Below are 72,089 nucleotides of genomic sequence, written 5' to 3' on the forward strand. Positions count from 1 at the left end.
AGATATATTCCTATAGAGTCAATTCATTAGCTACTTCCCCTATTTAGCTTATTCATTCAATCCTGTAATAGAAAGCAAGACAAGATTCATTCAGCGGAACAGGACTATTACTTCTGAACTCAATGACTTGTCCCTTTAAACACTCAGTACGTAACCTTTTCTGATATATATGACTGACCTTACCTTGCCTTTCTAGCTTTAGCATTGTTTGTTTTATTTCCTGATTGACCAGTAAACACTCTCAAGATTAATGATCTTGAATACGAAACCTCTACAACTATCTGCTTCTCTCCTGTCCCTATGTCTTTCTATTGATCGAGCAGCTTGCTTCATTCGGTAACCTTAGCTTCTATCTATTATTTTACCTGATCTACACCCCGATATGACCCTAACTTTCCAATCGATTAAATGAATGAAGAAGAAATGAATTAGCAGCTTTGAAAACGAAACTAAAGATGAATTCTCCAGTAGTGTTTGAATAAATTCAGGTAGAAGCAAAGGAAAGACGAAAGAAAAAAATAAAGAAGAATGAGACTGAACCGACACCATTTTCCTTCTTGCTTGAACTTACTCTTCTGTAAGAAAGGAAAGACGAAAGAAAAAAATAAAGAAGAATGAGATTGAACCTTTTCTCTCTCTATCTTTATTTCGTAACCTGTGTCAATTCTATTCTTTTCTTGAAGAATTCAATCAATCCTTAACTACTTGCTTAGCCTAAAGAATGTATTCGATACAAGATTCATTCTTCTACTTCTTTCAGGAGGTGTAAAGCTGATCCTTCTCTTTTCTCTTTGTTAGCCTGACTCTTTATGATCCTAAACTACTACATGATCCTAAACTACTACTGTTAACTACTACTTATGATTTTGAACTACTGACCGCACTTCTCTCTCTTTTTGCTTGGAAGGAACAAGTAAAGACTCAAGATCAAGCTAGCTAGTTACTGAACTTCACTTTCAACTCTTACACTTAACTACTGCACTGAAAAAGAACTGACTACTGCCTCTACTGGAAGAACTGACTACTGCCTATACTTGAACTTACTACTACCTATACTTGAACTGACTACTGCCGCTATTGGAAGAACTGACTACTGTCTGCTTAGACTACTTCCCTCTCCCTACTGTACTGAGATTCTACTTCCAATTGTCTACTCATTAAGCTCTATTCATTCATTCCCTAACGAGAACAACCTATGTTAGTTAGTTACTACTTTTCAATCCTCTAAGTAACCTTACTTAACCTGCCGAGAGAAGAAGAAGCTTAGTTTAATTACGGAAAGTCCTCTCCTCTAAGTAACCAAAGAGAAAGCAAGAGAAGAAGAGAACAACAATATTATGAATTACAGGAGGGTTAAGGTCAAGCTCATTCACCTCTGGAGCAAGAGAAGAGGAAGAAGATTATTACATTAGGTGAAAGAAGGGTCAAGGTCAAGCTCATGAACTTCTAGAGCACAAGAAGAAGAAGATTAATTACGAGAAGGTAATGCTACTAAACTGGACAAGAGGAAGTACAAGATAATTAGATTATAGGAGGGGGAGAGTAACGCTAACCTAAGGTCTCGAACAAGAAGAAGAAGAAAGATTCAATTCATTATAGGAAGGTAAAGTAAGACCTGACGAAGAACAACTGAATTACAAGCAAAAAGGGGTAAAGCTTACCTGACGAGACAAGAAGAAGAATCAGATTATTACATTATAGAAAAGGGTCGGTCAAGTCCTCTCTTATAAGTCACCTCTGGAGCAAGCCACCAAGATTCATTACATCCAGGAAAGGGGGTAAAGCTAATAACCTAATAACGTCTGGAGAAGGCAAGCAGCAGGCAAGGAAGAACAAGATATTCATTATAGGCTGGTTGGAAGGGGTCAAGTTAACCTAACGTCTTCGAGCAAGCCAACAGCATTGTAAGGTCAAGTACCCTCTTCTGGTCTAGAGAAAGAACTAGATTTACATTACAGGAAGGGTAAATGTACCTGACGTCTCGAGAAAGAGAAAGAAGAAGACAAAATACGAATTACAGATGGAAAGATAAACTCATGAACCTACAAGAGGAACAAGATTTATTACAGACAGAAAGTTCAGGCTAACCTTTCTTTACAATCTACTTCATAATATTTAGTTAGAGAATCAATCAATCAAACTTACCTGCTATGGCTTAACTGCTCACAAACTTACCTGCTTTGGCTAGCTTGGCTTAACCTGTTCCTTCATTCACCTATTCGTCTTGAATTGACTGTCTTGTAAACTTATGACCCTTCCCATGAACCTTGTCCTGAGTTTACAGTCAACGAGAGAAGGAAAAATTAGAGATTGTAATAATAAAAAGGAGAACCTCTTTCTGTCTTACCTGTCGAAAGAGAGAGAACTAACTAACACCCCTAGTAGGACGATATGTATTCCCTGACAGAGACTCATCAAGTAAAGACTAAGATGAGAGTTTCCGAGCCCAGGCTGGGTTGTCTTGAACTGCTTGCTTTTACTCCTTCTCTGTTATTCCCTGAACTATTGATTGATTAATGATCTGTCACAATCAGTCTCGACTTCACTCTTTATTATAGAGAGTTTACGAGTTAGGCCAGACTATTATATATTGATTGATGCTTTCTTTCTTTCTTGGTGTGTTGGAAGGAAGAGGCATTGACTTAAAGATTAATTAAAGTGAACAGTCAGGACAGAGTAAGTAAAGAAGCGTTATCCTTATCCCTTACCTTAAAGAAAGAGAAAGAATTGATTGTTAGATAGCCTCCTTACCTCCTCCCTAACTAAGAGAGATAACTAGAACTAACTATAAAGACAACTAACAGCTGCCTGCGCCCCTCTCCTCCTTTTTCTTGTCTGTCTGCTTCGCCCCTTCCTTTTCCTTGTCCGATATGTATTCTTGAGATTGAACTAGGTAAGTCAAAAGCTAGAATGAAGAACCTGCCCGCAAGAGGAATCAGTTCCTTTACGAGTCAATGAGAGATTAAGCTCCTGAACCAGAAGTCTTACCTGACGAAAAAGCTAAACCAACCGAGACTATCCTATCCTTAGTGAAAGACTAAAAGTCAAGACTAAAAGTCAAACCGTAACCACTAGAAGTGAGTGTGCCCATTCACCTATCTATTTATCTATCTCATAATGGAATTGCCAGCCCCGGACCTCTAATCTTCTCAACTTTTCGTCTGCTCCACCATGCCTCGTAACTGTTACTTTCTCTCTCCTTTAACTGTCGGTAAGATATTGATTTATAGATTCTCCTTACCCTATGCTCTTCTTTCTTTCTTTCTTTACTTTACCTTACTTTACCTTTTCTAGTGTTGGATTGAAGTGTTGAAAGTCAACCCTAAAGATTCATTCTACTGAACGAAATCACTATATTATACTTCCTTGATTTACCTTAGTAGGTCTTTGATCAAGTCAAGACTCAGCAGCAACTGAAAGAGAAAGAGAAATTCAAGACTTAATAGAACAGGACTATTACACCGGAACCTGAAACCATTCCCTATTCTATACTGACACTTAAGACTTACTCTCTACTTCTTTCACTTAGAACTCTATACTTATTATCCTACTCCCTACTACTTGCATTACACTTAGAACTCGACACTCCCTATCTACTTTTGATTAAACCTACTCTCTACTTGAACTTAGAACTAATTACTCATTAAGGAGCTAGCTCTCCTACTCATTAATTAAGCTCTACTGCCTATAAGCTGCTCTACTCTATTCCTTGATGAGGATAACCTATTATGTTAAACCTTTTCAATCCTCTAACTGAGAAGAAAGCAAGAGAAGAAGATTTATTCAAGAGGGTAATGCTAGCTAACCTAAGGTGATGAGTAAAGAAAGACTGAACCAACAACACAACTTATTCATTCTGTAAAGCAAGAGAAGCAGATAGGAATTACTACATATAAGAAGTTCAGTCAAGCTCACTCATTAACTTACCGAGAAAGCAAGACAAGAAGATTTATTACATCCGGGAAGGTAATGATGCTATTATAACACTCTTAATAACCTAACCTACAACCCTTACAACATAACCTCAATAGAAAGCAAGAGAAGTAGATATTGCAAGAGAAGTAGGTATTGCAAGAGAGGTAGATATGAGTTACTACAAGAAGGTCACAATCAAGCTCACTATTAACTTGCCGAGAAAGCTGCAAGAGAAGAAGAAAGAGATTTATTACATCTCGATGGAAGATCATGCTACTAACTTGACGAGACAACAGGAACAACAAGATTTATTACAGGAAGGAAGTTCAAGCTAACCTCTCTCTGGTCTAGAACAAGAAGCAAGAGTATGAGAAGGAAGCTCAAGTAAGACCAGACGAAGGAAGAACAACTGAATTACAAGCAAGAAGAGGTAACTCACCTGACGAAGAGAAGAACTTAATTGACATTCATATAGGAAGCTCAAATACTCTCTTAGAAGTTACCTCGGGAGCAAGCAAGAAGCAAGCTAGCCAACAACATTCATTACATACTAAAGAGGTCAAGCTAACCCAACCTGACGAGAAAGAAAGCAAGCAGTAGGCAAGCAACCAAGCAACCAAGTAAGCAACAACAACATAATCAATTCATTACACGGGAAGGAGTCAAGTTAACCTAACCTGACGAGAAAGACAACTACTACATTAAAAAGGCAGGCAAGCTCTAGCTAGTCTCAAACAAGAACTAACTACAAGAAATATGATTACTACATACGGAAAGCTCAATCTGACGTGACGAACACAACAAGATTACGGAAGGGTAAAGCTGACCTAACTTGACGACAAAGAACAAGAGAAGATATTCATTACATACAAAACAGAAAGAAAAGCTGCTCACTCACTCACCTATAGCTGCTATAGAGCAAGCAAGCAACTAAGCAAGACAGACAAGAAGTTGAATTACATACGGAAAGGTAGTAAAGCTAATCTAACGTCAAGAAGAACTGCGGATACATTACTACGGAAGGTTCATTCAAGCTTACCTGACAAGAAGAAGAACATTAAACATTACAGAAAGGTCAGTCAAGCTCCAACTATTCTGAAAGAACACCATTTCCATTACAGAAATGTAAAGCTACAGCTATTACGGAAGAGCTCCATTTAGATTACAGAAGGGGGTCAAGTTACAACTATTTCAGAAGAACAAGATTTACATTACAGAAAGGGGTAAAGCTATAGCTATTATGGAAGCATTTTACATTACAGAAAGGTCAAGGCTGGCTAATCTAACAGCTAGAACAACAACAACAACAACAACATTTACTACATTACAAAAGCAAGAAGGTCAAGGTCAAGAGCAAGAGCAAGAAGGTCAAGGTAAAGCTACTAACCTGCCAAGAACAACATTTCCATTAGGGAAGGTTCAAGTTTTAGCTATTCTAGAACAAGAAGAAGAAGAACATTTACAGTAAGGTTCTCAAGTTCTAGCTAGTCATGAGCAAGACAAACATTTACATTTACAGAAAGGTAAAGTAATCTAACGTCATGAACAAGCCAAACAACAAGACAAGATTCATAACATACGGAAAGAGAAGCATCTGCTCACTGACATATAGAGTAAAGCTAATCTCTATTAATCTGACGTCAAGAAGAACTACTAATACATAAATTACTACAGAAGGGTCAAGCTAACCTTATGTCTATAACAACAAGAAGAATATTAATTACAAGAAGGTAAAGTAACCTGCCGAGGAGAACAACATCATCATCATAACTACAAGCAAAAGAAGGGTAACGCTAATCTCTAGTCAAGAGGAGCTGTGGATACACAAATTACTAGGGAAGGGTAAAACTTACCTCTAGTCTCAAGAGGAGCTACATATAGATTACGGAAGGGTAACATTTCCCTTTGGTCAAGAAGAGCTACATTTAGATTACGGCCAGGTCAAGTTTCCTCTAGTCATGAAGGAAGAGCTACATTTCCATTACAGTCGGGTAAAGCTCTAGCTTGTCTAGAAGGAAGAATAAGATTTACATTATGGCCGGGCTCTAGCTAGTAATGAAAGAACAACAACGTTTGTATACATTACGGAGGGGTAAAGCTTACCTCTGGTCAAGAAGAACTACAGATACATTACGGGCAAGAAGGTCAAGTCTTCTAGCGTGACGAACAACAACAATTTACATTATGGAAGGGTAAAGCTCTAGCTTGTCATGAGCAACAACAAGATTTACATTACGGCCGGGCTTTAGCTATTCGAGATCAAGAGCTACATTTCCATTACAGAAAAGAAGTGAAAGTTACTAACCTTTAAAAGAAGGTCAAGTTATAACCTTTAAAAGAAGAAGAGAAGGGTAAAGTTACTAACCTTTAGAAAGAAGAAAGGAAGGGTCAAGTTATAACCTTTAAAAGAAAAGAAGGAAGGGTCAAGTTATAACCTTTAGAAAAAAGGTCAAGTTAAGTTACTAACCTTTAGAAGAGAAGACGACAACAACAACATTACAAGAAAGTCAGGTAAAGTTACTACCTTGACGAAGAGAAGACCAATAACAAGATTTACAGTAAGAAAGGTAAAGCTCTAGCTAGTCTAGAACACCACATTTACAGTAAGGAAGGTAAAGCTCTAGCTAGTCTAGAACAACTACATTCATTACATACTACAGAAAGTTCAAGTTAAACTCTATTCATGAGCAAGAGAAAGGAACAAGAAAACAAACAACAAGATGAATTACAAGCAAGCCTGGTAAAGCTAAACTCTATTACAAATATAAATATAATAAAGAATATTGATATATCTCTCCCCCCTTGACCACTTACGATATTTCTTTGTGATTCGAGATTTCTTTATGATTTAAAAAGGACTAAATATTGATTGATTCGTTAGAGTGAACTGTCAGACTAAAGCCAAAGAGTTTACGATGTTTGAATAACTAGTCAAAGTAACTGCATAAGAGGAAGGAATAGTTTTTGTTTCAAGACTCAAGAGCAAAGGCTTAAGCAAGCTGCATTCACTCTTTCTTTCCCCGGTCCCGTAACCAGATAGAGAATTTGTATTCTTTGTTTTCTTTAACTGTTAAATAAAGTATTCTTTAAGGAAAGCTTGGTATTTGTTATTCTGTCTGGCAGCTTCGCACTTTAGCTTAGCTTTTGTCTCCTTAACTCTTTCCTTCACCGTCTTTCCTCTCTCTCTGGCCGTAACCTCTTTCTTCGTAGAACTTAACGTAACTAACTACTCTCTCAAATTATTGGTATCTGACTGACTCATTATAGACTCAACGCCTCTTTCCTTTGTTTGTCCCTTCTTTGAACAGTGTAAGATGAAGAGGAGGGTCAAGCTCATGAACTAGTCTCTATTAGTGGAACCTCGTGAACGGGGCTTTAGCTATTCTAGAACAATAGAAAGCAGTCTTCAGACTGACTTAACTTAACTTACCCCGTATTTGTGTTCTTCTGCAATCCTAAGTAAGGCTCCACAGCGAGCTCTCATCGGGTATTTCTACTTACACTGAAGAAGATCAGTAAAGGTAAGCAGATTCCGCTATCCTTGGAACAAGTAATCTACTCCTTAACTCTCTTTGTAATTATCCTAAACTCTTTTAATTCTCTTTAACTCTCTTTCACTTGACCTGGATGGAAAACTAGAAACTCTTTCACCTGTGACCTGGAAAACTATTAACTCTTCTTTCACCTACTGCCCTGTAACAACTAGAAGAAGGAAGAAGTATCTTCGCTCCTATCAATTGATTCCTAGCTAGTTCGTTCGTTCGTTCACTCCGTCTATAACCTATCTTTTGCTTATTCTGAATTCCTTTCCAGTGGAGACTAAAAGGAAAGCAAAGATTAATCTAATCAGACTTGCTTGCCAAGAAGCTACTTACTCTCTCTCCTAATTGAAGAAGGGGTAAAGACTACACTTGATCTGCTGCTCTTCCTGCCCTCTCCTCTCCAATCTCTTCCTACCTTCTCCTCTCCAATTACAAGAAGGGTAACTACAACAGGGGTTGAACTAGCTCCCTCACTAGTATTACCCGAGCTAAGCTACTTCATTCAATCCGGAGGAAAGCTCTTTCTTACCTAACCTACTTCAGTTCACTCATTCGATCCGAAAGTTCTATTCTATTCCATTCCATTGTTGTAACCTTAATACTCTGTCTATTCAATATTACCTTCCTTTAGAGTATATTGTTAGTTACCTTTCTTTGTTAGTATAAAGTTTAGTTATCTTTTTAGTATATTGATGTTACCTTTTTAGTTAGTATATTGAACAACAACAAAACAAAGAAAGACTGACTAAAGCTTCACCTTAAACCTAAAGAACAAGTAATAAAGCCAGAAGAGAGTTCGTTTATTGATTTCTAGTCTTTAAAAGAAAAGGGGGTTAGAAGCTATCCATTCTTCTCTTCTCTTCTTTACATTCTCTTTATTAATTAACTCGCATATTCAATACTTGCCCTATGCACTTCTTTCTTTACAGTCTTTGTTTGAAGGGAGACTAAGAAACAGATTGAACTCTGTAATAGGTGTTTGTTTACGAACTGAACTACTGAACCAACAAGCTAAAGACTGCAGCAAGAGAAGATTCATTCTCCTGTATGTTCTTTCCAGTTAAAGACTAGTTTTAGGAAGAAGAGTAAAGATTGTGAACCAACCAACTACTTATTCATTCATTCAATCCTCAAGCAAGAGAAGAAGAAGAAAGAGAAGGAGGCAGGCGTACTAAAGAACTATTAATTCATTTCATTCCCTTATTTCTTTACTTGTTAGGTAATATATCTAATAGAAAGAATGGTTTACGGACGTAGGGAATAAGGAGGTGTAAACTACAGATACTGAGACTTTCTAAAAGTCAAGACTAAAGAGAGTTAGTTTACTGTCTTTGAATAACTAGTTTAACTGCCTACATTAATAAGCTATAGTGTTTCATTCAAGACTCTCCTTCAAGCTTCTCTCCTACTGATTGATTGACTGAGCGTTCACTCTTTCTTTTCCCTGCCTTTGATGATTGACTTTATACTCTTTGTTTGTCACTGTCAAATTCTTCTTTTCACTATTAAAGTATTCTGTTGTTATTTAACTCTTCTTTTCTTGTCTGTCTGCTTCACGTCTTACCTTAGCTTTTGTCTTCTACTCACTGTAAGATCAAGTATTCAATTCAAGTTGTTCACTCTGTAACCTATGTTCTTCATTCATTCAATCATTCTCCTTAACTAACTAACTAACTACTTTGCTACTAACTAACTACTTTTTCTAGACTGAAGTACTTTCTCTGACTGAACTCCTCGTCGGTAAAGGGTAAAGAAAAGGATGAATATGGGGCTACTTTCTTTGCATCTGCTTTCTTGATTGAAGAGTAAGCGCGTAAACTAAGACTGAATCATTAGACTCACCACCTCTTTCCTTTGTCCCTGATTGAACTGTAAGCGAAGAAGGGGGTCAAGCTACTACTCTCTATTAGTGGAACTCACCACCTCTTTCCTTTGTCCCTGATTGAACTGTAAGCAAAGAAGGGGGTCAAGCTACTACTCTCTATTAGTGGAACCTCTCCACCGAGGCCTTAGCTATTCTAGAACAACAAGAAGAAAGCTGTCTTTTGGTTTACCTGTATTTGTGTTCTTATTCAATCTGGAGGCTCTACAGTGAGCTCTCATTGGTTCTTTCAAGGGCTAGGATACTGAAAAGAGGAAGTAAAGCTAAGCTGATTTGATTCATTCTACTATCCTTGAACAAGTGTAAAGACTCTCTACTCCTTGATTGCAGAATTCTTCTTCACTCTTTTACCTGACCTGGAACCACTAGAAGGAGTGTCTTCATTTCGAGTCCTCGTTAGTGTTCATTCATTTCTATACCTATCTTTTGCTTATTCTTATTCCTAGTAGAGACTAAAAGGTAAAGGTCAAGGTCAAGATTAATCATACTTGAAAGGAAAGCTACTTACTCTCTCTCCTGATTGAAAAATAGAAGGTAAAGAAAAGAAAGACCACTCTCTAACTACTAACTAAAGGGTGTAACTACAACAAACAAATAGGGATTGAACTAACTCCTTCATGGGGATTGATCACCCCTGCTACTTCACTCATTCAAGCCGAGAAGAAAGCATTTACTTTACCTAATCTACTTCACTCATTCAAGCCAAAGGTTCTATATTCCATTGTTGTATCCTTAAGTTCTATTTCATTGCAGTAACCTTATAATGACTTTGTCTATTCTATTGTATTTACCCGAGAGTATATTGTGAGTTACCTCCTTTCTATTAACCTGTTGAGAGTATATTGTGTTGTTGTTACCTTTATAGTATGTTGTTACCTTTCTAGTGTTGTTACCTTTCTAGTGTTGTTACCTTTCTAGTATATTGAACAAGAAAGCAAAGGCTGACTAAATAAAGTTTTTACCTTTTAAACCTGTAAAGACTAACTAACAAGTTAGAGAGTGAGTTTCTAGTCTTTGTTTGAATAAAAGAAAATTGGTTAGAAGCTATCCTTTCTTCTCTGCATCATTAATTAACTCGCATATTTAATAATACTTGCTATACTTTCTTTACAGTCTTTGTAAAGTAGACTAAGAATGAAAGAGATTGAACTCTGTCAATGTAATAGGTGTTTCTTTCCTAACTTAACTACTACTAAACCACAACAAGTAAAGACTAAAGCAAGAGAAGAAGAAGGAAAGAGGCAGGCAGGGTAAAGACTTATCAAGCAACTACTTATTCATTCATTCCGTAAAGCTGCAAGAGAAGAAGAGGGAGGTGGAGTAAAGACCTATTAATTCATTCCCCGAGTTCTTTCCTCGTCGTTAGGGAATATTGAATATTCAAGAATAGTTTACGGACGTAGGGAATAGGTACACTACTGATACTGATACTAAAAGGCAAGACTAAAGAAAAAGAAAGCTAGCTAGAGAGTGTTTACGTACGGTCTTTGAATAACTAGTCTAGTCAAAGTAAGTAACTGCCTGCCTGCATTAAGAGTAACTGATACTATAGTGTTTCAAGACTAAAGAGAAAGGCTTAACCAAGACAAGATGCATGAACTCACTCTTTCCCCTGTCTCCTTTCTGATTGACTTTATACTCTCTTTGTCACTGTTAAAGTCTTATGCGCGTGTTCAAGTATTCTTTTTCACTATGTAAAGGTATTTTGAAGCATTCAATCAAGTTCACTCCTATACCTGTGTTCTTTTCATTCTCCTTATCTTTCTTTCACTTCTCTTTCTCCTCTCACTACTAACTCCTATTCATTCGACTGAACTACTGAACCTAACCTAGAACCACTAGAAATGTGTCTTTGCTCCTTTGCTTTCTCCTTAGTTAGTTCACTCCGTAATCTATCTTTTGCTTATTCTTATTCCTTTAAAGTGGAGACACTAAAGGGAAAGTCTGATTAATCTTTCTTTCCAGTCGAGCTACTTACTCTCTCTCGAACCTGATTGAAAAGGTAAGTAAAGAAAGACTACCTACTTATTCTTGATCTGCTCCTGCACGCCCCTCTACAGCAAGGGTTGAACTCCCTCACCTGAATTACCTTCGCTACTACATAATTCAATCCAAAATAAGCTTTATTCCATTTATTGCCGTAATATCTTTAATACTTGCCGTAATAACCTTAACTTGCCGTAATAACCTTAAATACTATGTCTATTCTATTTCTTTATTACCTGATAATATATTGAACAACAAAGAAAGACTGAAGAAAGATTAATGGATTGAACGAGGAAAACAGGACGATTCCTCTATTTACACAGTAAGTAAACTAATAAGAAAGACTCAACCTTAACTAACCTTTAGCCCTTATATTTATTTTGATTATTCTATTCCCTGACCAGATTGAAGTAGGTAAAGCTAGAAGAAGCCGAACCTGAACTCGATTGAACCTATCAAGGGGGATATTAATTAGCAGTAGAGGAAAGACTATTGATGAATGAGAGTTTACGATGTTCGTTCTAGAATCAAGGAGTTAGCAGCTTTAGCTTTGAAAGACTTAAGAGAAAGAAGAAGAATATCTGCCTTTACTGGAGAGTCAAGAAAAGAGAAGCGATTGAACCTCAACCCGGAACCCATTTATTCCACCTCCGCGTAAACAAGTCAAGACTAAAGAGAAAGCTAGTTACTGAACCTTGTTATTCAAAGTAAAGGAAGAGAAAGCAAGAGAAGATTCATGAGACTTAACGAAAGATAGATTCATTCTCCTTACCTTAATTCCTTACCTATTTATGAAAGAAGGAGGTAAAGCTCTGTCAGTTTGTTTGCTTCCTTTACTTACTGGGGGTTGAACTTTCTTTCTCTGCCGGAACTAGAACAACCTCAGCTTCTTTCTCTGATCCTGAATGAACTACTACACCTCTTTATTCTTTCAAACACAAGGTAAAGCAAGCACTAAGAAAAAGCCGAAACAAGCATTCTCCTTCACACTCTGCCGTAACCTATTGTTGATCCTTCACTCCTCTCCCTACCGGTCGAGCTGTTTCACTCCTTTCCCTATTTATTCTTTTACTGATCTTTGCTCCTACCCCTGAACCAATACCAATACTTCTTTACGGTATCTTCTCTGTTCTTTCCCTTATTGTCTTTAATTGATCTTTCTTTCCCCTTAATTCTTGTTATTCTTTCTTAGTTAGTTAGGTAGTTAGAAGGAAGTGATTGTGTTGTGAGTTATTCTTTCACAAGGTAAGGAAGGTAAAGCATATATATATATATATATATATATTTTCACAAGGTAAGGAAGGTAAAGCATATATATATATATGATATATTCTTTCTCCCCCGTAACTTGATTTAACTCTTTGACTTGTGTTCTCTTTTCTTTTACCTATTGATAGGATTCTTTAACCAAAGACTCGGGCAACTCCTTAACTCACTAACTTGTCCCGTATTGAACTCTTGAACTAAGTAAATTGGTTGTCTGGCTGTATGATAAAGAATAAGGTGAAGATTCATTCCTTGCCCGACTATCTTTCTTTGTTTATAGTCTTTGAATAAAGGGGGAGACAGACTAAAGTAAGGATGGGACAGATTGAGAAAAAGGTAAAGTGACGAACCTACCCCTGATTCATATTCAATTCTTTTTCTTTCTATTTATTCTCAAATGAAAGACCTATTCTCTTTTTTCTCTACAACTTGGCAAACTCCTGACTGATATTAACTTATTCATTTTGTTGCTAATAAACAAAGGAAGAAGAAACCGAACTCATGAACCTCTATTACATTACCTGCTGTTATTGTTAAGGTAAGTTATTCAAACATAGTAACCAAGACCGAAAAAGAGTTTACGAACGGATCTCAATCACTTGTTGTCCCCTACTATTCTTTCTTTCAAACACAAGGTAATGAAGAAGTAAATCCTCAAGATTCTTTCTCATTCTCCTTCTAGTGTAAAGACCATAAAGAAATCTTATTTTCTCCCTATTTTTAGAGAGAAAATCCTTTCTTTCTCTTCTCTTTCTCCTGAACTACTAAACATTTCTTTGCAGTCGAGTTAATTAATCAGGGAGATGAATTGGACTTCTTGAACTCGGTAAATAGAATATAGATAGGTGTTTGATTGATTGAACTCTTTCTCTTTGCTTTACTTCACCAGATAGATGGAACTGTTAAAGTAGTGGCTTCCTTCGCTCTGTCACCTTCAAATACTGTTAACTACTGAACCCTTATTACCTGACCTGAACCTATTTCTGATCTTTCTCCTTATTCTGTATTCTCTTCCTATTCACTCATTCACCTTCTTTCACTGTAAAGTTGCTTCGCTCCAGATCTTGAACCCGAACTATTGAACCAGGAACAGTAAGAAAAGAAGAAGAAACCTTAACCTCTGCTTCACGCCTTCCTAAACTATACTATTTTTTCACAAGGTAAAGCTCAATCACCTATTGATTCTTTAATGAGGTCTCTTCTCTTTGCTCAATTACCTTCAAATACTATGTCTTCGTCTGCGCTCCTCTCCCTTCAAACACTGGACTTTACACTTTACGATCTCTTTTCTTTCTTTTCTTGATCTTCTCCTTCACTGTAACCTAAGATAAGAAACCCCCTTGTCTCACTCTCTTACCTCCTGAGCTTATGGGTCTCATTCTCCTCTTCTTTCTTTCTCTCCTGTACGAAGGATGAATGATCCTGAACCTTCTTTCATGAGGTAAACTCCTCTCCCTAGTTACTCATTCCGTTGAACCGATATATACCTTCCCTGCTTCACCTATTTATTCTTTTTCTTCTCTTTCTTTTGAACCTGAACCGGATTGAACAGTAAAGTTGCTTCGCTCCTCAAGCTTAAACCTTTTCATTCTTTCACTCAGTCTTCATCTTGGCTTCTTAACAGGAACCTTTCTTTCATTCCTGAGGTAAAGTAAACTCCTTCACTATCGAACCTCTCCCTTGAACGAAGAGTAAACAAAGACTCCTTATTAATTCGACAGATTGAACTCAAACACTAGGTAAATAGGCTGAGGATTGAATTGCCTCTCCCTGAACTGTCAAAGATGAATACTCAAGATGAATGAGACTGATTTCTTTCACAAGGGAAATGAATAGGCTAGATGAAAGGTCAAGCTCCGGAACACCTATTTCTTTCTTCTTTCTCACCTCGTAAATGAGAAGCTCTTTTCTTACTTTCACTCTTTTACTCGACTGTAAACAAAGAGAAAGATCAGCGACTTCCCCTTTTCTTGACGATAGTCCCTTCAGCGGCACAAAGAAAGAAGGGAGAGAGTGAGATAAAGAGAGTGAGAGTAACCCTGCATTGTACTTCTTGAACTAGGACTCCGATCCTCTTCGAGGGGTGCAATTCAATTTTCTGAACCGAGAGCTACTTCACCGTACCCTACTATTCTTTCAATTCATTCAATCCTACACCTATTCTTTCAATTCATTCAATCCTTCACTGGATCTTTACTTTACAGTCTTTGAATAAATTCAGGGATAGGAAAGACTCTGCTCCTACTGATTGAACAGTAAACTCCTCCCCTCTTCGAGGAGAGCTCCTTCGCTCCTTAGCTGCTTTTCAAGACTCAACCAACTATCAGGGAGACAAGAGAAATTATCCTTTTTCAATCCGAAACAGGACAGGAGAGCTACTTATACACTATTTCTTCCCTGACCTTGCCTTTCTAGCCCTGAGCAACTTCTGGCCCCGCCCGATATGACCGAAAGGAGGTAAAGTGGCTTCCATTGCCTTATTTCAGGAGTTAACTTGACAGGAGAGCGACTTACCCTACTCCATAACAGGCACAAAGAAAGAAGGAAGAAGACTTAAACAAGATTCATTCCATGAGCAACTAGAACTCGGTAAAGCTATTTTACAGTCTCTTCCCTTTATTCTGTTCCTATGAAATCCTGAACCTCGTAAACTTTTCTCGTGTCTTCGCCTCTTCGCCCTACAGGTCTCAGGTCTTCGCCTCTGCCCCTCTACAACTCGGTCTCATGGCTTCGCCCATTCACCTTCACCTCTACACCGTATGAAGTTAGTCAAAGAGGAAGTGGTTGACACGAGAGCTCATGAACCTCTATTCCTACTCCTTATTTCAGGAGGTAAAGCACTTTCTTTTCTTTCACTCTTTCACAAGGTCAAGCTAGTAGAAGAAGAAGAAAGATATTTCTTTACAATTCAAAATCATAAGAGAAAGACAAGATTCATTCTCTTGGGAACCTATGTTCCCTTGCCTTATTGAAGAAGTTAGCTGCTTTGAAAGCCGAAACCAACAATCTGGGAGAAGATTCTTTCTCCTACACCTTCTTTCACTCAAAACACTCGATAAACTAATTCATTGACTTGACTCTCTCTGCATTCTCCTGAACTACTTAACCTTTTCCTTTAAAGACTCGGTAGGTAAATAGGTGAATCTTCTGTTCTTTACTTTACGGTCTAGCAATTCCATTGGCTCTGCCTTCTTTCACTCTTGAGCTCGGTATGTTTGCATATGCTTCTGTCCTTTACTTTATCCTTATGGTCTTGCATCTTCGCTCCTGAACCTTGCTTTCACTTCGCCTCCAGAACTAAATCACTTGTCCCTGAACTCGGGTAGTTTAACTGTAAAAGAGAAATACTCAAGCTAGATGAATGATTACAGTTCGAGAATCAATGAAAGGATGTTCGCTTCACTGCTTCACTGTTTTTCAAGATAAGACGAATGAGTCATTCGAGTTCACTCCTACACCTTTTCCTATCTGTTACGGTCTCTTTTTTTTCCCTTCCCTTATTGAACAAGGTAAATAGAATGAATAGGTGTTTGTTTGGTTCTCGATTCCTCGGCTTCTCTCCGGAACAGGGCATATGGCCAGTCTCTTTGCTTCTCTTTCCCGAACAGTATACAAGGGTTGAACTACTTCCCCTTCACATGTCGGTTGAACTGCTTCGCTCCTGAACCTTCAAAGACTGTAAACGAATCAAAGCTTCACACAATTCCATTCCCTGAGCTCTGGAACCGATATGCCCGCCCTGAGCTCAATCAAATCACCTTTACAGAAACAAAATCAATGAATTAGCTGCTGAGGAGTAAATCAAAGATAAGAAATAGAAAGAAGGGAGTCAAGACAAAGACTCTTTCTTCATTAGACTGATCCCACTCACTTATTAAACTAGGCTGAACTCCGGCTCTTGAACCTTGTAAACTATTGGTCGAGCGTCTTCGATCCTATACCTATTTATTCCAGAACAGTAAACACTCCATCAACTCCTTATTCATCTGCTTTACTATCGAGCTACTTACTCCTTCCCCTTTGACTCTACTACTTATTTATAAGAGTAGTGTGAACCGGAAGTCAAGACTCAAGCAAGAGAAACCCTTCCCCGATCCTCTCCCTTTACAGTCTCGTCGAGCTACTTCCCTAGAACCAGAACCTTATACCTTATACTCTACTCTATTACCAGAAGGAGGTAAAGCAATTCCATTTCAAATCCTTTACTATAGTCTCACAATTCAATTTCCTTAACCAAGAGCTACTAAACCTGACCCTATTCTTTCAATTCATTCAATTCGGGGAACCTATTTAAACAATGAATAAAATCCTGAACCGGACCCTTTACTACAGTGTTTGAATCAATTCAGGTACAGAAAAGACGAAAGATTAGTTTACAATCGAGCTACAGAACAGGAATGAAATCCGAAAGAGAAAACCTTCCCTAGAATGAAAGAAAGAGAAGTGAATGAACCCGAACCACCCGTTTATTCTTTATCCTTATCCTATGTCACTCCTTAGCAGCTTTTTCAGACTCAACCTCAACCCTTCGCCCCTTCCCCTAAACCTGATTGAACTGTAAACAAAGAAGAAGACAGAGTTGTAAGTGTTTGAAGAAAATGGAATTGTTCAATCAATATAATGGGTGAGTGGAGAGTCAAAGTCAGAAGACGAAGATAGAGTGCAAGAAAAAAATTTGATTAGCTAATGAACCGTAACTTGAAGTCAAGAAAGAGAAGCAAATGAACGAATTTCTCTCTTGTTTCTTCTTTCTCCGGAACCTACCTATTTATTTATTTCTCCAGAACCTATCCCTTACAGTTCAATCCGGAACAGGAAGTCAATCAAGCCGAAAGCAAGAGAAACCCTTCCCTGCTCCTCTTCGAGTCTCGCAATTTCATTTCCTTTGCATTCCCTTTCGGAACTATAAATGAAGAGAAGAAAGAGCAGCGAATGATTCGCTTCCCTCCTTATACGATATATATGCCCTGAGCTACTTCCTTCACTCTAGAACCTGTCCCACACGGTAAACTTCTTTACTCTTGAACTTGAGCTACTGAATGAAACCCTTCCCATCGGCCAACTTCTTGATCCTGCCCCTGAACGAGAACTCCCAGATGGAACAAGGTAAGTAAAGAGATCCTTCACCCATTTAGTCAAAAAACACAAGGTAAAGCTGCTTTGCTCAATCACCTCTCGGTCTCACTCGCTCCTTATACTCTATTCCTTTACAGTCGGGAGAGTAAATCAAAGACAAAGACTCCTGATCCTCCTTCTCTTACTCGCTCCTTATACTCTATTCAACTCATTCGACTTCTTTCCCTCGGTTTTAAATTGGTAAGCTGGATGAGAAGCTACGGACCCTTTACAGGAGAGGAGAGTCAATTCATGAAAGAAGGGAGACGAAAGCAAGACAGACAAGAACGAAGAATGAAACTTGACAGTCATATGGAGAATGAAATGAAACATGAATGATCTGTAAAGACCATTTCTTATTTAGTTGATACTAGACGACTGGTTTCAATTTTTAGGTAATACAGAAGGAAAGACGAAACGAAACATTTTAGATCCGGGACAACCAGTCAAGACTCAACAAGAATTCTCTTTGCACTCCGGAACAGGAACAAAGAAAGAAGGTTGGAAGTGTTTCAAGTCAAGACTCAACAGGGAGACTAAAGATCAAGCTTCTATTGATTGAACTCCTGTAAAGACCAAGAATAAAGAAATTCTATCCTCTCCCTATTTTTAGGGATGTTTTCCCTGATTTCATTCTTTTTTTTACTCTATCGGAACGGTAAAAGAAGAAGAAACCAAAAAAGAGCTACTGAACCTATCGATCTCGTTGCTGCGCTTCTCTTTCTTTATTCAAAGACAAGGTAAACTCATGAAAACCAAAAAAGAGCTACTGAACCTATCGGTCTCGTTGCTGCGCTTCTCTTTCTTTATTCAAAGACAAGGTAAACTCATGAACTACTGAACGAACCAGATTGAACTGTAAGAAAAGGGATGAATTCGACTTAACTACTTCCCCTGAACCTCGTAAAAAAGGTTGAACAATTTCATTGCCTGAACCTGAAGGGTAAACTGGTCGATTCTTCTTTCACTCAGTAAAGCAACAAAGAAGAAGAATCAGATTTCCTTCAAAGACTGTAACCGATGAAGAAAATGAAAGAGAAGCTCAATCACCTTAGCTTCTTTGATATTACTTTCCCTGAGCCTATGTTCTTTTTTTTTTTTTGTTTTCTGTAGGTCTCTTCTCTTCTTTACTTCCTTCCCTGTGATATGACCTGACTGAGCTACTTCCTGACCTGAACCAATAGATATTGTATTACCTGACCCTGAAGAAGGATTTGCTGCTCTAGTAAACGAAGAGAATGGAAGAAGAAGGCATAGAATCAGATATATTCCTATAGAGTCAATTCATTAGCTACTTCCCCTATTTAGCTTATTCATTCAATCTTGTAATAGAAAGAAAGACAAGATTCATTCGGCGGAACAGGACTATTACTTCTGAACTCAATGACTTGTCCCTTTAAACACTTCGTACGTAACCTTTTCCGATATATATGACTGACCTTACCTTGCCTTTCTAGCTTTAGCATTGTTTGTTTTATTCCCTGATTGACCACTAAACACTCTCAAGATTAATGATCTTGAATACGAAACCTCTACAACTATCTACTTCTCTCCTGTCCTTATGTCTTTCTATTGGTCGAGCAACTTTCTTCGCTCCATAACCTTAGCTTCTATCTATTATTTTACCTAATCTACACCCCGACATGACCCTAACTTTCCAGTCAATTAAATGAATGAAGAAGAAATGAATTAGCAGCTTTGAAAGATGAAACTAAAGATGAATTCTCCAATAGTGTTTGAATAAATTCAGGGAGAAGCAAATTCAGGAATAATTCTCCTGACCCTACTTTACCTTTACAGCTGAGTAAATCAATTAAAGCTCCTTTCTTTACAGTTCAAGAAAGAGTTAATTCATTAGCTACAGATTAGTTCGTTCTATCAAAGAGTGAAACTTGAACCTGAATCGTGGTGGTGCTCTTCTACAGCTTCTTCGATAACAGCTCCTTTTTCCCTTCGGTCTCTTAGCTTTGTCCTCTCCCTCTTTACTGACTCATTCACCTTTCTTTGATGGATTTCTCTCGGTAATATGGAATAGATGTTTTCATCCCTGGACTGATTAAAGAAAGATTCATTCTACTCAATAACTTTAGATTCTTTAACTGTAAAGAAAGACTCAAGAACCCGCAGGGAACCTACCTATTGATTCTTTGACTGATTTCACCATGTCTTGAACAAGGGAAAGCCGCAAAAAGCATATTCTTGATTCTTATGAATTATCCTAAACTACTTTGACTACTTAACTGACTCATTCAGCTTTTCTAATAGTACCTGACTGACCTGATTTCCCTCGGGTTTCACTATTCTTTCAGGAGGTAAGGTAAGTAAAGCATAAGCAGGTGAAGTAACTCTTTGATTGAAGGAAGAAGGTAATGCAACAGAAGTCAAGCCGAAAGAGAGTGAACCAATCCTACTAATAGCCTTTACAGTGGAAAGAAAGAAAAAGAAAGCGAAAGAGTGAACCGACCCTACTATAGCCTTTGACAATGAAAGAATAAATTCATTCAACCTTGACCCGGAAGGAAAGACTGAGGATTCTCTTATCTTTTAATTCGACTGAGCCTTTGACGATATTCCCTATTTATTCTTTCCATTGAACTCAAACACAAGGGAAAGCATATGAAATTCATTGCCTGAACTATACTAATTCATTTACTCATTCTCCATGAACTGTAAAAGATCCATACTCTCGATTGATTAATAAGATAGAACTACTCTGAACGAACCTTCTTTCACTCTAAAGCAGCTGAGCTCCATAACCGGGTCGTATTCCCTTCCCTTCACTAGGTGGAGTAGTAAGTAAAGGAATGAAATGAAAGAGAAATCCCCTTATTCGTTCTCCTTCCCCTTCTCCTATTTAGCTTGTTATTGATTCAATTAGTAACCTCTACCTATTTATTCTGATTCTTTATGAGTCAGGTTTAAGTAAGTCAAGACGAAAGGGAACCCCTGGTCTATTCTTCTTTCAGAGGGTAAAGCTATTTGTTTGAAGAACCTGAACCGTAACCTGATTAAACTCGGTCTGTTGTTCTCTTTACTCCTTCCCCCGCATTGGCCTTCAAAAACTCTGAACCTCTCCCTGAACTATAAAGCCGAAAGATTAATGAGAATAATTTCACTCTTGACCAAGGTAATTAGTAAGTCAAGACTCAACTCCTTATTCTGGAACCTATTTCTTTTCTTTTACTGGGTAAAGTAGCTTAACTCAATCACCTGTCGGTTTCACAGCTTCGCTCCTGCCCCTGTCAGTAAAGCAGCTTCGCTCCTCTCTCTCTATCTTAGTCTTTAATAACTTTCTTTGGTTTATTCCTTGATGGAACTCATTCATTCCCCTGAACCTATCCAGTATCTTTTCTTTCCTCTCGCTTGAAAGACTCACCGAAGGGCTCATTATCCTTCACTACTTGTTCCGTTAGAGTTCTTTATTCTTGAACAGTAAACTCATTCACCTTCCCCTGAAAGTGTTGAAAGTCAAGATGAAACTAAACATTCATTATCATTATCCTTGTCAATGCTCAAGATTAATTCTTTCTCGTTCACTCCTTCACCGAGAGCTTCTTTAACTTCTCTTTCTCCTCTCACTACTTATTCTTTCATTTACTCTCTTGAACTAGGTAAAGCATATTCAGTAGCTCTTTTATTGACTGAGGTAATTTGTAAGTCAATCCTCAAGATTCGTTATCTTTCACCCCGGCTCTGCTTCTTTCTCTTCTCCTTCCGGTAAAGGATATTCAATCCTTCTTTCAACTATGATTCTTTCTCCTCTTACTCCTCCCCCTTTCTCTTTCTTTGACTGATTTGATTGAACTCGGTCAGGTGGGTTGGTTGAACTAGGTGAAGTATCTAATTCATTTACAAGACAGGAATATCTTCTTCTTTCAGCTATGATTCTTTCTCCTCTTACTCCTTCCCCTTCAAAGACTGTATGTAAAGTGGTTGGCTGCGCTCCTCTCTCTTTCTTCATTGGGTAAAGCCGCTAATTCATTTACTCTGTCCCTGAAGGGTAAACAATTCCATTGCCTTATTCATTTGACTCAACAAGATGCATTCTTTGATTCCTTCTTGAACATTAAACTCGGCTCAATCACTATTGAACCTTTATAGTGGAGGGAGGATATTCAATCCTTCTTGAACTCCGAAATCCTATTTATTCCAAGACTTGGTCGGTAATTATTAAGTCAAGCCGAAACTTCAACCTTTTTCCTGATTGAACTCCTTTTCCTTCTGGAACTACTGAACACCTATTTCTTCTCTTCTCTTTCTCGTTATTGATTGAACTCTTTTCTTTTTCTCTCTCCCTCCTGTAAGAAGGATTCGTTATCCTCCCCCTGACCCTCTACTGCCTGAAAAAGAAAGTTCAGACTGAACTCCTTATTTCTTCTTGTTTAGGAACTGAACTTAATAACTTGTCCCTGATTTCACTGCTTCACTCCTAGATGGCCTATTACTGATGAACCAGATTGAATTCCTCTCCTTACAGTCTTCACAGCTTCGCTCCTTCCCCTATACGCATTTATTCTGGAACTGCTCTTTCTCCAATTTCTTCTTGAACTATCGAGTGGAACTATCTCTTTTCTTTTCAGCCCCAGTAAAGAAAGACGAAAGAGTTTACGAATGGAACTACTACACCTATTCTTTCTTTCAGGAGGTAAAGCCTCAGGAGACGAAACATGCATTCTCCTTCATGAACCTCTCTCTATTATTTATTACCTTCTCCCTAACAAGCACCTATTTCTTTCTTCTCTTCCCCTTTAGCTGACGAAAAGAGAGAGACTGGATTAGACTGAACCTGATGGAACTCTTTTACTTCCTCTCTAGTAAAGAGTCCAGATTAAGGATCTTTCTCTTTCTTCAACCACTCTATCTTTGTCTTGTCTTCTTCCTTCATTCCGCTATCCTTCTCTTGTTCTTTACCCTTTATCTAACTAACCTGTCCTTTATTTACAGTTCCAGTCAGAAAGATATTAATGAGACAGAACCTCTACAACTATCTCTCTCCTTTCCCTATGGAATTCATACACTGATCTTTCTTTTGTCCCTACTTCCTCCTGAGCTACTTTTCCTTCTTGCACTCAGTCTTTCTCATTGCTTTGTTTGCTCTTCTTTATTCATAAATAGGTTTTAATTAGATCCTTATTCATTTTCTTCTCCTTTTCCCTCTAGATCTGAAACTGCTAGCTGAACGTATTTATTCATTGTCTCTATTCTTTCTCTTCAAAAGAGTAAACTGGGAATCTTAGCTCTGATCTTTCTCCTCTCGCTACTTACTCCCTCTTCTCGTAACCCTGCATTGTACTGATTGAAGTTACTCTCCTCTGTAAGATAAGAAAGATTAATGAGAGACAAGACTCAATTCAAGCTTAATTAGACTTTACAGTGAAAGAAAGAGTAAATTCATTAGCTACTGAACATGAAAGTGTTGAAAGGAAAGACTCTACTCTCGATTCATTCTCCTTTACAGTGAAAGAAAGAGTCAATTCATTAGCTACTGAACCTGAAAGTGTTTCAAGTCAATCCTCAAGAGAAAACCTTCCCCTGAACCTGATTTCACTCTTGAACGAGGGTTGGAACTGTAAAAGAGAAAGATTCCTTATTTCTTCTCCTTCACTATTGAACCAGGAACAGTAAGAAAAGAAGAAGAAACCTGACCCTCGGCTTGGCCCCATTCTGATTCCTCAACCGACACCATTTTCCTTCTTTCTTGAACTTACTCTCCTGTAAGAAAGGAAAGACAAAAGACGAAACTAAAGAAGAATGAGACTGAACCTTCTCTTTCTCTGTCTTTGCTCCATAACCTGTGTTAATTCTATTCTATTCTTGAAGAAGTCAATCAATCCTTAACTACTTGTTTAGCATAAAGAACGTATTCGATACAAGATTCATTCTTTTACTTCTTTCAGGAGGTGTAAAGCTGCTCCTTCTCTTTCCTCTTCGTCAGCCTTACTCTTTATGATCCTAAACTACTACATGATCTTGAACTACTACTGTTAACTACTACTTATGATCTTGAACTACTGACCGCACTTCTCTCTCTTCTTGCTTGGAAGGAACAAGTAAAGACTCAAGATCAAGCTAGCTAGCTACTGAACTTCACTTTCAACTCTTACACTTAACTACTGCACTGAAAAAGAACTGACTACTGCCTCTACTGGAAGAACTGACTACTGCCTATACTTGAACTTACTACTGCCTATACTTGAACTAACTACTGCCGCTACTGAAAGAACTGACTACTGCCTACTTAAACTTCTTCCCTCTCCCTACTGTACTGAGATTCTACTTCCAATTGTCTACTCATTAAGCTCTATTCATTCATTCCCTGACGAAAACAACCTATGTCAGTTAGTTACTACTTTTCAATCCTCTAAGTAACCTTACTTAACCTGCCGAGAGAAGAAGAAGATTAGTTTAATTACGGAAAGTTCTCTCCTCTAAGTAACGAAGACAAAGCAAGAGAAGAAGAGAACAACAATATTATGAATTACAGGAGGGTCAAGGTCAAGCTCATTCACCTCTGGAGCAAGAGAAGAGGAAGAAGATTATTACATTAAGGGAAAGAAGGGTCAAGGTCAAGCTCATGAACTTCTAGAGCACAAGAAGAAGAAGATTAATTACGAGAAGGTAATGCTATTAAACGAGACAAGAAGAACTACAAGATAATTAGATTACAGGAGAGGGAGAGTTACGCTAACCTAAGGTCTCAAACAAGAAGAAGAGAAAGATTCAATTCATTAAAGGAAGGAAGGTAAAGTAAGACCTGACGAAGAACAACTAAATTACAAGCAAAAAGGGGTAAAGCTTACCTGACGAGACAAGAAGAAGAATCAGATTATTACATTATAGAAAAGGGTCGGTCAAGTCCTCTCTTATAAGTCACCTCTGGAGCAAGCCACCAAGATTCATTACATCCAGGAAAGGGGGTAAAGCTAATAACCTAATAACGTCTGGAGAAGGCAAGCAGCAGGCAAGGAAGAACAAGATATTCATTATAGGCTGGTTGGAAGGGGTCAAGTTAACCTAACGTCTTCGAGCAAGCCAACAGCATTGTAAGGTCAAGTACCCTCTTCTGGTCTAGAGAAAGAACTAGATTTACATTACAGGAAGGGTAAATGTACCTGACGTCTCGAGAAAGAGAAAGAAGAAGACAAAATACGAATTACAGATGGAAAGATAAACTCATGAACCTACAAGAGGAACAAGATTTATTACAGACAGAAAGTTCAGGCTAACCTTTCTTTACAATCTACTTCATAATATTTAGTTAGAGAATCAATCAATCAAACTTACCTGCTCTGGCTTAACTGCTCACAAACTTACCTGCTTTGGCTAGCTTGGCTTAACCTGTTCCTTCATTCACCTATTCGTCTTGAATTGACTGTCTTGTAAACTTATGACCCTTCCCATGAACCTTGTCCTGAGTTTACAGTCAACGAGAGAAGGAAAAATTAGAGATTGTAATAATAAAAAGGAGAACCTCTTTCTGTCTTACCTGTCGAAAGAGAGAGAACTAACTAACACCTCTAGTAGTACGATATGTATTCCCTGACCGAGACTCATCAAGTAAAGACTAAGAAGAGAGTTTCCAGGCCCGGGCTGGGCTGTCTTGAACTGCTTGCTTTTACTTTTTCCCTGCTATTCCCTGAACTATTGATTGATTAATGATCTGTCACAGTCAGTCTCGACTTCACTCTTTATTATAGAGAGTTTACAGGTTAGGTCATACTATTATATATTGATTGATGCTTTCTTTCTTCCTTGGTGTGTTGGAAGGAAGAGGCATTGACCTAAAGATTAATTAGACTGAACAGTCAAGACAGAGTAAGTAAAGAAGCGTTATCATTATCCCTTACCTTAAAGAAATAGAAAGAATTGATTGTCAAATAGCCTCCTTACCTCCTCCCTAACTAAGAGAGATAACTAGAACTAACTATAAAGATAACTAATAGCTGCCCGCGCCCCTCTCCTCCTTTTTCTTGTCTGTCTGCTTCGCCCCTTCCTTTTCCTTGTCCGATATATATTCTTGAGATTGAACTAGGTAAGTCAAAAGCTAGAATGAAGAACCTGCCCGCAAGAGGAATCAGTTCCTTTACGAGTCAATGAGAGATTAAGCTCCTGAACCAGAAGTCTTACCTGACGAAGAAGCTAAACCAACAGAGACTATCCTATCCTTAGTGAAAGACTAAAAGTAAAGAAAGCTTAGAGTGAGAGTTTACCTTGCCCAAAGTCAAAGGCAAAGAGAACCAACCTCTGAACCGTACCAAAAGGAAGTCAAGCCGAACCATTCTTTCTCGTTTACTCTTACACCAGATTGCCCAAACTCAAAGGCAAAGAGACCTCAGTTAAAGAGAAATACTCCTTCCTAATCGTTTACTCTTACACCGGATTGCCCAAAGTCAAAGAGACCTCAAACCGTAACCACTAGAAGTGAGTGTGCCCATTCACCTATCTATCTATCTCATAATGGAATTGGCAGCTCCGGACCTCTGATCTTCTCGTCTTTCCGTCTGCTCCACCATGCCTCATAACTATTACTTTCTCTCTCCTTTAACTGTCGGTAAGATATTGATTTATAGATTCTCCTTACCCTATGCTCTTCTTTCTTTCTTTCTTTACTTTACCTTACTTTACCTTTTCTAGTGTTTGATTGAAGTGTTGAAAGTAAATCCTAAAGATTCATTCTACTGAACGAAATCACTATACTATACTTCCCTGATTTACCTTAGCAAGTCTTTGATCAAGTCAAGACTCAGCAGTAACTGAAAGAGAAAGAGAAATTCAAGACTGAATAGAACAGGCTATTACACCGAAACCTAAAAACCATTCCCTATTCTATACTGACACTTACGACTTACTCTCTACTTCTTTCACTTAGAACTCTATACTTATTATCCTACTCCCTACTACTTACATTACACTTAGAACTCGATACTCCCTATCTACTTTAGATTAGACCTACTCTCTACTTGAACTTAGAACTACTTACTCATTAAGAAGCTAGCTCTCCTTCTCATTAATTAAAGCTTTACTGCCTACAAGCTGCTCTACTCTATTCCTTGATGAGGACAACCTATTATGTTACACCTTTAAAATCCTCTAATTGAGGAGAAAGCAAGAGAAGAAGATTTATTCAAGAGGGTAATGCTAACTAACCTAACGTGACGAGTAAAGAAAGACTGAACCAACAACACAACTTATTCAATCCGTAAAGCAAGAGAAGCAGATAGGAATTACTACATACAAGAAGGTCAGTCAAGCTCACTCATTAACTTGCCGAGAAAGAAGGACAAGAAGATTTATTACATCTGGGAAGGTAATGATGCTACTATAACACTCTTACCTAATAACCTAACCTATAACCCTTACAACATAACCTCTATAGAAAGCAAGAGAAGTAGGTATTGCAAGAGATGTAGATATGAATTAGTACAAGAAGGTCACAGTCAAGCTCACTCATTAACTTGTCGAGAAAGCTGCAAGAGAAGAAGAAAGAGATTTATTACATCCCGACGGAAGGTCATGCTACTAACTTGACGAGACAATAGGAACAACAAGATTTATTATAGGAAGGAAGTTCAAGCTAACCTCTCTTTGGTCTAGAACAAGAAGCAAGAGTATGAGAAGGAAGCTCAAGTAAGACCTGACGAAGGAAGAGCAACTGAATTACAAGCAAGAAGAGGTAACTCACCTGACGAAGAGAAGAACTTAATTGACATTCATACAGGAAGATCAAATACTCTCTTAGAAGTTACCTCGGGAGCAAGCAAGAAGCAAGCCAACCAACAACATTCATTACATACTAAAGAGGTCAAGCTAACCCAACCTGACAAGAAAGAAAGCAAGCAGCAGACAAGCAACCAACCAACCAAGTAGGCAACAATAACATATTCAATTCATTACACGGGAAGGAGTCAAGTTAACCTAACCTGACGAGAAAGACAACTACTACATTAAAAAGGCAAGCAAGCTCTAGCTAGTCTCGAACAAGAACTAACTACAAAAAAATATGATTACTACATACAGAAAGCTCAAGCTGACGTGACGAACACAACAAGATTACGGAAGGGTAAAGCTGACCTGACGTGACGACAAAGAACAAGAGAAGATATTCATTACATAAAGAACAGAAAGAGAAGCTGCTCACTCACTCTCCTATAGCTACTATAGAGCAAGCAAGCAACCAAGCAAGATAGACAAGAAGATGAATTACATACGGAAAGGTAGTAAAGCTAATTTAACGTCAAGAAGAACTGCGGATACATTACTACGGAAGGTTCATTCAAGCTTACCTTACAAGAAGAAGAGCATTAGACATTACAGAAAGGTCAGTCAAGCTCCAGCTATTCCGGAAGAACACCATTTCCATTACAGAAAGGTAAAGCTACATCTATTACGGAAGAGCTTCATTTAGATTATAGAAGGGCGTCAAGTTACAGCTATTTCGAAAGAACAAGATTTACATTACAAAAAGGGGTAAAGCACCAGCTATTATGGAAGCATTTTACATTACGGAAAGGTCAAGGCTGGCTAATCTAACGGCTAGAACAACAACAAGAACAACATTTACTACATTCCAAAAGCAAGAAGGTCAAGGTCAAGAGCAAGAGCAAGAAGGTCAAGGTCAAACTACTAACCTGCCAAGAACAACATTTCCATTAGGGAAGGTTCAAGCTTTAGCTATTCTAGAAGAAGAAGAAGAACATTTGCAGGAAGGTTCTCAAGTTCTAGCTAGTCATGAGCAAGACAAACATTTACATTTACAGAAAGGTAAAGTAATATAACGTCATGAACAAGCCAAACAACAAGACAAGATTCATAACATACAGAAAGAGAAGCAGCTGCTCACTGACATATAGAGCAAGCAACCAAGACAGACAACAAACAATATTCTAATTACTCCGGAAGGGTAAAGCTAATCTCTACTAATCTGACATCAAGAAGAACTACTGATACATAAATTACTACAGAAGGGTCAAGCTAACCTTATGTCTATAACAACAACAAGAATATTAATTACAAGAAGGTAAAGTAACCTGCCGAGGAGAAGAACAACATCATCATCATTACTACAAGCAAAAGAAGGGTAACGCTAATCTCTAGTCAAGATGAGCTGTGGATACATGAATTACTAGGGAAGGGTAAAGCTTACCTCTAGTCTCAAGAGGAGCTACATATAGATTAAGGAAGGGTAATGTTTCCCTCTGGTCAAAAAGAGCTACATTTAGATTAAGGCCAGGTCAAGTTTCCCCTAGCCATGAAGGAAGAGCTACATTTCCATTACAGCCGGGTAAAGCTCTAGCTTATCTAGAAGGAAGAACAAGATTTACATTACGGTCGGGCTCTAGCTAGTCATCAAAGAACAACAACGTTTGTATACATTATGGAGGGGTAAAGCTTACCTCTGGTCAAGAAGAACTATGGATACATTACGGGCAAGAAGGTCAAGTCTTCTGATGTGACGAACAACAACAATTTACATTACGGAAGGGTAAAGCTCTAGCTTGTCATGAGCAACAACAAGATTTACATTACGGCCGGGCTCTAGCTTTTCGAGAGCAAGAGGTACATTTCCATTACAGAAAAGAAGTGAAAGTTACTAACCTTTAAAAGAAGGTCAAGTTATAACCTTTAAAAGAAGAAGGGAAGGGTAAAGTTACTAACCTTTAGAAAGAAGAAAGGAAGGATCATGTTATAACCTTTAAAAGAAAAGAAGGGTCAAGTTATAACCTTTAGAGAGAAGAAGGTCAAGTTAAGTTACTAACCTTAAGAAGAGAAGACGACAACAACAACATTATAGGAAAGTTAGGTAAAGTTACTACCTTGACGAAGAGAAGACCAATAACAAGATTTACAGTAAGGAAGGTAAAGCTCTAGCTAGTCTAGAACACCACATTTACAATAAGGAAGGTAAAGCTCTAGCTAGACAAAAACAACTACATTTATTACATACTACAAAAAGTTCAAGTAAAACTCTATTCATGAGCAAGACAAAGGAACAAGAAAACAAACAACAAGATGGATTACAAGCAAGCCTGGTAAAGCTAAAATCTATTACAAATATAAATATAATAAAGAATATTGATATATTTCTCCCCCCTTGACCACTTACAATATTTCTTTGTGATTCAAATGAGATTCCTTTGTGATTCGAGATTTCTTTGTAATTGAAAAAGGACTAAATATTGATTGATTCGTTAGAGTGAACTGTCAGACTAAAGCCAAAGAGTTTACGATGTTTGAATAACTAATCAAAGTAACTGCATAAGAGGAAGGAATAGTTTTTGTTTCAAGACTCAAGAGCAAAGGCTTAAGCAAGATGCGTTCACTCTTTCTTTCCCCTGTCCCGTAACCAGATAGAGAATTTGTATTCTTTGTTTGCTTTAACTGTTAAATAAAGTATTCTTTAAGGAAAGCTTGGTATTTGTTATTCTGTCTGGCAGCTTCGCACTTTAGCTTAGCTTTTGTCTCCTTAACTCTTTGCTTCACCGTCTTTCCTCTCTCTCTGGTCGTAACCTCTTTCTTCGTAGGACTTAATGTAACTAACTACTCTCTCCGCTTAACGTAACTAACTACTCACTCTACTTATCGGTCTCTGTCTGACTCATTATAGACTCAACGCCTCTTTCCTTTGTCTGTCTCTTCTTGAACAATGTAAGATGAAGAGGAGGGTCAAGCTCATGAACTAGTCTCTATTAGTTGAACCTCGTGAACTGGGCTTTAGCTATTCTAGAACAAGAGAAAGCAGTCTTCGGACTGACTTAACGTAACTTACCCCGTATTTTTGTTCTTCTACAATCCTAAGTAAGGCTCCACAGCGAGCTCTCATCGGGTATTTCTACTTACACTGAAGAAGATCAGTAAAGGTAAGCAGATTCCGCTATCCTTGGAACAAGTAATCTACTCCTTAACTCTCTTTGTAATTATCCTGAACTCTTTTAATTCTCTTTAACTCTCTTTCACCTGACCTGGATGGAAAACTAGAAACTCTTTCACCTATGACCTGGAAAACTATTAACTCTTCTTTCACCAGCTGCCCTGTAACCACTAGAAAAAGGAAGAAGTGCCTTCGCTCCAATCGATTGATTCCTAGCTAGTTCGTTCGTTCGTTCACTCCATCCATAACCTATCTTTTGCTTATTCTGAATTCCTTTCCAGTGGAGACTAAAAGGAAAGCAAAGATTAATCTAATCAAACTTGCTTGCCAGGAAGCTACTTACTCTCTCTTCTGATTGAAAAAGGGGTAAAGACTACACTTGATCTGCTGCTCTTCTTGCCCTCTCCTCTCCAATCTCTTCCTGCCTTCCCTCTCCAATTACAAGAAGGGTAACTACAACAGGGGTTGAACTAGCTCCCTCACTGGTATTACCCGAGCTAAGCTACTTCATTCAATTCGGAGGAAAGCTCTTTCTTACCTAACCTACTTCACTTCACTCATTCAATCCGAAAGTTCTATTCTATTCCATTCCATTGCTGTAGCCTTAATACTCTGTCTATTCGATATTACCTTCCTTTAAAGTATATTGTTAGTTACCTTTCTTTGTTAGTATAGAGTTTGGTTACCTTTTTAGTATATTCATGTTACCTTTTTAGTTAGTATATTGAACAACAACAAAGCAAAGAAAGACAAACTAAAACTTCACATTAAACCTAAAAAACAAGTAATAAAGCCAGAAGAGAGTTCGTTTATTGGTTTCTAGTCTTTAAAAGGAAAGGGGGTTAGAAGCTATCCTTTCTTCTCTTGTCTTCTTTACCTTCTCTTTATTAATTAACTCGCATATTCAATACTTTCCCTATGCGCTTCTTTCTTTACAGTCTTTGTTTGAAGGGAGACTAAGAAACGAATTGAACTCTGTAATAGGTGTTTGTTTACGAACTAAACTACTGAACCAACAAGCTAAAGACTGTAGCAAGAGAATGAATGAGAATATTCATTCTCTTGTACGTTCTTTCTAGTTAAAGACTAGTTTTAGGAAGAAGAGTAAAGACTGTGAACTAACCAACTACTTTTTCATTCATTCAATCCTCAAGCAAGAGAAGAAGACGAAAGAGAAGGAGGCGGGCATACTAAAGAACCATTAATTCATTCCATTCCCTTAGTTCTTTACTTGTTAGGTAATATATCTAATCGAAATAATGGTTTACGGACGTAGGGAAGAAGGAGGTGTAAACTACAGATACTGAGACTTCTTGAAAGTCAAGACTAAAGAGAGTTAGCTAGTCTTTGAATAACTAGTCTAACTTCCTGCATTAATAAGCTAGAGTGTTTCATTCAAGACTCTTCTTCAAGCTCCTGTCCTACTGATTGATTGACTGAGCATTCACTCTTTCTTTCCCCTGCCTTTGATGATTGACTTTATACTCTTTGTTTGTCACTGTCAAAGTATTCTGTTGTCATTTGACTCTTCTTTTCTTGTCTGTCTGCTTCACGCCTTACCTTAGCTTTTGTCTTCTACTCACTGTAAGATCAAGCATTCAATTCAAGTTGTTCACTCTGTAACCTATGTTCTTAATTCATTCAATCATTCTCCTTAACTAACTAACTAACTACTTTTTCTAGACTGAAGTACTTTCTCCGACTGAAATCCTCGTCGGTAAAGGGTAAAGAAAAGGATGGATATGGGGCTTCTTTCTTTGCTTCTGCTTTCTTGATTGAAGAGTAAGAGCGTAAACTAAGACTGAATCATTAGACTCACCACCTCTTTCCTTTGTCCCCGATTGAACTGTAAGCGAGTTAGTAGTGGCTATACTTTCTCTTCCATTCTCCTTACCTTGTCGCATATTCAATCCTTTTCTGCTATGCTTTTTTTTCCAGAGGAGACTCAAAGTAAAGAAGGTAGACTATCGATGAATTGATTTCACTCTTTATCCTTAAACCCTATTCCCTGTCCCTAAACAGTAAAGACACAAGATGCATTATCCCTTCTTACAGTTGTTCTATAAGTATAATAGGGAGAGGAAAGAAAGCCTGAACCTATCATTTGTAGTGTTAGTTTAGAAGGGATATTAAATTAATTAGTTAGATTAGCAGCTTAGCTTAGACAGAACCGAAACCCGTAACCCATTTATTCCACCTCCTCGTAAACAAGTAAAGACTAAACTCCTATTTCTGCTTTCTCCTTTTAACTACTTCTTCTAAACCTGCCCCATACGAAATAACCTTTAGAACGAGTGTCTTCGCTTCTTTGCATTCTCCTTAGTTAGTTACTAAACTTTGTATAACCTATCCTTTGTCTTCTTCTTATTTCTTTACACGGGAGAAAGATTAATCCGAATTGAAAAGGTAAGCAACGACTACTTATTCTTGATCCTTACTTAACTATTGAACAACCAAATGTAACTCCCTCACCTTGAATTACCTGAGCTACTTCTCACTTCTCATTCAATCTATGAATGAAATCTTTATTCTATTGCTTGCCATAATAACCCTATGTCTATTCTCTGTTGGTTGGTATTACGTGATGAGAGTATATTGACCAACAAGTAAAGACTATCGAGAGTTTATTGTCTTTGAAAGAGGAAAGCGGGTTAGAAACAGCTATCCTTTCTTCCAGTCTCCTTAACTACTTGCATATTCAATCCTAAAAGTCAAGAAGGTAGATTAAAGAAAGATGAATTGATTGAACTCTTTATCCGTAAACCCTATTCATTTCCCTTATTGAACAAGTAGTAAAGACACAAAACAAGATGCATTATCCCTTCAATTCTAGCTAGTATAATAGGGAGAGGAAAGAAAGAAAGAACCAACTACTTATTCATTCCGTAAAGCAAGAGAAGAAGAAAGAGGGGCAGGTGGACGAACCATTAATTCCATTCTCCTTTACTCGCTAGGTAATACAGAATAGAACTCCTTTGCTCGCTAGGCAATTAGTATAGAAATTATAGGTTATGGCGGGAAATAGGTAAACTAAACTACTGATTAGGTTACGGCGGGAAGTAGGTAAACTACTGATACTGAAAGTCAAGACTAAAGAGAGTTTACTGTCTTTGTAAAGAAGAAAGCGTCACCTTTTCGCTACTGAGCCCTCTATTACTTGTTGATGTTACTCGGGGTAAGTAAATGAATGAATGAATGAAGCTTAACCGAACCTTTACTGTCTTTGTTTGATTAAAGGGAGAGGAAAGACTAAGGATGAATTCTCCTGTTCCTATTCTTTAAGGTTTGGAGAGGGAGACTAAAGATTCCTTCTCTGGTTTGTTCCTATTCTTTAAATTGGCTTAGCTAGCTCCGTAACTGTACCTTACCTTACCTTCCCCTTATCTTTCTTTCACTTCTCTTTCTCCTTTCACTGCTAATTTCTATTCATTCGACTGGACTACTGAACCTGACCTGGAACCACTAGAAGTGTGTGTCTTCGCTCCTCTGCTTTCTCCTTAGTTAGTTCACTCCGTAATCTATCATTTGCTTATTCTTATTCCTTTACAGTAGAGACACTAAAGGGAAAGTCTGATTAATCTTTCTTTCCAGTCGAGCTACTTACTCTCTCTCGAACCTGATTGAAAAGGTAAGTAAAGAAAGACTACCTACTTATTCTTGATCTGCTCCTGCACGCCCCTCTACAACAAGGGTTGAACTCCCTCACCTAAATTACCTTCGCTACTACTTAATTTAATTCGAAAAAAGCTTTATTCCATTGCTTGCTGTAATAACTTTAATACTCTGCTTGCCGTAATAACTTTAATACTTGTCGTATTAACCTTAACTTGCCGTAATAACCTTAAATACTCTGTCTATTCTATTTCTTTATTACCTGATAGTATATTGAACAACAAAGAAAGATTGAAGAAAGATTAATGGATTGAACGAGGTAAACAAGACGATTCCCCTATTTACACAGTAAGTAAACTAAGAAGAAAGACTCAACCTTAACTAACCTTTAGCCCTTATATTTATTTTGATTATTCTATTCCCTTACCAGATTGAAGTAGATAAAGCTAGAAGAAGCCGAACCTGAACCCGATTGAACCTATCAAGGGGGATATTAATTAGTAGTAGAGGAAAGACTATCCATGAATGAGAGTTTATGATGTTCGTTCTAGAATCAAGGAGTTAGCAGTTTTAGCTCTGAAAGACTTAAGAGAAAGAAGAAGAATATCTGCCTTTACTAGAGAGTCAAGAAAAGAGAAGCGACTGAACCTCAACTCGGAACCCAATTATTCCACCTCCTCGTAAACAAGTCAAGACTAAAGAGAAAGCTAGCTACTAAACCTTGTTATTCAAAGTAAAAGAAGAGAAAGCAAGAGAAGATTAATGAGACTCAACGAAAGATAGATTCATTCTCCTTACCTTAATTCCTTACCTATTTATTAAAAAAGGATATAAAGCTCTGTCAGTTTGTTTGCTTCCTTTACTTACTGGGGGTTGAACTATTTCTTTTCTTTCTCTGTCGGAACTAGAACGACCTCGGCTTCTTTCTCTAATCCTGAACGAACTCCTACACCTCTTTATTCTTTAAAACACAAGGTAAAGCAAGCACTAAGAAAAAGCCGAAACAAGTATTCTCCTTCACACTCCGCCATAACCTATTGATTGATCCTTCACTCCTCTCCCTACCGGTCGAGCTGTTTCACTCCTTTCCCTATTTATTCTTATAATGATCTTTGCTCCTACCCCTGAACCAATACCAATACTTATTTATGGTATCTTCTCTGTTCTTTCTCTGATTGTCTTTAATTGATCTTTCTTTCCTCTTAATTCTTGTTATTCTTTCTTAGTTAGTTAGTTAGAAGGAAGTGATTGTGTTGTGAGTTATTCTTCACAAGGTAAGGAAGGTAAAGCATACATGTATATTCTTTCTCCCCCGTAACTTAATTTAACTATTTGACTTGTGTTCTCTTTTCTTTTACCTATTGATAGGATTCTTTAACCAAAGACTCGGGCAACTCCTTAACTCACTAACTTGTCTCATATTGAACTCATGAACTAAGTAAATTGACTGTCTGGCTGTATGATAAAGAATAAGGTGAAGATTCATTCCTTGCCCGACTATCTTTCTTTGTTTACAGTCTTTGAATAAAGGGGGAGACAGACTGAAGTAAGGATGAGAAGGATTGAGAACAAGGTAAAGTGACGAACCTGCCCCTGATTCATATTCAATTCTTTTTCTTTCTATTAATTCTCAAATGAAAGACCTATTCTCTTTTTTCTCTACAACTTGGTAAACTTCTGACTCATATTAACTTATTCATTCGGGTGCTAATAAACACAGGAAGAAGAAACCGAACTCATGAACCTCTATTACATTACCTGCTGTTATTGTTAAGGTAAGTTATTCAAACATAGTAACCAAGGCCGAAAGAGAGTTTACAAACGGAACTCAATCACTTGTTGTCCCCTACTATTCTTTCTTTCAAACACAAGGTAATGAAGAAGTCAATCCTCAAGTTTCTTTTTCATTCTCCTTCTAATGTAAAGACCATAAAAAAATCAATCTTATCTTCTCTTTATTTCTAGAGAGAAAATTTTTTCTTTCTCTTCTCTTTCTCCTAAACTACTAAACCTTTCTTTGCAGTCGAGTTAATTAATCAGGGAGATGAATTGGACTTCTTGAACTCGGTAAATAGAATATAGAATAGGTGTTTGATTGATTGAACTCTTTCTCTTTGCTTTACTTCACCAGATAGATGGAACTGTTAAAGTAGTGGCTTCCTTCGCTCCGTCACCTTCAAAGACTGTAAACTGCTGAACCCTTATTACCTGACCTGAACCTATTTCTAATCTTTCTCCTTATTCTGTATTCTCTTCCTATTCACTCATTCACCTTCTTTCACTGTAAAGTTGCTTCGCTCCGGAACCTGAACTACTGAACCAGAAACAGTAAGAAAAGAAGAAGAAACCTGAACCTCTGCTTCACGCCTTCCTGAACTATACTATTCTTTCACAAGGTAAAGCTCAATCACCTATTGATTCTTGAACGAGGTCTCTTCTCTTTGCTCAATCACCTTCAAACACTGTCTTCGTCTACGTTCCTCTCCCTTCAAACACTGGACTTTACACTTTACGGTCTCTTTTCTTTCTTTTCTTGATCTTCTCCTTCACTGTAACCTAAGATAAGAAACCCCCTTATCTCACTCTCTTACCTCCTGAGCTTATAGGTCTCATTCTCCTTTTCTTTCTTTCTCTCCTGTACGAAGGATGAATTACCCTGAACCTTCTTTCACGAGGTAAACTCCTCTCCCTACTTACTCATTCCGCTGAACCGATATTACCTTCCCTACTTCACCTATTTATTCTTTTTCTTCTCTTTCTCCTGAACCTGAATCGGATTGAACTGTAAAGTTGCTTCGCTCCTCAAGCTTAAACCTTTTCCTTCTTTCACTCAGTCTTCGTCTTGGCTCCTTAACTGGAACCTTTCTTTCACTCACGAGGTAAAGTAAACTCCTTCACTATCGAACCTCTCCCTTGAACGAAGAGTAAACAAAGACTTCTTATTAATTCGACAGATTGAACTCAAACACTGGGTAAATAGGCTGAGGATTGAATTGCCTCTCCTTGAACTGTCAAAGATGAATGAGACTGATTTCTTTCACAAGGGAAATGGATAGGCTGGATGAAAGGTCAAGCTCTGGAACACTTATTTCTTTCTTCTTTCTCACCTCGTAAACTATCAGTTTCTCTCCTTCACCTTCACTTTACAGTATCGTAAATTCATTTAATGTTTCACCTTTACAGAATGAATGGATTGAAGAAGAAAAAGAAAGTCAAGACTCAACCAAAAACCTAAACCTCATTTTCGCTCCTCTTTATTCTTTCACTAATCTTGATCTTGAACCTCGGCTTCTCTCTTGAACAGGACATATGATATGGTGCCAGTCTCTCATCTATTCTTTCCTTCACCAAATTGAACAAGGTAAAATAAAAAGGAGAAAGGAAAGATGAATTAGAGTTATTGTTTACGAACTAAACTCCTCCTTCACTCAATCACCTCGGCTTCTCTCCTTCAGTCTTAGTTCTAGCTTTGTTTTATTCCCTTCCTTCTTTCACTCTTGAACTCGGGTTGAACTATTCTTTCTCTTATCCTTTCAAACACTCTTTTACTCTCCTGTAAGAAAGTCAAGACGAAACGAAAGAAGAATGAGACAGAACTAGAATTGGCTAGCTTGCTTTCACTCATTTTATAAATTAGACAGAACAGGAAGATTCATTCTTGATCTGATCTTGACCCTGAACCTAAAAGTGTTTAAAGTCTAAAATCCTTATTCATCATGATCCTTTTATTCATCATTCTCCTTTTCCTATTTATTCTTGAACTGTAAAAGAGAAATACTTAAGATTAATTCTTTCTCTTCCCCTACCTGAAAGTGTTGAAAGTCTCGACTCAAGATTCATTAAATAGAACTGTCAGTCAAGACTCAACATTCCATTAATTAACTTGAACGGGAAGGAAAGACTCCTTACCTTATTAATGAGACTGAACCTCAAACCTTTGACTGATTGAACTCGGTGAGGTAAAGCAGCTTAGCTTCTCTCCTTCTTATTCTTTCACCTATTTATTCCAACACAAGGTAAAGCATATATATTCAGTAGCTCTTTGATTGAACTCACTCTTTTACTCATTCTCCTTGAACAGTAAATAAACTTGGGAAAGAAGGATTGGTTCATGAACCTGTCTGCCCCTTCCCCTCTGCTTCCTTCATTATCCTCAACCTCTACATTCCCCTTTTCTGATATTCCCTGACCTTATGGAACTCTTGAACCGATATTCCTCTCAGGCTCCTCTCCTACTGATTGAACTTGGTAAATAGGCTTCTCTGCTTCACCTTGTTGGGTTTTATGTCCTAAAACTCATAGTTTGTAAAAAAAGATATATTATATTTTCAATAAAATTATTATTGATGTTTATTCATTAAAGATTTATTGAATAAAGTGAACTTTAGGATCATTAATCTAAATCCAATAAACTAAGAACACTCTGGCTATAGTATGATTACTTGAGCTATATGTAGAGACATAAAAGTGGATCAAGTTCAAGTATATAGTCAAAATGATCTATAGTATAAGGATAAGGCTGAGTATCTTATTCTGGGGACACTATGGATGCGACCAACTTTTGTATATGATATAAACAATGTGATCACTAAATTGTACATGTGGAGACATGTGAGTGGGGGCATCCTATGCAATGAGTATTGCATAAGATCTAACAATGAAGAAAATCACTCTCTCTTTATAAGAGAGGTAGTTCCTACCCACTTTTAGGAATAGAAGAGAGGTTGTTCCCTTAAGTACTGACTCCAGATCTTGAACAAGGGGCCCCACCCACTCATTGGCCTGAGAGGGATTTGGTTTACTGGTTGGACCACAAACCAATTGTTCATAAGAGGATCAGTGGGACATAAGAAACAAGAAGTAACTTCAGGGGTAAAATGACTAATTGACCCAACTCTAGTTACGAACAACCTGTGAAGGATCGACTTACTAATCATGGTTATATCAAATGGATAGAAATATATCTATAGTGAGGGGAGTGCAACTATTAGGCTATAGTGGAGTGTCCTAGTAGTTAACGAATGTTGGTTAACAAGATTAATGAGTTTAACCAGTTAATCTTGGATCGTTGGAGCCCATGATCTATAGGTCCATTAGGTCCCTCTGCTAGCTCATATCAGACTAAACCATAGAACAGTTTGACGAGTGAGTTCGAAGTGTTCGAATTCAAATTAGGGAATATACGCTACATATAAACGATATATTTAACTGCATTTTTGTTTTATTTACGAATTAAACAAAAAGAGAGAATTTGAGATATTTAAATAAGATTTAAATATCTTAATCAATTATGTGTCGGAATTGATTGAGATTGACATTTGAATTAATATTAAATATTAATTAAATAGTTTAATTAATCATTTAATGTTACTTTAATTTGAAATTAATTATTCAAATTAATTGTTGAATTAAAATGAAGAAAGTCAAAATGTTGACTTCATTTAATGAAAAAATTCAGTGGAATTTTTTAGGTGTCAAAATTTGGTTTAACCAAACTTGTATGCAAACTTGTGGGGTTTATTTGGCAAACTCAAACATGCATGCTTGCCACATAATCCCAAACATTTGAGTGGAATTTTGAGTATCAAAATTTGGTGATCTCAAATTTGCATGAACATGCAAACATGACTCTTTAAATAGAGTGATCATGGTACATGAAAGGTCTTCTTCCTTGAAAAATACCTTGAGAAAATTCTCACAAGCTCTCTCTTCATATATACTGAATGCCTCCCAAGTTTAGTCACTCACCGGATTCCACAATCCCGTTCTCAAGCCGGAGGATAGTGGAGAAGACACTAGTGGTTGTTCGAAACCGATTCGTGAAGAAAAAGGAATTCGAACTACAAAAGGTTAGTATTCAAATTCATTAAGTTTTAATACTTATGAACATGCTAGTTATTTGCTATAATTGATGTTCTAAAAGTGCCTTAGATCCAAATTGCTTTCGCATGTGTTATATTAACACTATCACACCTCTATTCCCTCTTTCTTCTTTCACTCTGTAAATAGGATAGTATTCTTTCTTTCTTTCTTTCTTTCTCCTTCACTCAAGAACTTGTCCCTGAACTCCTTATTCTCCTCTTTGACTCTTTATTCCCTTCGCTCTTTCTCTTTTCTTTATAGGTGGAGTTTGTTTGTATTCTTGCTGGTCTTTACTTAGATTGCCTCAGTGGAAAGATTCTAATTATAAGAAAATCTGATTGGTTTAGACTTTTCTACTACTATGTTCCTGGAGTGACTTCTAGTCTTTTTTTCACTAGAGCCGCTACCCCCTTGACTTAACCAAAGATAGAATTATTGACTAAGGGTAAGAGATTTAGACTCTGTTACTAGGCTTCCTTCGTCTCAGCAGTACTTACTTCTTCGATTGTATGATTTATGGCTTCAACTTATACATCAAAGGAAAATCTTTCTTCGTCAATGTCCCTGTCTGGAAGTGGAGTCTTCTGGTCCGAAAATAGTAAATTAAGAGCTCTATTTTGGTGTATTCATTCCGTACTTAGAACTTAGAAGTAGAAAGGCTTTGTGTGTACGCCTTTCTAAATGAGTTGCAGTCCAGGCGGAAATGGAACTAGGGTTAGCTTCAAGCTACTTCTAACTAAATCCCATAGAATCTCTTCCCATGCTCTAATAATCAAATCTAAGAAAATCAGCCTGTAATTAACTTAATCTTCCCCTCCTTAATCTGATATGGCAGCAAATCAGTCTTAAGCCGCGGATTCTCACTTTTGAGTTATAAGCTAAGCTAGCATCAAAATTCTTATCTCATCAAATTCCTTCATCTGTTAAATGTTAAAGGAGCCAAGGAAGTCTTATACAACAAGTAGTTATAAGAGAAGGCGAACTAGAAATCACCACGAAGGGAGAAAGAGCAGCGAGGGAGACATAGGCTTAAGCTAGACCTTGAGGCTAAGTCAATAGGGTAGTCATTAGGTATGTATCTAACCAACCACTATGGTATATGGTCTATCAAGTCGTCTAGGGTGCAGTTAAAGAGCAACTACAAAGCTAGAATTCTTAAGCATCTAACTGGAATAAGTTAGAATCTTGCTATTCTTGTACAAGAGCCCATGCTGGGAATTAGAAGGCATTAGTCAGACTTTAGGGACTAGCTTATTTTTTTTAAAGAGATTCCCAGGGAAGATACTATAGAATCTTATCATTCGGACTAAGTTGTAATTGAGCTGTAATCCTTAACTAAATTAATTCACACTGATGAAGATGCAATTCGAGCTGTCTGTATTATCCAATTTCTCTTCGTTCCTCATCAAAAGTAGGCCAAGAAAAGAATTTTAGATGATACTGATGACAGAATAACAGTCTTTGAGGCAGTTACGAGAGATTCCTCTTAAATCAATCAGGAAGCAAAAAAGTACCAATGGCCGCTGAGCTCATTATCCCTTAATGCATCTGATTGGGGAGCACTACGAGGGGAGAAGTCTAATTTTGCTCGAACTTCCCATCCTATGAAAGCAAGCTAGTAGTATGATTTAGTTAAACGTCCGTACTGTGATGGAGAAGTAGATAAAGATCCCCTTTTCATAGTTAGTTCTATTTTTCTTACACGTCCCCCGACCTGAGATGATTGAGAAGAGGCTTAAAGTCGGGGATAAGTATTGATCTTTCTCCCCGATTCCTTCTTCGAGATTGAGTTAGGCGTCTAACCTGATACAGAGAATAAAGCCACTTTTTCTACTGGTATTAATGAGTAAGTAGCTGTTGGATGATCTACATTCTGACCTCTGATAAAGGCCTGACTCTTAGTTCGCTAAGATCGAATGTGTGAGCTGGAGAAGCTGCAAACTCAAACTATTTAGATTTAGTAGTAGCTGAGGATCTATAGATTCGAAGAACTGTAACCTAAAAGATCTAAAACATCAAGGAGTTGACCTTCGGCTGAAAGCCTTATCTTCAATATCTATTCCCAATCCCTCAATAGTTGACTTTTTCTTCATCAGGAGGCAGTAAGATTGAGTACCGCTTCAGGAGAGATAGAGATGTGGATTAGGCCCTTACCTGATAATGTCTTCCAACAGGGAATAAGCCAAAACCGAAGAAGATAGACTAAGTTCACTCATTCGCATGTGTCACACATTCGGAGTGATGTATTGACTTTAACTCGATTGGATGAGTGTTCTATGGGGGTGCTTAGGCAGGCCTTATTGAGAAGTCAGAGTGGAGCGCTATTCCTTAGTTTCAAACTGACCTTGATTCAGGGCTAGGAAGTAAGTCAGGAATAAAGCAACTCTAAAAGCTAAGTGATAAGGCAATCCTAATCCTCAGCCCAACGATCCAATCTTTTGTTTTAGCAAGAACCCTTGAATAAAAGTAATTAACACCTCCTGATACGAAATTTGGATCAACCAAGAGATAAGGCTAGAATTAGATTACCTCTTACGATCGAAGATGAAGCAAGATTTGGAACCTTGTTCTAAATTGAGCCACTCCACAATCTAACTTGATCAAGGCTTGATTAAATTGCTCGGGTGCAATTCTACCACAAGAAATGCTTGAAACTTAGAAATGGAAAATATGATGCTCCGATTTCTAAGGGAAACGTCTCAATTTGAGATCTGAATTACATTCATCCACGAATCTAAAAAAAATCATCGCCTCTTTCCGTCACCTTCTTTTGAAATGTTTTGATCAAATGTAAATGCTTCACTCACAAAAATATTAGAAGGAAATTAGTAGGAATAGAAAGCAAATGAAGTGTATTAAATCCATAAACTACTTTCTTAAAGAATAAGTCAGCAGCATGCTTTGCATCATCTATAAATCTATCTGCCACATGCTTCATCTTCGGCCAACAAAAGTGTTTATGCAATATCTTATAAACTTTATTAATCCTAAGATGTCCCATTAAGGCACCACCATATGCTTCTCTCAAAAACAAATCTTTTATAGAGCATTTAGGAATACAAAACATACTCTTAGTAATTAAAATATTATGAAACACATAATAATCATCCACCACTTTTTTTTTGCAATACAAGATGCATAAATAGTACTAAAGTCTTGGTCATCTTTATATAATTCAATAATATGCTCAACTCCAAGAATTTTTGCAGTAAGAGAAGTAAAGAGATCATACCTTTTAGATAACACATGAGCTACTGTATTATCTTTACCTTGCTTATACTTGATGACATACGAAAATGTTTCAATAAATTTCACCCACTTTGCATGTCTACGGTTCAGTTTGCTTTGACCCTTCACATACTTCGAGTTTTCATGATCAAAGTGGATCACAAATTCTCTAGACCATAAGTAGTGTTGCGGCACATGCAATATATGAACTACAAACAATTATTTATCATAGGTAGGGTATTTCAATGTTGCCCCATTTAGTTTTTCACTAAAATACACTAACGACTTTTCATCTTGAATTAAAACAATACTTATTATGCCCAAACCACATACTTCACATTCAATTTCAATAGTTTTATCAAAGCTAGCCAAAAGCAATAATAGTTTGCTTAATTTCTTCCTAAGAAAAATGGATGCATTCTCTTGCATTTCTCCCCATTTAAAAATAACATTCTTTTTCACTAAGTCATTCAATAGTTCAGTTATGGTTCTAAAATCATTTATAAATCTCTTATAGAGGTTAGCTAAATCATGAGAACTCCGAAGTTTACGTGCACTTTTTGGTGTTGGCAAATTCATAATGAATTTAACTTTGTCTCTATCCAAAGCTATTCTACTTTTATCAACTATGAAGTCAATAGAGTGAACTTTTTCCATGCAAAAACTACCCTTATTAAAATTAAATTTCTCTTTTCTATGTGTAATCAAAACTAATTTAACATGTTCCACATGCTCAAGCAAAATCTTAAAATAAATTATAATATCATCAATATAAACAACATGTTTTCTCATATATTTTCTCAAAACATTATATATTAAGCGCATAGGTGTACTAGGAGCATTAGTTAACCTAAAAGGCATAACAAGCCATTCATACAATCAAAACTTAATATTGAAAGTTATTTTTCATTCATCTCCTACGTGCATTCTAATTTGATGATATCCAGATTTCAAAATAATTTTTATAAATAGACACGAATCATGCAATAAATCAAGCATATCGTCTAACCTAGGAATAGGATGTTGACACTTTACCATGATTCTGTTGATGACTCTATTATCCATGCATATGCGCCAAGGTTCATCTTTCTTTGGCACCAATAAGTCTCGTATAGAACATGGACTCAAACTTTCTAATACATAGCCCTTTTCCATGAGCTCCTCCACTTGCCTTTGAATTTCTTTTGTCTCTCTAATGGGAGGTATTTCTTTATCTTGAAACATGTCTTCAAATTCCTGTAAAAGAGATTGAAAAAAACTAGGCAAAGCCAAGTTGTTATAGTTAGAGACCAAAAATCCTCCATTGTACATCAGTACAAAGATTGATTTTTTTGAAAACCTTCTCACATCTCCAACGGTAGCCAAATAACTATCTCTTTTCCTTTTTTCTTCAATTTCATCTCTAGACAAAGCCAAGTTGTTATAGTTAGAGACCAAAAATTCTCCATTGTACATCAGTACAAAGATTGATTTTTGTGAAAACCTTCTCACCTCTCCAATAGCCAAATAACTATCTCTCTTCCTCTCTTCTTCAATTTCATCTCTTTTTTCATTCTTCTTTTTTTCTCTTTGATTTTTTTCTACTTTTTCACTCAACTCTTGTTTTTCTTTTAACTCTTTTTCCTCAAACTCTTTCTTTCTTTCCTCCAACATTAATGGATCAGCAAATACATTTGCAGAACTCAAAGATACAAGAATGGTTTTTATACCATCTTTTACAAAAGAATACCTATTCAAATAGCCATCATACATAACCCTTCTGTCAAATTTCCATGGTCGGCCAAGAAATATGTCTCCAGCATGCATTGACAACACATCACAAAGAACTTCATCTTTATATTTTCCCAAAGTAAAAGATATTAAAGCTTGAGAAATTACCTTCATTGTTCCACTATCATTGAGCCATTGGAGCTTGTAAGGTTTAGGATGATCTTGAGTTGGAATTTGCAACCTTTTGATCAACATAGTACTTACTACATTGGTGCAACTTCCACTATCAATGATAAAACTACAAGCAATCCCCTTGACTAAACACCGCGTGTGAAATAGGTTGTCTCTTTGATCATCAACATCATTCTCCATAACTTGAGTTTTAAGAAGTCTTCTTGTAATAAGTGCCAAATGAATACCATCTTCTAGTTTCTTCTCATTCTTCTAGACTTCTTCAACTAGATCATTGATCTCCCCTCCATTTTTCTCGTCTTGGTTCATGATTGTACAAATAGTAGTTTTATATGCTTAGGACCTCACACACTCAACTCACTGATTTTACACTCAGGAACACTCGTGTTTAACACACAAAGGTAGGCTATTTGAGAAAGTGACTAATTTCTTATCAATGTAGATAATATGGATAAAGAAATTTTGATAGTAGCGAGCTATTTAAGACAAACAAGACAAGGTAATTATGTAGTAACAACAAAATAAAACAAGAAATGAACAAATAAAGAAGGGACAGATATTTTTGGATATAATTGCACACTGAAAAAAATGAATTCCAAAGAGAATAGAAATTTATTTGATCTTTAAATAAACGTGCAAATGGTCTAATGATAAGAATATATTAAGAACAATATGATAAGGATTCTAGAGTCGGCCACAAAGATGCAACCTACGCTCTGATACCAAACTAATAAGGCAACCCTAATCCTCAGCCCAACGATCCAAGCTTTTGTTTTAGCAAGAACCCTTGAATCAAAGTAATTAACACCTCTTTATACAAAATTTGGATCAACCAAGAGATAAGGCTAGAATTAGATTACCTCTTACGATCGAAGATCTAGAAGCAAGATTTGGAACCTTGTTCTAAATTGAGTCACTCCACAATCTAACTTGATCAAGGCTTGATTGAATGGCTCGGGTGCAATTCTACCACAAGAATTGCTTGAAACTTAGGAATGACAAATATGATGCTCGGATTTCTAAGGGAAACGTCTCAATTTGAGATCTGAATTACATTCATCCACGAATCTGAATTTTACATAACATATTGTGGGTATTTATAGTCTCCCGATAAAAGACGTTTGTGGACGGGATTTATTCCCGATCTCCTTTAATCTCCACAAAGAATAAGTCAAATTGACCATTTGACTTTTACATAATTTATGAAATTAAACATAGTTTTTTCTGTGCTTGAGTGTCTAATGCGATAGACTTGAAATTAATTGAGTTCTTCGCGTGTAGGTTCGAATTCTGTTGTTGATATATGTTTTTGAATCTTCATGACATTTTTTGAATCTTCTTGGCAATAGGTCCATTTGGAAGACCGTGGTTCTTATCACTAAGGTAGGCGTGAAAGTATCCTACTATATATATTTTCTTGCCATACAAAAACGAAAAGCCAGAGATTCAGACCTATGAATGTAACTTGAGTTGCCGGAAGTCATAAAAAGGCCTAATTAGTGATTATGTCGACCTTTTCTCACTCTTAGCCAATCCCTAACTTTAGAGAAGAAAGGATGTCAGATTGACAGTTAGTAGTTGCCTTTGAGTTAGCGAGGATGCTGCATTACAGAGATTAAGAAATAAGTCTTTTCACACCAAGGACTTAGTGAGGAAAGAATCGGTCTTTGCAAACTCTATAGGCTTCAATCTCACTTTCTCTTTCGCTCAGCCCCTATCTTCCCCATAGGAACATCAGAAGCATAGTGAGCAAATAGAGTAGGCTATTAGCCAAATGATGATCTTCTCAATCCCATTGGCATAAAGCCCTTTGAAGGTAGTCTGATTTTGACTTTTTGTAACAAGGAAAATGGCTTTGAAAGGAAAGGCCAATTCCCTGCCTATTTCGATCAGATTCATTCTCTAAATGAACTGATCTGTGGGATGAATGATTTCCTTAACTGGTAGTTCAAGAAGTCAAAATTCCAAAATCTATTAAGACGTATAAGAACATAGAAGACTTAGTTTCTTCAGGATGCTTTGAGGTTCGATTTTTCAGGCTAAGCACTACGATCCCGACCTTCCGGCAAGCAAGTCAGAAAGGGAAGAGAGTTTTTCATTTTCACTTCTTCAATATATTAAAAAGGTGGGGAGTAAGGAAGAATCAGGCTTTCGGAGAATAAGTTCAGATTGAGATTCCAATGCCATATGCTCTTATCTTCTCTCAGAAGAAGATTTCAAGTCAAGTCAGAAAGAAAGTCCTGCTTGCAGAAAGATTCAGTCTAATACATTGACATAATGCACGGGAAATGCTACTACAAAGTTTCGATCGGACTAATCCTCTCTCCTCCCCCGCCGTCCGGTGCAATGAGCAATTGTCACTAACGAAATATATAGAATATGTGTAGTTGTATCAGCAGTCTACTCATAAGTTGCAGCTGAGAAGGAAGTTCAACTTAGGGGGCCTAAAAAAGATCATATCAAGGACTTCCTTTCAGTATTAACTTTAGCTTTAGTGGAGCCTTTTTCAGATATGGTAGGCTTTTCAGTCTTATATAGACAGGATGTAGTTAGAAAATAAGTCGGAGATTTCTCTTTCTATTGCTCATGCAAGAAAATCCTTAGATGGAGAGTCAAGCATGAGCTCATTTGTCGTTCGGGTCTTCACCTACAGCAACAGAGAAGGCGGCATCCTCTGCTTCAAGAAAGAAGGAAGAAGTATGAATCTTAATCTTTTTTTACCAGCTCTTCTTTCTGAATGATCAGAACCGTATATTTATAGATGTGCAGATACCAAGAGAGGTAGAGGCTAAGGAAAATGCTGACGTAATCCAAGGCTATTGTTGACCTATTTATTTGGTGTAGAAACTTCTAGACTTTGTGCCGTTCATTCCTTTCAGTTTGATACCTAAGTAAGTCGGTTAGAAATGCAACTAAGAAAACCTAAAATAGTGTTGAGGGGGCCGAAAGAAAGTCATAGATTCCCTTTCGGCTGATCTTCCTAAGCCCTTAGGAAGTTTGACTGATGCTAGTCCATGGGAAGTTATTAGATTTGAAAGTCAGTCTGACTGAAGAAATTCCTTGGAAGAGATTCTTATCCTTGATCAGAATTAAGTTGTGAGTTCAGGTGCGGGATCTAATTCATTTATTTATTGAATTAAGTCGAGCCGAAGTTAAGGATTTCATTCAAAATCTCAAGAAATGGGAGATTGACTTTCTTCCGGAGAAGGAGAAAGAGCGCCAGTAAAGGTTCTTTGTGTTTTTCGAGTTTTCTTTAATCTTTTGGTTCAAGTCGCACAGATTACTCGATCTCTTTAGTTAGGAAAGCCTGACTGATTGAATTTTCTTTTTTGTGATTTCGGAAATCTATCTTTTGATTTAGATTTGAGTTATAGGTCTATACTGAGTGAGATGGAACTACTCTTTCTCTTTCTCTTGCCAAAAAGTCCTGTGAAGGAGAAGGAAGTCACAAGTAAGGAATTTCTTGCATTGGAAGTATGAACGACAAGCCAATAGTCAAACATTAAGTCATGATTTTGAGTTATCTGTCCTTAATGTGATGATTGAGAATCCATAGAAGGGCTTCAAGCACACAACAAAAGGAAAGATAGCCAGAGATTCACTTATTCTTGTTACAAGCCTGTCCTTTCCGATTCATTCAAAAAACCTAAAGTTAGAAAGAAAGAATCATAAAGTCAATAAAAAAGAAATAGTTTAAGAATTAGATAATGATTTGAATTTGAAAAGAGAAAAGTGCTTCAATATTGCATTCTTAGTAAACAAAACTAATTTTGTGAAGGGCTTGCTCTTTTTTAGACCTTTGAAAATTAAGATAAGAATTAAGAGAGTTCAGTTTTTTAAGTATAATTTATGTATGGTTATAAGATAAGTTACAGGGTCAAAAGTCAAGAAGTTGTCAATTGAAAGAAAAGAGTCTGAATTCGTTCCTGTCTTACTGTCTCAATTGGATGGTTCAGTTTTCTTTCCCTACTGCTTCTTCAAGGAGAACAAAGAACCGTAACTAAGAGGTTGCGAAAACCTTGTCCAACAAATTCTCTTCCATTTTTCATTTATTCAAAATACGGGGAATATCTTCAAAAGCTAGGGAATCAATGTCAGACGGTCAGCTTATCTTGAATCGAGAGATGCCTCAGTCTATTATTAAGTTACAGGAGAGTGAAGTCAGTTTAAAGAATTAAAGAACTACGAAGTCAGTAGCCAGAGGTAACTCATTCTAATACAAGTCATGCCCTTCTTTCTTACATTTTATTCTTTCTATCTATTTTGCATTCAAGTCGGAAGAAAAAGTGGAAAAGTAGTTATCTTTCTACTTAGAAGTTACAGGCGATAACGGAAAGCTAGAACTCTTAGTTCTCGCTCACTTCCGTCTTATATAAGACAGATCAAACCGTAACTCATAATCATTCTAAGACTTATGGGACTCGGATCTCTTTTTCCCGGTGAATCAATTCCTACATCCTTATCTTCTATTCCTACTCCCTGGGATTCAATGCCAATAGCCTAAGATTCTGATTCTTTTCCTACTCCCATTGATGATTCAATGACTATCTCTTCTTATTCCTTTATCTGATGATCTGGGAACATACTAAAGAGGAAGATCCATTAGAAGCGAAATGACTAGAGAATCTGCAACATATGAGAAAGTTTCATCCTTATAAAGGCATTCATTTCTCAAGTTCCTGATCTTAGTGGGAAGAAAGTCTTTAAGAAGAATTATCAATAACTCATTTTGCCTTCGTCTCTTCCGAGAAGGAAATTTGTGAGAAAAATGGGAATTTCTTTGATTCATTTAGTGTTTGGTGATCCATTAGAGCTAAACAGTATAGAAGTTGTTAGTCAAGCAATTAGTCTTTTTTCTTTAGTTTTCTTTAATTGATCTTTTCCGTTTTTCATTCAAAATGTTGTAATTGTAAATAAATCGCGTTGTCAAGGAACTCTCACTTTATCGAGGAATAAAAGAAAAAGAAGAAATAGAATGACTTAAAACAGAAATTCAATCCTAAAAAAATTCAATCCGAAATCTCAAGGAAAAAAGAACGAAATTCTCAAATGTAAAAAGTCATTGAATTTAGTGATTTAGTTACACGCCGTGAAGGATTGAGAATAAAGCAAGAGTATTATGAGCTCAAAGACTTAGAGGAAGTTAGCTCAACCTGTAAGCCTTCGTGAAATACCTTCGAAAAATGCAAAATCAGTCAGTTAGAAGAAATTCTCTATTTATAAACTTTATGTCTAATAAAAGGCCTTACTTAAGCAAGTAAGGTAGTATCAAGCAGCAAAGAAAGAAGCATCAAGAATCAGTCATAGTCCGAAGTTGGAGCTTAGTCATTCTATACAATCCTGCCTGTCCGAGAGAAGAGAGAAGAACTTTGATTGGCCTCATGAGGACTGAAGAACTTTCTCTTGCTATTTTGGTTCAATCCTTTACTGCGGTAGGAAAGTCAGGTTTTTTCGTCTTAATCTTACAACCCTGAGACTTTTCAGAGATTAATCTGTCTATTGGTGTCTATTCCTTTACTGGAGATTTAGAAGTTAGAAATCCGTCTTGACGCCTTACCGGCTATTCCCTATTCCCACTCCTCTGATAAGATAGTAAGGAAGAAAGCCACTGCTGTAAAGGCTAAGGAGGCAGTTTCAGTCTAGTTTTTTAGGATCTCAGCCTTTCATTGGATTGGGTTTCGACTCTTCAGTCAGGAACATTGCTTTTGACTCGTTCCCCTCATTCAACAGATCTGCTAGGCCATGAAGTTAGAATGAGGTTGGCCGAAAGGGGCCTTTATATCTTCTATTTCTAGTCCCTTATAATAAGAAGCATAGCATTCACATTCCATCAATTTAGGGCTATTCCAATACCAAGATAAGGCCTCTTTCTTCTGAATTACTAAATTAGTGGACTAAAGCCATCCCCTATAGAATGATAGAACGAGCTGAGATTCTGTCTTTGATGTTGTGAGACTACCATCTATAGACAGAGATGCTGCCAAGCAGCAAGTCTTCTACCTTACATTCGTGACTGATCAAATGAAGTAGGTGTTGGGTTTTATGTCCTAAAACTCATAGTTTGTAAACAAAAACATATTCTATTTTAAATAAAGTTATTATTGTTGTTTATTCAGTAAAGATTGTTATTGAATAAAATGAACTTTACGATCATTAATCTAAATTCAATAAACTAAGAACACTCTAGCTATAGTATGATTACTTGAACTATTTGTAGATACGTAAGAGTTGATCAAGTTCAAGTATATAGTCAAAATGATCTATAGTATAAGGATAAGGCTAAGTACCTTATTCTGGTGACACTATGGATGCGGCCCACTTTTGTATATGATATAAACAATGTGATCACTAAAATTGTACATGTGGAGACATGTGAGTCGGGGCGTCCTATGCAATGAGTATTGCATAAGATCGGACCATGAAAAAAATCACTCTCACTTTATAATGTCGTTTACCGTTGAGACTAATTTTCTTTTCATTCGATGACCTAGGTAACTTGATCTTAATCTTGATCTAAACATGAACTTCTGTTTATTCGGAATTATCCTTAGATTTGCATGGGTGAGAGTGGCTAAAGTTCGCCGACTCAATAGGCCTCCAATTTCAGGGGTAAGACTGGGTAAATGGGTGGGGACGTGGGGTGCAAGATGGAATTCACTCCTACCCACTTTTAAGGATAGAAGAGAGGTTGTTCCCTTAAGTACTGACTCCACGTCTTGAACAAGAGGCCCCACCCTCTCATTGGCTTGAGAGGGATCTGGTTTACTGGTTGGATCACAAACCAATTGTTCATTAGAGGATCAGTGAGACATAAGAAACAAGAAGTAACTTCAGGGGTAAAACGGTAAATTGACCCAACTCTAGTTACGAACAACCTGTGAAGGATCGACTTACTAATCATGGTTATATCAAATGGACAGAAATATATCTATAGTGAGGGGAGTGCAACTACTAGGCTATAATGGAATGTTCTAGTAGTTAATGAATGTTGATTAACAAGGTTAGTGAGTTTAACCGGTTAATCTTGGATCGTTGGAGCCCATGATCTATAGGTCCATTAGGTCCCTTTGCTAGCTCATATCAGACTAAACCATACAACAGTGTAACGAGTGAGTTCGAACTGTTCGAATTCAAATTAGGGAGAATGCGCTACATATATACGATATATTTAACTGCATTTTTGTTTTATTTACGAATTAAACAAAAAGAGAGAATCTTAGATATTTAAATAAGATTTAATATCTTAATCAAATATGTGTCGGGATTAATTGGGATTGTCATTTGAATTAATATTAAATATTAATTAAATAGTTTAATTAATTATTTAATATTACTTTAATTTGAAATTAATAATTCAAATTGATTGTTGAATCAAAATGAAAAAAGTCAAAATGTTGACTTCATTTAATGAAAAAATCCATGTTAGTGGAATTTTGAGGTGTCAAAATTTGGTTAACTCAAACATGAATGCTTGCCACGTAATCCCAAACATTTTAGTGGAATTTTGAGTGTCAAAATTTGGTGATCTCAAATTTGCATGAACATGCAAACATGCTCTATAAATAGAGTGATCATAATACATGAAAGTTCTTGTTGTTGGTGAAAAACCTTGAGAAAAACCTCTCACAAACACTCTCTTCATATATACAAAATCCCTCCCAAGTTTAGTCACTCACCGGATTCCACAATCCCGTTCTAAGGCCAAAGGATAGTGGAGAAGACACTAGTGGTGGTTCGAAACCGGTTCGTGAGGAAAAAGGAATTTGAACTACAAAAGGTTAGTATTCAAACTCATTAAGTTTTAATACTTATGAACATGCTAGTTATTTACTATAATTGATGTTCTAAAAGTGCCTAAGATCCAAACTGCTTCCGCTTGTGTTATATTAACACCTTCAGTAGGCCCTTCTCTCTCCTAATCTTTCAATTCGGTATAGGTATAATTTGATCAAAACAACAAAGAATATGGGGAAAAGCCTTGGAATCTCATCCCAGCAAGCCTTAAATTCCATGCCAATACCCTTATACCCCTATTCTCCTTGTCTCAACGGAAAGTTAGGGAGGCAATTAGAAAGCAAGTATTTCAGACTCGCATAAAGGCCATAAAATCTTCTTTGACAAGGGTGGATGGTAAAGAAAGTCCTAAATCTGACCATAGCTTCTTTATAATTATTCTCATTCCCTATATTTGGATATTGATGTTCCCTTTACTTATCTATCAGACACTTAGGCTATAGTTCCTTTCCTTAGTAAATCCTCCTCAATTTCAATACTTAAATCCATACATCTAACTAAGAACCCATGGTCGTTTTCTCAGCCTGATCTTTTTTTATTTTCAAATTGAAGATAGGTATAGGGCAAACTAAAAGAAAAGACTTAGATTGAGAAAGCTCGGCAAGACATTGGAATTGAAGACTTGCCTTCATATACTGTTTACGGGTCGACTAAAGCAATAAAGAAAGAAACGAAGTCAATCCCTTACTTTGAATTATAGAATTCTAAGGCATTCGCCTCACTAAGACTTCCAGGTTAGGGTCCATAAGTGTTAGCAAAGGATATTCTTCCTAAGGCTTTTATTCCGAACTTTTTGACTCCTTAGACTAATTATCACTTGTTTTTGGGTAAAGACCGGATATGGGCCCAACTCTTGGATCTTTTTTTCTTTCTTTTTGACCTTAGTCAAAGTATTTCTACTAAAGGATTGAAGTGGTGAATAGAATCCGTTTCATTCTCAATCCAATAGTTCAATCCAATAGTAAGTCTCTTCCGATAATAGAGAGAATTCGTCTTAAGGCGGGGATTTGCAAGAGATTAAAACGATTGATCTCCTCCTTTCCTACTAGATCAGAGGAAGTAGCAGATTCCATCTTCTTTCTTCCTAACTTCAATTTACCCCCTGGAACTTCAAACTTCATTAGGTAACTTAATTAGAAGCCAACTATGTATGAATATGTATAAGTAATAAGTAGAAGTAGTATAAGGAAGGGCAAGTATTAGACTAAATCATACTACGCGGCTTGCAGCTCAATCAATCAGAGTCTTTATGTCTTTATGATTTTGTAAAGGCATGTAGAGCTCTTTTGCGGCTTCTCAATCACAGCCTTATCTTTATCACGGGTAAGATAAAAAGAGATGAAGGAACTTGTCCTTCTCAATATCAGGCGTGGTAAGTACATCTAACTCAATCCTGCAAGCTCAATCAGGTACCGGGTAAGGTGAGAAGAGATTATAAGGTTTGACTCCTTTAGTTTTCCCCGAATCCCGGGGTCTAGACCTAATCCTTCTTAGTTTATTCCTTTTTGAGTCTAAGCCTTCAAACTTGCTTTCTTTAGTTACCTGTGCCTAGGTAGCTTAGTTCTATTTCTCCTTTGGGACTAGTAAGATCAGAGGCGGGAAAAGTCTCAAAAGAGAAAGCTAAATTCATTCTCACTCTTTTTTCTTTTTACTGACATCTAAATCAATCTAATTCATAATCTTTGGCTTATCCGAAGATAACTGGAAAGCGCTCAGTCTTCTCAATCTCTTTCTCTTTATTGACGTCTAAATCAATCTAACTCAGAATCACTGAAGGTAATATTAGTTCAGGTTTGACTATCTCTCTCTTATCTTTTTCTTGATAAATAGGTATTTGTTTGTTTCTTTCTCCTGAACCTCGGTCTCGCAGCTTCTCCCCTCTCCTTCTTACTACAATTAGAATAGAAAGAAAAGAAGATCAACCTGAACCTGAACAAAAACATGAGAGGAAATTCATACTCAATCCCGAGCCTTTATTAATCTAACTGAACCTCTATTCTATTACTGTCCCTGATTTCACTCCTTCAAAGGTTGGTTACCTCCTCTCTGTCTTAGCCTTTCTTTTTTTTATTCTTTTCCTCTCCTGTAATAAAGACTAAACCAAAAGCCTGCACCTGTTCCTTCTTTCACTCCTGAACCTATTCTATTGGTCTCATTGCTTCGCCTATTCTATTGGTCTCACTCTGGAACCTTTGACGATATTACCGGAAGTTCTTGTTCTTTCCCTTCAAACACAAACAGTAAAGAGGAGGATGATTCTTTCACTCTTTTCTTTTACTCGACTGTAAGAAACCAGAACCAGAATGAGACTGAACTACTGAACCGATATGACCTGAGCTACTGTCCCTGATGGAACTTCTATCCCTATTCTATGCCCGGCTTCGCTCCTTTTCCTCTCCCTTGCTTGAACGAACTATAAACAAAGACTGAAGCAAGAGAAGATGAATGAGATAGATTAGATTGAACAGTAAGAAAAGAAGAAGGTAAAGCATATTCACCTATTTATTCTTTCACGAGGTAAATAGAATAGATGTTTTCTTGAACGAGGTCTGTTTACTCCTTCTTTCAGAACAAAGACTCAACAAGAATGATCCTTTGTCCCTGATTTCACTCTTGAACAAGGTAAGTCAGTCAAGCAGCTGGATGACAAGAAGGTCAAGCGACTGAACCGTAACCTGATTGAACTGATCTTGATCCTGTCCCTGAAAGTGTTTCAAGTCAAGACTCCTTCCGTATTCATTCGAGTTCACTCCTGCCCCTTTGACTCTATGACCTGAGCTACTGTCCCTTGACAGGAGAGTCCATTCATTAGCAGTTTTACACAGGATAGTAAATTCATTCAATCCTGCACCGAAACTTGAACCGATATTCTCTGGGCTACTGAACCTTTACATTACATTACAGTCGGTAAAAGAAAAAGAGAAAGTCAAGAAAGAGAAGCTGATGAGCCTGCCCCTTTGACTCTATGACCTGAGCTAATGAACCTGATGGAACTCTATTACTCTCTCCTGCCTGTAATTAATTCTCCTTAACTACTGAACTTGTTCCTATTTATTCCTTCAAATACAGGGTAATATCTTCTTCACTCGTATATTCGATCCTTCTTTCACTCTTTTACTCGACTATAAACACTCCTAATTCTATTCATTCTCCTTCACTCCTGAACTACAGAACCTGAACCTATTTATTCTTTCACTACTCCTTCCCCTAGTAAACAAGGGTATTTTACGGTCTCTTCTCGTTTCTTTAACTGTAAACTCAATCACTACTGAACGAACCTTCTTTCACTGTGTAAACTCATGAACCTCTCCTTTCACTGTACTCCTTATGAATGAGACGGAACTACTACCTTCCCTTCAATTCTTTCTTGTTCATTTACTCTCCTCCCGTAACTAAGGGTTGAACTATTTTAATGTCTCTTCTCTCTTCTCTTTGCTTTCCTTTGATTCAGCTTGAAAGACTCAACAAATTCAAGAAAGAGAAGCTCATGAACCTGAACCTATTTCTTCTCTTTCTCCTTATTCTCTGAATTGAGTTTTTCTTTCATTTTCTTCTGCTTTCAATCCTCAACTCTCGATTCATTCTCCGTCACAGGACATATGGTTGGTCTCTCATCTGTTCTTTCCTGCACCTCGGCTTCGCCCCTTTCTGATTCCTTATTTAACTATAAAGTTGCTTCGCTCCTGAACCAGATTGAACACGGTCAAGAGAAAAAGATCAATACATACTTCTTACTTAACTTATTCATTTTCTTCTCCTTCACCTATTCTATTGGTATCACAGCTTCGCTCCTCTGTCTTACTTAGCCTTTCTTTATTTTCTAGCTTATTCCCTTCTGGAACTCTTTTACTCGGGGTAAATGAGTGTTTGTATCTTCTTTTCTGTCCTTTCTTTACTTTACGGTCTCATAGCTTCTCTCCTCTCTGTAAGATCGCTTCATTGCAAATTAAATTGTGAACTTACCGTAACCTGATAAGGATGGGCAAGAAAACTGTATTAAAATATCCATTGTTGTAAGCCAAGGTCAATATCGTTGAGGGTAAGTTTCGCAAAAGTGATGGGATGCTATAATTAACCCTGAATGGGGGTCCTGATGTTTAGTTTGTTCAATCTTTTGATACAAGGGATTCAAAGTTCTGTTTTCTTACTGTCATTTTCCTTGTATTTGTTTGCCAGAATCTGACTCATCATTCTTAATAGTGTCCACAATAATGTAATCCAGACCCATCATCTTTTTTCCAAATCTAGCGCTGGCAGTTATCCCACTTTTTCACATGAGCTTCCCTACGAACTAAAGAATTGTTATAATCAACGGTATTCAACATCATATATGGAACATGAACTATTAATTCCTCAATCGTATATTGCCCAAAAGTAATGAAATCTCATTAACGTGAGTGAAACATAACTTAAGAGAACCCTTTGCATTTATAGCATCTGGTCTGATGAATATCTTGATTCTATTTGGAACTGACTGAAGGATTGATCATCGAATGTCATTGTCAGGCCCTCAATCTCTATTTGGATTTTCTATAATTCATATCATTACTTAAACTTAATGGGAATCCTTCTTTTTTTTTTCATTATTCAGTCAAATACTTAATCCTTATACTGATATGATTGACTCATCACATAATCCCCATATATCTGACTAGATTCATAGCTTTTGTAGAAAGAGGTCCAAACCCTTATAAATTCTGATTTGGACTCCTTTCTTTTGACCTAAATTCAGAATGAGTTGTTACCCAAGACTTGTTGGTAAATCGTGATTGTAGGTTGAATAATTTCTAGGGAGAATTTCTAGGGAGAATGCCGCTGCTGAGATAATTTACACATAATCAAACTACAATGAGATTTTGGTTATATTGAAACTACCAGAAGTTGTATAAACGAAAGAAGAAAGATTAAATAATATAGACTAAATTGGATATACCAAAAAGTGGGGAGTCTCCAAAAAGATAATAAGACATAATCGAAGATCAAAGAGTGGGATCTTATGGGATCTTATGTCTAAAGAGGATCCAAAAGAGGGGAAATGAGAATTACTAGATCAAATACATTGTAAACATTGTCAAATAGGCTTTTCTCTTTATATACCTGACCTTATCTAGCTAGTACAGCACAAAACAAAAGTAGTCTGTCCGTCCGTCGTCTTCTCTTTCCTTGCTAATGGGAATCCTTCCCTAACTAAACCCTTGAGTTTGATAGCCATTCTTCCCCACAAATGCAGGCATCGTATCGAATCACCAACTACCAAGAAAAGAGTCTGAGTTTTTCTTTCTTTTTGTCAGTCAGGAAGAGTCTAGCCTAGCCCTATTATAGTATAGGCTCTGTTCAGAGTGAACAATTGTTGACAGATAGATATCTCACATTGCTTAACCTGTTTTCCAACTTGCTTAAAGCAAAGCTTAAAGTTCAGGGACCAGAGCGAGTTGAATTCTCACGATCAGTCTGGTGCACGCACCACGGTAGAGTAGATTTATAGCAACAAAGCGGGGCAGGAAGAAAGAGGAGTGGGGGAGCGGCTATTGCAAGCAAGCTGAAGCACCTTGGAGAGTCGGTCCCTCTCAATGTTGGTTTTCCTTTTTCTTACTTTTTGTTTTGAGATTGCTTTCAAATTCTAATGGCTTTGGACTCGAAGAAGGGGAGCATGGGACATGGTGTTGAATGGATTCAGGGAGGAGGAGATGAAGAAGGAGAAGAAGGTGTTACTCACAATCTACCAAGGAAGGAGTAGAGCCACGTTTGAGTGGATCGCCCCTGCAAAGTCTTCTTAGGAAGCTTGGGAGGTATTGAAAAAAGCCTTAGTTTGAGGGCGGGGATAGAGTGAAGAAGATCTGCTTGCAGTCTTTACGAGAAGATTTAAGGCCCTACAACAAGAAGGTTTGGAATCAATTTGTGATTACTTCTATCGTGTAAACTCCATTGTGCAAGAAATAGGGAGACATAGTGGGTGAGACAATAGAAAGAAGAAGTACGAGTTGTGGAGAAGATCATGAGATCTTTACACTGGAGATTTAACTACATTTCCTTGGCAATTGAAGAATCCAATGATCTTGAAGAGATGTCAGGGGAGGAGCGGCTCTCTACAAGTCTATGAAGAAAGAAGCTCGAGAAAGAAGAAAGAAGAAGGAAAGAGTATGGAGCAAGCACTGCAAGCCAACTATTCCCACAAGAAGGATGGCTCTTCAAAGGGAGGCTACCTTCAAGGAAGAGGTAGACATGGTGGTCGCGGTAACCACTTGGATGAACAAAGCAGCAACCAAGCTGATGATAGTGAAGGGAATGGTCATAGAAGCAATGAGGCTCGTGGCCGAGGTCATGGACGTGGTCGACAAGGAAGATATGACAAATCACAAATTCCGTGTTATTTTTGTCAGAGATTTTTGCATGACTCCTATGACTCTTGGTATAATACAAACAATGATGGAGGTGAGAAGGCTAATCTTGTTGATGATGAGAAGCTGAGTGATGAACCAACCAGTCTTCTTAATGTCCTACAACGAAACTGAGCCGCGACAATCAGTCACGTTGTTCCTTGACTCGGGAGTCTCAAACCCCATGTGCGAAAGAAAGAAGTTCTTCGCAAGGCTCGATGAAGGTCAACAAGGCAAGATAACATTTGGTGATCTATCGAAATGTTCACCAATTAAAGGAAAAGGTGATGTCGTCTTCAAAGAAGGGAACTTCGTATTTCGGATGTCTATTATATTACATTGTCCCTGATATAAAAAGCAATTTCTTGAGTATTGGGCAACTGTTGGAGAGAAGATATGACATCAATATGAGTGATTTATTTGGCTCTCAGCTTATTGGATAAAAAGAGCAAGCGGATTATTCACGTGAAGATGATGAAGAACAGGATGTTCCCGTTGAAACTTTCCATTATGGAGTCGAGGTGCATGAAGGAAACAACTCTAGATCATAGCACTCTGTGGCATCTTTGCTACGAACTTTAAGGCCTTGAAGCTGATGGAGAAGAAGAGGTGATGGGACTGACAAGGATTGATTGAAGCTGCCAACAACCTTTGTGATGTTTGCATTGTGGGAAAGCAACAAAGGAAGTCATTTAAGAAGTATGGTGCAAGGAGAGCATCCACACGGCTAGGGTTGGTGCATTTTGACGTATGTGGACCCATCAAGCCAGAATCCATTGGTGGTAACAAGTATTTCTTAACCTGATGATTTTAGTGGTAAGACTTGGGTGTACATCTACAGGAAAAAAGAGTTGTTTTCTCAACAAGATTTAAAGAATGAAAAAGTCATAAAAGAAAAGGGACGCTCAAATGTCTACAGACTGATCGTGCAGGCGAGTATATGTCGCAAGAATTTGAGAATTAATGCAAGGAGAAGGCAAGGCAGGGCATCCAACATCAACTCGCGATGCCTCAAACGCCACAACCAATAGGCACCTCGGAGAACCATTCTTAATATGATTCGTTGCATGCTCTGAAGGAGAAGAATATGTTAAAGGAATTCTGAGGAGATGCTGTTTGTAGCATGTTACGTTTATTTGTTAAACTGGTTCCCAACGAAGAGGATTGAAGATATGACCCCAGAAGAAGACTTCCCGGAAGCCAAAAGTTGATCATCTCCGAATCTTTGGAAGTGTTGCCTATGCAAAGGTGAAGGAGGAGAAGCACACAAAGCTTGAAGATCAAAGTCAAAGATGCATATTCTTGGGCTATGGTGAGAATTGCAGTGGATACAAGTTGTATAATCCTGTAACTCGCAAACTCGTGATGTCGAGAGATGGCAAGTTCGATGAAAATAGAAGTTGGTGGAAGAAAACTGACGAAGGGATGACGATTCCTCTTGATGGTGAGCAGGAGAAGAGAATACCACCGTACACTACTCTTGATGATGACTCAGACCATGATGAGTTTAGCCGTCCAGTACACAAGACAAGGAATATCCAGGAGTTCAACGCAGGTTTTCATCCCTTGACCTTTGAGGAGGCAAATAAGGAGCCAAAGTGGAGGAAAGCTATGGAGGAGGAGATTCACCCCATAAAGAAGAATAAAACGTGGGAACTCACATCACTTACACAAGGCTCAAAACAAAACCATCGGTCTTAAATGGCTATGACGAAGAGAGATGCAAAAGGTGCAGTGCTATAAAGCAAGGTTGGTCGTGAAGGGCTATAAGCAAAAGCATGGGATTGACTACAAGGAGGTCTTTGCCCCAGTAGCGAGACTAGAAAGAGTAAGAGAAACAAAAAATCTCACCCGCGGCCCAACGAAGGTGGAAGATGCATCAAATGGGCGTCCGCATTCTTGAATGGAAAACTTGAAGAAGAAGTTTATCTTGAACAACGACCAGGGAAAGGCAAGAAAGGTATACAAATTGAAGAAGGCTCTTTACAGACTAAAGCAAGCCCCGAGAGCATGGAATAAAAGAATTGTTGATGCATACTTTTCATCCAAGAAGGATTTATGAAATGCCCTTATGAACCTTATATGCAAAGGGGAACTCACGTGTAGAAGTGTTGTTTGTCTGTTTGTATGTTGATGACCTGATGTTTATCGAAAGCAGCAACTCTATGATCCAAGAATGAAAGCGCTCAATGGAGAAGGAGTTCGAGATGACAGACTTAGGTCTGATTAATTACTTCCTAGGCATTGAGATGCAACAAGATTCAGATGGGATTTGTCTTTCCCAGTAGAAGTATGCTAAGAAGATCTTAGAGAAATTAGCTGTTGAAGACTGCCAGCCGAAAGACACACCTTTTGAGTGCGGTCTCAGATTAACAAAGGAAGGTGAAGAGAAGGAACCCTACCCACTTATTTCAAAAGTTTAATGGGTTGGCTAAGGTACTTGCACTCGTCCTGACATTCTATGTGGAGTAGGACTTGTAAGCAGGTTTACGGAGACACCGAGAACCTCACATTTGAAGGAAGGAAGCAAAGAGGATTCTCTCAGTTACATAAAGGGGACAAAGTGTTCTACTCTAGAAATTGCAATCTTGAGTTGGTTGGGCGATAGTGATTGGGCCGGAAGTCATGAAGATCGGAAGAGTACAACTGGGTTCGTATTTGATCTTGGCGACACCCACCCCACATTTACTTGGTCATCGAAGAAGCAATCTATAGTAGCTCTATTCACCTGTGAGGCTGAATATAAAGTAGCATCCGCTTGTGTTTGTCATGCTATACTATATGGTTGAGGAGGAGATTCTTGGAGAAAATGGAGCTAAAACAAGAATAAGCAAGCAAGATCTACATTGATAACAAGTCAGCAATAGCTCTAGCCAAGAACCCGGTTCATCATGAGGAAGCAGACACTCTCTTTCACTTCATAAGAGTACATGTGAAGACAAAAGAAGTGGAATTGCACCATGTAAGTTCGAGTGATCAAATTCCCGACATATTTACAAAAGCATTAAAGTCGGATGCCGTTCAACATCTGAGGAAGAAGCTTGGCGTTCAAGTTCGTTGAGAAAGAAGTTTCAGGGGGGAGAATCTTAGATATTCAAGTTTCATGCACTTATATAGATAGATGAATTTGTAGGATACATGTACATGAGAGATCCATTTACTTGGTTAATATTTGAAGAGTCATAAGAGTTAGATACATTAAGTAGATACATGTATTAGGTAGATTCACTATTTAATGGTAAATGTATGGCCATGAATGAGGATGTTCCAAAAGGCCTATATAAGGACTATCCATGTAGAGTTTTTCTCATCAACTTGAAATAGAAAGACCTCTTTCTTCTCATAGCAAAATCTTTGTCAACATATCTTTCATAAAAAAGGAGCAAAATCTTTGTCAACATATCTTTCATAAAAAAGGAGTTGGTTGCTGTTATTGAATTTCACCAAAGTCAAGGGGGATTACCTCATTCCCTTCTTTCTGTAGGTCTGTTTGCTCCAGAACCTAAACCGAGAGCTACTGAACCTGAACCTTTACTCTTTAACTCGGTAATTAACTCTATTCCCTGAGCTACTTAACCTTTACAGTTACAGCCGGTAAAAGATTAATACTCAAGATTAATGAGACTGATTTCACTCTTGAACTCGACTATAAGAAAGAAGAATGATCCTGAACCTCATAAACAGGATATTCCACTGCTGTCTCGGTAACCCCATTTCTAGTTCTTTTAAAACAAGGAAAGACGAACAAAACAAGAATGAGACAGAACTACTGAACCTAAACCTCATAAACAATGAAAGACTCAAGATGAATGAGACTTGACGGTCTTTGTTTGAATCAATGAATTAGCTGACAGAAGAGCTACTTACTCCTGAACCTCTATTTCCTTCAGTTATGGTGTGTTATTCAATCACTTGTCCCTATTTATTCTTTCAATTCATTCTCCTCTACATTGAAAGAAGAAATTCATTAGCAGCTTTGAAAGACGAAACCGAAAAAGAGCTAGCTACTGAACCTGAACCTATCCTTTCTTTACCCTAGCTGCTTTGAAAGACGAAACAAATAAATGAAAGAAAGATTTTCTCATTCACCTGCCCTTGGACCTGAAAGTGTTTCAAGGAAAGACGAAAAAGAAAACCTAAACCTACCCCTGGAAGTGTTGAAAGTCAAGACTCAAGATTCATTCTTTAACTGATCTTGATCCTGAACCTATCCCTAAAAGTGTTGAAAGTCTCCACTCTCGATTCATTCGAGTTTAGACTCAACTCTCGATGAATTATCCTGTAAACACTCCTTCCTTATTCATTTGCCTAAACTCCTTAACCTGTCTGTCCCTTCTATCTATTACCTTCCCTGATTGAACTTGGTAAACTCCTTTTCCTTCTTTCACTCTGTCTTCGTCTTCTCTTCTTCTTTTCATTCTTGATGTGGAAAACCCTAAATCAATATGAATGGAAGATGCCTCTTTCACTTCTTTTTCTCGGTCGAGCTCTATTAGACCCCATCTATGAAATCATGGTCGACTACTCCCAGGTATCTTCCCAGGAGAACATAGGCTGCTATGAGCAGTAGAAAGAAAGGCACGAAACCGATCGGTGGTTCAAGTTGCTGAAGGAGTCAACAAGCTTTGTGACAGAATCATGGAATTCAATGAAAGCATTGAAGTCGGGGGAACAAAAATGGGATGGTCTAAGAAGGCCGAAGAAGAATAGCTTGCAGGTTAGAAAGAATTCTGGTTAACCATGAGATTGTAACTCTCTTCTTTCTCCGAAGTTAGAGTTCTGAGTGGGACTCTCGTATTACTACCTAAAGGACGATCGGCAGATAGGATTATTAAGAGGATATTTTGGAGATATATTAGTTAGAATATATCTGAGATATTTAGGGAGTTGTTAGTATAAATTTGATTAATCGTATATTTTATTTATTTACAAGATTTAGTTAGATATATTATTTTTTTCTATTTTCAGGTATTAGTTAATAGTTTGTATCTATTTAAACGTGGTAAACCTGAATGAAGATTATACACTTTTCCAATTCTATTTTCTATTTCTATTTCTTAACATGGTATCAGAGCATCAATCGTGGTGTTCTTAAATATCAAAATTTCCTTTATGGCGGAATCAGCCAAATCCAGCTTTAAAATTTCGGATGTTGATTTAACACATCCTTACTATATGCATCACTCTGATCAGCCAGGATATTCACTTGTTCCAATCAAATTAAATGGAGCAAATTACCAATATTGGAGTAAATCAGTTATGCATGCTCTTATTGCCAAGAAGAAAATTGGCTTCATTGATGGCACAATTGAGAAACCGCCCCAAGATGCAAATTCAACCGAATTCGAACTCTGGAATCAGTGCAACAGTATGATAATATCTTGGTTAACTCATTCTGTTGAAGCAGATATCGCTAAAAGCATTATTCACGCCAAGACAGCTCATCAAGTGTGGGTTGATCTTCGCGATCAATTCTCACAAAAGAATGCTCCAGCAATTTTTCAAATACAAAACTCGATAGCAACGATGTCACAAGGAACCATGGCACTGTCAACATATTTCACCAAGCTCAAAGCACTCTGGGATAAACTGGAAGCGTATCGCACACCATTTACGTGTAATCAACGTCAAATACATATTGATCAACGCGAAGAAGACAAGTTGATGCAATTGCTCATGGGGCTCAACGAGTCTTATAAAACGGTGAGATCTAACATATTGATGATGTCTCCATTACCTAATGTGAGGCAAGCTTATTCATTACTTGTACAAGAAGAGATGCAGCGACAGGTAACTTCTGAACCTACTGAGAATTTCTCGATTGCATCAGCAGTGCAGAAGAAAACAACATATTCAAAATTCGCCAAGGACAAATCATGTGAACACTGCAATAAAAGTGGTCATACAATCAATGAGTGTCGAATTCTTAAGTTTCATTGTAAGTTTTGTGATAGAAGGAGACATACAGAAGATCGGTGTCGACAGAAAAATAATTCTACAAGGACAAGACAAGTCAATCAACACAATCATCGTGGATACCGATCTTCTGCAAATATGCCCGATGTTTCACAGTTGAATATAGAAGAACAGTCACCTAATTTCATTCCAAATTTTTCTTCTGAGCAATTACGACAGATAGCACAAGCCTTATCTACAATCAATCAAAACCCTTCTGGTAATTCTGACAATCACATCAATGTTGCAGGTTTGTTTCCCATATCTACATTATCTGTTAACTCTGCGAGTTCTAATTCATGGATTCTCGATAGTGGAGCTACGGATCATATAGTATCAAAATCTTCTGTTATGACTGATCCAAAGGCTGCCATCATGTCTACAATAAATTTGCCTAATGGAGAGACAGCACGTGTGTCACATACTGGCAATATTTCCCTTAGCCCTAACCTTAAGTTAAACAACGTTTTATGTGTGCCTTCATTCAATTTAAACCTAATGTCGATCAGCAAACTTACCAATAACTTGAAATGTTATGTCACCTTCTATCCTGATTCTTGTGTTATGCAGGACTTGGCTACGGGGAAGATGATTGGCTCGGGTAAACAATTTGGAGGTCTCTATCATATTTCTTCATCTCCAATCAAATCTTCAGCTCATCAAGTATCTCAGTCATCTGATTTGTGGCATTTACGTCTAGGCCATCCTTCTTTTTCTCATTTTAAATTTCTAGCTGATCAATTGCATCTTAATAATGCGAGTTATTCTCATAATTGTAGTATCTGCCCGTTAGCAAAACAAACTAGGTTGTCTTTCTCAAGAAGTTCAATAACAACCCATTCTGCCTTTGATCTGATACATTGTGATGTTTGGGGACCACATAAAATTCCTACCCATTCTGGTTTGCGTTTTTTTCTCACTATTGTTGATGATTTTACTCGATGTACTTGGGTTTTTCTAATGCAACATAAGTCAGAAGTACATCATTTGTTAATGAACTTTGTTAAATTTGTTCAAACTCAATTTCATACTACTATCAAGATAGTTCGATCAGACAATGGGACTGAGTTCCTATCTTTGCAACCATTCTTTACTTCTTGTGGTATTGAATTTCAGCACACTTGTGTCTATACTCCACAACAAAATGGAGTCGTAGAACGTAAGCATCGCCATATCCTAAATGTAGGTAGGTCTCTTCTTTTTCAGTCACAGGTTCCACTTAATTTTTGGGGAGAGTGCGTTTTAACGGCTGTTTATCTTATAAATAGAACGCCATCACCAGTGTTATCTAACAAGACACCCTTTGAAGCACTCTACAAACGATCACCTACATTTCATCATCTTAAAGTTTTTTGTTGTAAATGTTATGCAACTATAGTACATCCTAAGCAAAAATTTGAACCTCGGGCAATTCCTTGTGTTTTCGTAGGATATCCTTGTGGTCATAAAGGTTACAAATTGTATGACATGCAATCTCACAAATTCTTTATCAGTCGTGATGTTAAATTTTGTGAAGATGATTTTCCTTTTTCATCAGCTTCACAAACTTCGACATTAGCTCCTTCGACTCCTATTGTTCCACTTCATGATCCATCCTACTTAAGCATCCATCCTCCACCTTCCATTCCTCCTTCACCTCCTATCCCTTCACCTACTACTTCGTCGTCTCCTCCACCTTCTCCAGATTTGCCCACTGATTCCAATCCTATCCCGCCTGATACATCAGCTCCACTCCGACGTTCTACTCGCACTAAACAGCCTCCAGCTTGGCATAAGAATTATGAGATGTCTTCTGGAGCCAATCATTTAACCTCTAGCTCAAGTCCCGGCACTGGCACCAGGTATCCCCTTCATCATTACCTTTCATTCTCTCGTTTTTCTCCTACTCAACGTGCTTTTCTAGCTCTTATTACATCCCAGACAGAACCTAAAACCTATGACGAGGTAGTTGGCGACCCTTTATGGCAGCAGGCTATGAATGATGAAATTGCAGCTTTGGAACGTAATCATACATGGTCTCTCGTTCCTCTACCACCTGGTCATAAAGATATTGGATGTCGCTAGGTGTACAAAATTAAATACAACTCTGATGGTTCTGTTGAACGTTATAAAGCTCGACTTGTAGCAAAAGGATACACTCAGGTTGAAGGTATTGATTACACAGAAACATTTTCCCCTACAGCAAAACTTACTACACTTCGTTGCTTACTCACTGTTGCTGCTGCTCGAAAATGGTTCACCCATCAGTTGGATGTTCAAAATGCCTTTCTCCATGGTAATCTAGACGAGGAAGTTTATATGTCTTTACCACCCGGTCTTCGCCGATAGGGGAGAATACAGTATGTCGGCTCCATAAATCTCTTTATGGATTAAAACAGGCTTCTCGCAATTGGTTCTCCATATTTTCTACAACTATACAAAATGCAGGCTACACTCAGTCCAAAGCAGACTACTCTTTGTTTACCAAGAGTAAAGGTACTTCTTTCACTGTAGTTCTAATCTATGTTGATGATATTCTGTTGACAGGCAATGATCTCAAAGAAATGCAATATCTCAAGACTAGTTTACTCCAGAAATTTCTTATCAAAGATTTAGAAAATTTGAAATATTTTCTAGGCATTGAATTTTCTCGGTCTAGAAAAGGAATTTTTATGTCTCAAAGGAAGTATGCTCTAGACATCCTTCAAGACACAGGCCTTACACGAGCACGTCCAGACAAATTTCCTATGGAGCAAAATCTGAAACTTTCTTTAACTGAAGGAGAGAAATTGAACGATCCAAGTAAATACAGACGGTTGATTGGCAGATTAATATATTTGACTGTCACTAGGCCTGACATAGCTTATTCAGTTCGTATGCTTAGCCAATTTATGCATGAACCAAGAAAACCACATTGGGAGGCAGCTCTTCGAGTTCTGAGGTACATCAAAGGCACTCCTGGTCAAGGACTCCTACTACCATCTGAAAACAATTTAAGATTACAAGCATATTGCGATTCTGACTGGGGTGGTTGTCGAACTTCCAGACGGTCTATTTCTGGGTTCTGCATTTTCCTTGGAAATTCAATTATTTCTTGGAAGTCTAAAAAGCAGACTAATGTGTCCAGATCATCAGCAGAAGCCGAGTATCGAGCTATGGCAAATACTTGTTTAGAGTTAACTTGGTTAAGATACATTCTTCAAGACTTGAATGTTCCACTGTCCGAACCAGCATTATTATATTGTGATAATCAAGCAGCATTACATATAGCAGCCAATCCAGTTTTTCACGAACGTACGAAACACATTGAAATAGATTGTCATATAGTTCGAGAAAAGTTACAAGCTGGAATCATCAAACCGTGTTATATTTCGACCAAAATGCAATTGGCAGATGTTTTTACTAAAGCTCTTGGAAGACAGCAATTTGACCTTTTGAAGAACAAGTTGGGTGTGATCGACATACACTCTCCAACTTGAGGGGGAGTATTAAGAGGATATTTTGGAGATATATTAGTTAGAATATATCTGAGATATTTAAGGAGTTGTTAGTATAAATTTGATTAATCGTATATTTTATTTATTTACAAGATTTAGTTAGATATATTATTTTTTTCTATTTTCAGGTATTAGTTAATAGTTTGTATCTATTTAAACGTGGTAAACCTGAATGAAGATTATACACTTTTCCAATCCTATTTTCTATTTCTATTTCTTAACAAGGATTGATGTCAGCATTAATGTCCGGGTGAAAAGGTATGACTAAAATCTGACTGACTTGGCCCTAGCTTACTACTCCTACTAGGATAGTCGCAAAGGATGGCTAAGATAGCTAATAGCTGCTTAGCTCATATGGGCCTGGCCTTATTCAACTACCAGCACAGGAAAATAGAAGCACTAGGATAGAGAGGAACAATAAACGATAAGAACCATATCGGACCTTACATCTATCTATAGTCCTCCGAGCGAGAGTTTGAGAAGCTAAAACAGCAAAGAACGAATTAGCTCTATCAAGCCCTGTTTCCAGAATAGGAAAAGTCAGGGGGGGAGAGGATAATAGCGGATGTAACAGTAGTGGTGGCATTCTCACCAGCCTTCGTAGCTCTATTGTCCAAGTCTCACTAGGAGCCTATTCGCATTCTAGGAAGAGTTGAAACAAGTCCGAGGAACGGTATCAATAGTAAGTAGAGGTCATACTATGTGATCTTTGCCTTTCTTTGTTTTCTCAGATATTTCCTATTTTTCAAGCGAGCTAGTGAAGTACCTCTTAGCTTAGGAAAGCGGGTTCTAGCAAGCCAGTTTAAAAGCGGGGGCTCTAGGACAGTTTGAAAGTTTCCCAAGGAATATTGATATTGAAAAGAGCAGGTCCAGCAAGTTTGTTTGAAAGCCTTTAAGCATTCCCCGGTGCTTATGCACTAAAAGTCTCTGTCCCTGTATCGTCTATTAAGGTTACTTCTTTAATAAGCAGCTTATTTTCTTTCAATTGTATAATAGCTAACCCTTGAAAGTACTTTTGATCTTCACCCCACCGCGTAATATCTCATGTTCTTAGATCAATGGGAATGGTAGAGAATGAACTCCCCAATGGCATGAATAATCAGGCTTATAGCTTGACTAGTCTTCCACTAAGTTTACACCGTTCAACAACTCTGTACTATAATTTTGACTTCCACGTAGCTACAGCTGTAGAGCTAAAAGCTACAACTGCTTCTTAATTATACGAGAACCTAGGTTTTGTTTTGCTTTATACTACTTACAGAGAACGTAAGAACCTTAGCCTCTTTGTTTCCCCTGCTTTAGTCGATAAAATGAAATCAATTTCCACTCCCTTTGTCATCTCGAACTATTGAACGATATCAAATCTTTATATATGAAGCTTCTATTCGAGGGCACTGACTCTCAGTCCATGTGCTATAGTATCAACTCGCATAGGACCTTAACTAGACTCATATTCCAGCAGTATCCTCTTCTAGTCTAGCTTCGCCCTTCCTTGTCCAGCTCAATCTGATTAGTTGCCTTCTTCATTCAGCTCTTGTCTAAGTTTGATATTGGATTTCATTTCTTTCAGTCTATGGTTCATATTTCAGTTCAAATTGAGCTTATTTCTTCGATTCTCATTTCAAATGCTGACTGCAGCACCTATCTTTCTTTCCTATCCCTTTTCTTTGTGTAAGCTTAGATTGACCTTATGTAATTTGGTCTTTTCTTTGCAACCAAGTCAACATATAGAAGGTTTAACCGCTAGCAGAAAGTCTGGGATATAAAGATCTCGACTGAAAGGGTAGGAAGCAACTGATCACTTTCACGATATAAATGAAGCTAGTTCGGAGTTTCGTTTCCGGTTGTCCTTGAATAGTCATTTAGAAAGTTAGTCTACTTTCTCTAAGGTTAGCTTTCATGCTGGATGAAAGGAATTTGAATGTAATAATATCGATTCATACAAAAGTCTCTTCATAAAACATGTCCAAGTCTATGAACAAAATTGAGATCTTCGGAATCAAAAGCAATAAATGACTTGGCCCTTCCTTGTTTCCCCACTCTCTGGTTCACCTTTACACGGGTCTATTTGAACACCCTAATATCTTTTAAGACACGATCAACGCTGTCGATCATTAATATCGTTGAACTTTAATCGATTGATTTACCAACGTGGTTACCTAATATTAACTGTCAGAACCCTTACTATTATTATTAAAGAATTCGAAATGAATCAAATCGGTGAACAGCGACCGCTCTACCACTGAGCTACTGAGGAACAACAATAAATTAGGTTTCAGAGAATTCCATTCCCGTTCTCAACCCATGACCAATATGAGCTCGTGGTTTCCTTCGTCACTCCCGGAACTTCTTCGTAGTGGCTTAGTTCCATGCCTCATTTCATAGAGAACCTCAAAGTGGCTCTATTTCATTATATTCCATCCATATCCCAATTAATTCCATTCATTTAATATCCCTATGGTGTCATTGAGATAAGAGATGTCGTTTCTAGTCTATCTCTTTCTATATGGAAAGTGCAATATATATATCCACAAAAATTGCAATAGAAAAGGAGGTTTGTGATGATTTGCAAATATTTTCTACTAGGTAATCTATTAAGTATCGTTATGCATGAAGATAATCAATCTGGTCGGTTGTGGTCGGACTCTATTATGGATTTCTGACCACATTCTCCATAGGGCCCTTTTATTTCTTCCTTCTCCGAGCTCAGGTTATGGAAGAAGGAACTGAGAAGAAAGTATCAGCAACAACATGTTAGGTTTGATTACGAGACAGCTCAGTTCATATCGATCTATTATGCGCCTCTATATGCATCTAGCATTGGGTAGACCTCATACAATAACTGTCCTAGCTCTACCTTATCTTTTGTTTCATTTCTTCTGTAACAATCTCACAAACACTTTTTTGATTATGGATCTACTACCACAAACTCAATGCGTAATCTTAGCATTCAATGTGTATTCCCTCATAATCTCATCATTCATTATTCAACCATTTCATTTTACCAAGTTCAATGTTAGTCAGATTAGTCAAGATTTCTATTTTCGATGCAACAACAAAATGTTCTTTGTAAGAAGTCGTTTTGTTGGTTGGTTAATTGGTCACATTTTCTTCATTCAATGGGTTGGATTGATATTAGTCGCTATAGCAAAAGAATTCTATGTAGATCTAATAAGTACCTTGGGTTAGAATTGAGAAATTCTATGGCTCGAATCTTTAGTATTCTCTTATTACCTGTGTCTACTATTTAGGCGGAATACCTTCACCCATTTTGACTAAGAAACTGAAAGAAACGGAGGGGACTAAACA

At 37.5% G+C, this 72,089-nt stretch overlaps 1 long non-coding RNA gene and 1 pseudogene across 1 annotated transcript; one reads left to right on the forward strand and one right to left on the reverse strand.

The window, feature by feature from the left end:
* Positions 1–26,531: 26,531 nt before the first annotated feature.
* LOC111473237 lies at positions 26,532–27,355 on the reverse strand. Its single transcript, XR_002715609.1, has 3 exons — positions 27,286–27,355; positions 26,854–27,173; positions 26,532–26,770 (listed from the first exon to the last, which is right to left on the reverse strand). It is a non-coding gene; the product is annotated as an uncharacterized LOC111473237 (long non-coding RNA).
* A 44,035-nt stretch (positions 27,356–71,390) lies between these two features.
* The window catches only part of LOC111473234, a 781-nt pseudogene continuing 82 nt past the window's right edge, over positions 71,391–72,089 (forward strand).

This window comes from Cucurbita maxima, unplaced genomic scaffold (assembly GCF_002738345.1).
Source record: "Cucurbita maxima cultivar Rimu unplaced genomic scaffold, Cmax_1.0 Cma_Scf00109, whole genome shotgun sequence".
NCBI lineage: Eukaryota > Viridiplantae > Streptophyta > Magnoliopsida > Cucurbitales > Cucurbitaceae > Cucurbita > Cucurbita maxima.